Here is a 71763-nt window from a genome sequence, read left to right as displayed (position 1 = left end):
TTTGTGGCAGTTGAGGCTTCCCAGGGCAGAAAGTAACATGCCAATTGCTTCTATCAAGGAGAGAAAATAATGGTAACCACACTGGCAGATTCATCAAGGGACAGAACTAAAATTACTCTTTTCTGGCTCAACTAAATAAAAATTATGACAGTTCAAAAGAATGCTAAAAGTTTTCTGGAAGTGGCTAATCACACCATTCAATGTAGTTAGTGGAAACATTTGCTTTTTTCTTTATTTCAAATATTTTGCCTTAAAAAAAACAATTTGAGTTTTATTTTCTTCTCTTTTTCAACAGAAACATGCAAAATATGAAGAAAGGAAAGGAAAAAAAAGTAAGTCGTTCCAGAGCTAAGAAAGCCTGTTTTTTCTGTAAAATTGCGCTGATTTTTATCTCAATTAAGACAAAGCTGCTGTTCAGGCACTGCCCATCTGTCGGAGAGACCCGCAGGGAACAGCTGCTGGAGGTGGCCTGGCAGAGGGACAGGCTGCGGCAAGGTTTCCTTCCCGCGGCATCTAACACAGCCCGAACACCAACTCAAAGCTTTCCGTGGCTTTCAGTCCTCCGCACGCTCAGAGACTAAAAAGGCAGAAAAGATGAAGGAAAAGAAAGAAAATTGGAGCAGGAGAAAAAGACTCTGTTCCAAACTGAATAGCCTGAAACATTTTACATTAACCCACATTTTGAAAATTAAGATTTCATCTGTCAAACTCAGTCACGTATCCTCCTATGCCACCAGTACCCACTGTGGGTGAAGAGGAGGCCAGCTTGCTCCCTGCCTGCCCAGGGATCGCAGGGACCAGCCAGAGGATGCTCTGTCCGATCCCAGCACAGAGCAGGGTGGGAAGTGCACAGTTCCTCCGCCCGACCCTGAGTATCTCTCTAGGAAGGGAGGTCCCCCTGCACCGAGCCTGAGGCGAGGGGTCTGGGGCTGCAGAAACCTCTGTCTGTCCATCTAGCTCAAAAAAATAAATGTCCAAATAATCGCCTTGCTTTAAGGGCTTAAAAGGGCTCTGAGGGATCAAACAGCTGGACTTAAAAGCCAAAACTGGTTCTGTGGACCAGTGCCCATCACAAATGCTGTTGTCCAGAGCCAGGTCACAGACATAATTAGCTTCAAGTGCCATGGTAGCCACTAAAAAGCTGATACGGAAAAAGAGCCTTGCTGGAAGTTTTAAAAGGAGTGATGCATTTTAAACATTTTTGAGGGCAGGTTCAGCCTGCAGGACTCAAGTGGCTCTGCACCTACAGAAAGCTCTCCAATTATTAGACTCTCACCTAACCAGGTAACACAGCCTAATGCATTAAGCTGACTCAGCAGTGAAGCGAACACGGAAGCCCCGTGTGTCTCTGCCCACCCAGGGTGGTGTCTGATCCCCCACAGCAGCTTGCCAAACCAGGACGGGCTGGGAGGCTGTTTGAAAAGCCCCAGCCCTGACTAACCCTCTGCAGAGGGAAGCATCTGGCCTCACTGGCGTTTCCTATGAAATAGGATGCACACAAACTTTGTATCGTCTTTGTCTGCCCTGAAACAGGGGATTTCCTCACCCACATGGATGTCTGTTTTTTTGGACAACGCTGAGCTCCTGGCCTCAGTGAAGGCACACAGTAAACAGAGCTAACACACACCTCCTCCCACTCCTCTTATATTAATTAGCCTCTGTTTTCACTGCATTTCCCCTGTTCTTGGGTTAGGAGGAAGAGTAAAGGACACCAAGCTGACCTTGGGCACCACCGCACAGGATCTCTGTTCTCCCCGCCTATTTTGCTCAGCTCCTTTGCAAAGCACTGTCGTGGTTTAACCCCCGCCGGCAGCTAAGCACCACAGAGCCGCTGGCTCGCTCCCCCCATGGTGGGATGGGGGAGAGAATCGGAAGGGTAAATGTGAGAAAACTCATGGGTTCAGGCAAAGGCAGTTTAGTAGGTAAAGCAAAGGCCATGCACACAAGCAAAGCAAAACAAGGAATTCATTCACTACTTCCCATGGGCAGGCAGGTGTTCAGCCATCTCCAGGAAAGCAGGGCTCCATCACGCGTAACGGTTACTTGGGAAGACAAACGCCATCACTCTGAATGTCCCCCCCTTCCTTCTTCTTCCCCCAGCTTTATATGCCAAGCATGATGTCATATGGTATGGAATATCCCTTTGGTCAGATGGGATCAGCTGTCCCGGCTGTGTCCCCTCCCAACTTCTTGTGCACCCCCAGCCTACTCACTGGTGGGGTGGGGTGAGAAGCAGAAAAGGCCTTGACTCTGTGTAAGCACTGCTCAGCAGTAACTAAAACATCCCTGCTTTATCAACACTGTTTCCAGCACAAATACAAAACACAGCCCCATACTAGCTACTAGGAAGAAAATTAACTCCATCCCAGACAAAACCAGCACAACCAGACAGCTCCAGCCTCCATTCACATAAACCCTCCTGTGGTGTCGGCCACAGGGGCTTCTCCCATCCTATTTCTGTTGTCCTTTTTGGTAACAGGGGCCTGAATCCATCCCAGCTGACTCCAGGCACCTACCTGGGGTGCCTGCATCAAGACCCTGACCCTGACTAGATGGGCAGCCTCATGCTTGTACTCTCACCCTGCAGAGACAGCCCATGCACGGGCTCATCCTGCACCTCCGACTCTGGTGCATGAGCGAGCCCATCCCTGAGCCCCCATGGCATGCAGCACAGCACCGCTGCTGAGCCCTCCTCCCCCTGCACCCATCCAGGGCAGCTGTGAGGAGGTGGCAGGCTCAGGTCAAGGCAGCAGCAGCAAGACGGGGTCCCCATATGGGACAGAGCACTTGTGCTGTTGCTGCCAGGTGGTTTAAGGAGCTGCCTCCCATGGCCTCTCCAAAGCCATTTTGTCCTACCTGCTATTTACTGCTGCTCAGCAGAGTCTCGCCAGGACACAGCTGGGGCTGAGGTTCACATCAAACAGGCAAGGCTGCCATGCACACGCAGACAGCTACAGTGCTAAGGCTTAAAGCCAGACTCCAAGGAAAGGTGGCAACAGGCAAGGGACAAAGGAGAAAATCAAGCTGCCTTTTTAAATGTGATTTCAGCAATTCAAAGGAGTCATTTTAGTCAATCCACTGGTTAATGCGTTAGTGGCACCAGCACGAGGTCAAATCACAAATGGGCAAGAGCATTTCTCCAATGCAATCATTTATTTCTCCATTTCCAGTCCTCCATTTCAACTTGAAGAGCAGCACTAGAAAGGAGAGAGAAATTAGCTTTCCATCTTGATCAGAGAAAAAGACTTGTAAGAAACCACAGATGCCAAGCTTACCTCCGCCCCATCCTTGTCTCACTTCATACCAGCCCAGTTCCCTAGTCTGCTACAGCTGCCAGTTCTTTAGTGGAGAGAAGTATTTGTAGTAGGCATTGCTGAATGTTACAGAAACACTGAAGAGCAACTGGAGATCAATTAAGCAGCCTTATCCCTAAGCAGCAACACATTGAAATGCAGGAAAGGCGAGCAATAACCAGCAATGGGTCAATGCAATGCACCAGCTTCATTAAAATTGATCTACCTGTAAAAATAAACCCTGCTGAAGTACAGGTAGGGTTTCATCTTGTTTGCATGTGATTTTCAGCATCAGCTGGTGGTATCGAGATGACTAGATGACGAAGGCAACAGAAAAACATGATATTAATAATGTAAACTCCTCGGTTCCAGGTACTAAAATACATCAAAGTCTTCATACTTTCAGAGTTCAGGAGAATTCAAAGTAAGCTTTTTGGCTCATGTCCCTTCCTTCCTCCCTTTCAGAAGACAGGAGCCAGCAAGTGAAGCAGTACTCTGTGATCAGTCCCTCTGGTCCTCTGACCATGCTGCCCTCGAGGGGTCATCCTTCACTTCAAAACCGTCTTTAGCCATCTCTCTCCCTTCCGACATAATTTAGTTTATTAAAAGACATAGCAGAGGGAGACTGAAATGGCTGTAAGACTGCAAGAAAGCATGGAGGAGCCCAGGTATCATTCTTAGCTTTGACAGGTCTGTGGGGACAGCTCTAGGTGGGACTCTGAAGTAGACAAAGCAGCAGATGGTGATGGCAGCACATGAGAGACTTCCCCTCATGACTGCCCTCTCTACATTTGGAGGAGGCATTTAGTGAGCATCCATCCCAGCCATCCTGGATGTTATTTCTACATGTCCTCCCAGCTGTTTCCATCAAAGCTGAAGGTTGAACACCCCTCAAGTATTTTGTATATTTTGCTGAGACTGGGGCAGCTGCTTTCAAAAGCAAACAGGACTGAAACTGTATCCTTTGTCAAAACCATCTCACTGGTGCTGTTACAGCCATCCTAATTTACTGATCTTCACTCCACTAGAGGTACGCTAAGAAGGGTTGGGACCAGAAATAGGACTGTGTCTGTAATGAGGTGAGACAACACTCTACAGCTGAGGTTTTTTTGACCCTGGGGGGGAGTTTCAGTCCAGGACAGAATTTCACAGATTTACTTTCCCACACAACCTTTTCCAGTTTTCAAGAGAAACAGTTCTCTTTCACACTGCCCTTTATTATAATTTTTTGGTGAGATGAAACTGAGCAAACCTGAATGATTGGGACATATGACATGACAAGAAAATAAAGACCATTTCAGGTGAGCATTTTTCATTTATACTGCTCTATCTTACTACACTAAGATTGTTGACCTTATTAAGAATGTCAGTTTAACAGCCCACTTCAGAAAGATCTACATATGCACCTGGGTGTTAAACTGAGGCTTAAAAGACGTATTAAATCAAATAAAGATTGACAGCTTCCCGTTTCTATCCTACCAGTCAAGCACTGCTTACTTCAGCATCTACATGAAATATCAAAGACTGACAAGGGTGTATCTCATGGCCTTTCTATCTCTCCAAAGCACACCTGTCTTTACATAGATACCTTTGTTGCAAGGCCTTCTTTTTATTCTTTTCTTATACAGCATCTAGCACAATGATGCTCTAGCTTACGACAGAGCTCCAAGGCACTGCCACAAACAAAAAACCACACAGTAATAGCCATACAAATGGTCTTTAACACATATCAGGATTTTAGTAACATCCATTAGTTGATTCTTAGAAATCTTGGAATTTCTTTCCAGTCTAACGACTGTGGCAATATGACTTGTGCATCGGTTACTGCAAGCCAGAAGAAAACCTGGGCTTGAACTCAGTCCTTCCTACTTGACAGAGGTTACAACACTCAAATCAGACCCTCCACTTGGCCTAGGAATCAAGGTTGAAAGAGGAGCCAGGACCTGAGAGGCAGAAGCTCTGAACTATGTACCTATCAAGGACAATCTGGATTTACTTTCCATAGCATGCCCAGTCACAACCCACTTAGAGGGTGTACATGTAGGATCCCCCCAGAAATCCCTTCCCACCATGCCACCTGGTCTGCAACTCCATGGAAGTGAAATGAGCCTAAAGGCACTCCACTCTTCCACCTCTGTGCACCCCTGGTGAACCAGGGGCAATGGCTTGGGGCAGGCTTTACAAAGACAGACATGCATTTTACTGCATCAGTAGTCAAAAGATTGCCTAAACATCAGCTCAAAGCTTCCTACTTAACCTAGCCACGTCCTGTGGGTAGGGACCACCACCATTTCTGGTTCACCCTCTCAACATCTTAAGCAGCAGAAATTAACTCGGGGCAACAAAAGGCTTGCCTTGTTTGAGGTTGTCTTCCTGGATCTCTCATGACTAATGATTTAGTTAACTGATTACAGGAGGAAAGAAGATATTCGTTGCAGCTTATTCTATTAGTGGCTGAATCAGTCACTGAAAAGGTCCTCAAAAAATCGTCTAAGTGATCCCACCAAGACAGAGAAACAAAGGATCCTAGCCTGTCCCTGGCACATGTTCATGTAGCTTGTTCTTGAAAACACTGGTGATGACTGTTTATAACCTTCCCAAGTGATCTATCAGTGCTTTCCTCCCTTTCTAATTAAAATGCTTTTCCTTCACCCACTGTAAAAGATACCACCACCCAAGTTGAGATGCTCACAGACAACACCTGAAGCAGCTGCTAAGGGAAGCCATAGTTTCACCATGACCTGGTGACTGCTGGCTTCAGTAATACTATCTTGCCCTCATTCACTCCAGAAATTTTCTGAATGCCTTGTGTTCCTCTATATTACCTTCTTATCCATGAATAAACACAGCAGGCTTATCTCTGCTGCTCTGTGTTTGCTATAATAACTAGCATGAAGCCTGTATTTATTATCCAAATCCTGTTTTTAAATCTCACTCCTAGATAAAGCAGTAATGACATGGCTGCTCCTCTCAGATAACCCCACAGCTCTTCTTCCTTTCAGAAGGAAAAAAAACTACTTCCACCATGCCCCCACAGACCTGCTGCCATTCTACCATCTAACATAGTTGCCAGAAACATCCTGGCTTGTCCTGAGTTTCCATCCTTCTTGGGAAATCAACTCAAAGATAGCAGCAACTTTCCAAAGCAGATGCACATAGGGCATGTCTATTTCAAAGGGTGGAAAAGACTGCAGTTCATCCCCCAAAAATGGCAAAGCAGCATCTCGATTCTCACCAAGAGAGACACTCAAAAGTCACAGAAAGTCTCACAGTAGGTATGTGAGGGTCTCATTTAAGAGAAGGGCTCAGGTTTGCATATGATCTGAATGTCTTAAGTAGAATAAAGCGTCTGGTAATCACAGCAGAATAAGCTCAAGACTTTCCTTTGCTGGGAAACTACTTGGCTTGGGGAGTGGTGGTCTCACAGCAATGCTCCTGTGCTTCCTTCCAAACTCCAGAAGAGGAGCAGTGCTGTCTATAAACAAAAGAGATCTTTTGCTCGAGGAAAGACATAGGGAAGTTGGTGAGGTGAGGAAGGAAAGCTTGCAAAGTGAAAAATACGTAAAAAGGGAGAGAAGCAGAGAGGTTTTCAACAGGCAGAACCTCAACTGGCTTTTAAAGCAATTCACAATTGTCCTCTCCTGGCTCTAATGGCCCTGGCCGCAGACATTACCATTCCCAGCTGCTCACCAGATTACTTCCTGAGCAAGCAGAGCAGTCCAGAAGACAGTCGAAATCTGCTGCAGACAACAGCCACCTGGTTATGTCAGATCAGGGGACCTGGCCAACCTCAGCAGCAACACACAGCCACTGGAGCAGCAGAGTGTCCCCAGCACTCATCCACCCACAGCCATGGACTGCTGCAGCAGCAGTGCCAGTGGGTGTAAACCTCAAAGGGAGCTGGGACATCGGTCCAGTCCACCGTCATGGCTGGCCCAAGGAGAGCATCCCACCAGGTCCTCAGCACCACGCTCAGCCTCTCAGTCCGACCACAGCCTCCTCTGGTGAACATCACACTCCACTCAACCCCTTCCCTTACCCTCTCTGAAGATGACCGCTCCTTCCAATCCACTGGCATAAGAGTTCACGTAATCAGTCCCTAAACCTGGTTTAGTCCAGTGATCTGGATTAGCTCTAAAAAACAAAGTCTTCTGGCTTGGTTTGGGGTTGTTTTTTTTTTTACCCTAACCCAGTTCATTTTGACCACCCAAAGCTGCTAGACAATCATACATGGAATGAGATGGGCAGGTCAGCAGGTCTGGGAAGCTGGGAACTTCTGGGATGAGACCAGGGATGCAAAAGGAGTCCAATGACAGCTGGAAGCACATCAGCCCCCCCACCCCCCACCAAGGCCCAGGGCCACAGGGGTCTCAGATGCAACACACCAAAACAGTTGCGTTGGAAGCTGTTAATTAAACAGTTTATTTCAGCTTTCATTGATTTACGCTAAAACAGATTTAATACCAGACTGGATTAAAGCAGTGGAATTGCACTTTGCAAGAGCTGTGCCATCCATGGTGCTGTGTTTAATTACAAGCAACACCAAAGAAGCTTTTTTCCCCTATCAGTTTTCTCATTAGTGCTACTTAGGGTAAGAATATTTAATGAAAAACAACTGCATTATGAGAAAGAGCATTTGTGGGGATTTTCAGACCAAATACTTGGTCTGGAGTACTGTGTCCAGTTCTGGACTCCCCGATTCAAGAAGGACAGGGAACTGCTGGAGGGGGTACAGCAAAGGGCTACAAAGATGATGAGGGGACTGGAACATCTTTCTTATGAGGAAAGGCTGAGGGACTTGGGTCTTTTTTAGTCTGGAGAAGAGAAGACTGAGGGGGGATCTTATTAATGCTTCTAAATCCTTAAGGAGTGGGTGCCAGGAGGATGGGGCCAGTCTTTTGTCAGTGGTGCCCAGCGACAGAACGAGAGGTAACGGCCACAAACTTGGTCATAGGAAGTTCCATCTAAACATGAGGAGGAACTTCTTTACTTTGAGGGTGGCAGAGCCCTGGAACAGGCTGCCCAGAGAGGTTGTGGAGTCTCCTTCTCTGGAGATATTCAAAACTCACCTGGATGCATTCCTGTGCAGTCTGCTGTAGGTGAACCTGCTCTGGTGGGGGGGGTTGGACTAGATGATCTCCAGAGGTCCCTTCCAACCCCTATCATTCTATGTCTGTGTCTACTTGGATGCTTCTAGAAGCCTAGCTTAATACTTATTGAGTAAATTGGGCAGCGTGACCTAGAGACTGCAAAGAAATTACATCGCCTGCTGTGGGCTCCTGGACAGCAGCTCCATGTGTTAAAATTAGAATAGCTGGAATCTTCATTTTTAAATATGCCAGATTATAATCTTTTAAGTAAATGCTCAGATGTTTCAACCTAGTTTGTACTATAATAGGAAAACCTAACAATTTTTGTGCAGGTGATTCTGACAGAACCTGGCATGTGCTGAATTTTCCAGATAAGGTATTATGTTGAATAAGTGACGAAAACAATTTTTAAGAAGTCAAACCTTGGGGTCTGCAAGTTGAGAACGTTAACAAAATCAGGTCATGCTCTCCATGGACAGAAACTCGCAGTCTGCATTCTCATACTAGCCACTATACATTTTGTGCCAAGAACACAACAGGCACTGTCTGAGACAACAAAAAGACAATCTCTCCCCTAAGGAAACCTAAAACCCAATAGATGACGTATTCTGGAGGCCTTTTAGGTGTTCAGCTTTGTGCATTAGTAGAGTCACTAGAGTTCACAAGAAATAAACTGAAGTATTTGAAAGGGAGAGGGAAGCTTTGATCTCTTGGATAATTTTGCATCAGCCCAGATTAAACCTGCTCTTCACACCAGGAGTTGTTGTACAGCAAATCGCTGCAGGCTGTGGAGGTGTCCAGCTTCTGCTCCAAGCTCCCGTGATCCTGCAGGAGAGCTACCAGTTGCCTTCACCAGAGTGTGCCCATGGACGTTATGCATCATATCTAATGCATAACATTCTTTATATTTTAACTGAGAACTAGTTGTTCTTTAGAATGATCTAGAAACCACGTACAAAGGACAAAACAGCTGCAGAATTTAGATAATGTCATTTAGTTTCACCATTACTTTCATCGCTATTGAAGCCAGCCAGACTTTTTCACGAAGGACATAAAATCCTGGAGTTCATTTAATCAGCTAACATTCCCTTACACGTGAGCCTCTCTCTCATGCTGCAGAGTCATTTGCAAAGGGCATCACTTTATAGCACGTGCTTTCATATCTGTGTGACAGTCCATGGACAGTTACACAAGACAATGCTGGGACAATTTATAGGTCTAATCCTACCAGATGACTGATTGTTGTGTTGTAAGCAAAATTCAGTCAGGAGAGCTTGCAAGATCAGCCTCTGTGCTTGTTAGCATCCAGCACAGGACAGCTGTGTTTCGGCTACCTATTGACCAAGCAATCGAAAAACAATTGCTGCATCCATCCAGGGAAACATCCAAAGAGCTGTACAGTTCAGGAATGGCGGAGGTTTCCAAATAAAATCAGCCTGAAGGGGCTCGATCCACAAAATGATTATGAGGTTCCAAGCTTGCCAACAAAACTTCAGCATTACCCTTATAAGAAATCTTTCATACATGACATTTTGCTTGCCTGCCTCTAACAATAAACAACCACCAATTTTTGCAGCTTTCACAGCTGTAGACTCTACAGATCAGGATTTGGCTTTATGATTGTGTCTAAGAGCTCCTGATACAAACCATCTACACCAAAACGTCCAGGGGATGCCTCAGAAGTATCCCACAGAAGTCACCAAAAAACTCATGGATTTATGCATATCTCTGGTCCTCTGCTCCACAAACCATCAGCTCTTTCTCCAAAAGTTCCTCGCTTTAAAAGGGAGGGATCTAACAATCGAAGGCTATTCCAGAAGGGGATTTATTAGAGGCGTCTAAAAGAGGTGGGTGAACCTGAAGGTGCATCCCTCGTTTTATTTCCTCACTGTCTGCAGCAAGTGTTTAAACTAAATCTGATTTTTAGACTGATTGGAGTTGGGTAATTTCCTTCCAAACAACTAGGACCTGTCACAACTCCAAAATGACTTAACATCATAAGCCCCAGGAGAGTCCCAGGATAGACCTCAACACTAGAGTGTTCCCCTCTGTCAGTGAAACAGCAGAGTCCAGGACAAGACTTTTAAATTTTTCCCCTCTGAGCTCCAACATGCAGTTCCCTGGTTGGGAGCAATCCTGGGAGCACTGACCTGCCATGTCCAGGCCTAATCCGGGTGGGATTATTCAGCACAGATGTTTAATATATACAGTCCTTACTTACACAACCTCCTCTTGCATGGAGGCTTTTATCAAAGTCCCTGAGATCTGACATAGCTCAGATGCCAAATACACAAGTTTACTGTAAAATTTGGTGCTTCACTGCTGGAGAACATCAAAACATAAATAATTTTTGAAATGGTCCCAAACTAGTTTGTGACTATTGTGAAGGGACTGATGAGTTACAGGGAGAGGAACAAAAAGTACAAGGCAGAAAACTGAAGCATGGTAGCTAGAAACTTCCTGGAGTCTTCTCCGGGCCCAGGTTTTGCTGCTCCCAAGCCCTTGATTTCTCTGCATGCAGGAGCCAGCAAATTAAGACTTAAGCCATTATAAAAATTTGCATCACATCAGAAGCATTTGGTACTCTGAGGATGGTTTATTCAGCACGGTCTGACAGCCAGCACTAAATGATGGCAGAGATTTCCAGTGGGACCAGAATCTGGACACAGCATAAGATACAGAGGCACCACCAAGAAGACAGCCTCGACATCAGCTGCTTTGGAGTCCTGCATTTTAGCCAGCAAATGGAAAGTTTCTTGCACTTGCAAGAGATAATCAGAACATGAGAAGTAATCAGACTAAACAGGCACTCTACAACCACCGCAACTAATGCATTATAACTGCACTTTGGACTGATGCCACATGGCTACTTTCCTGAGAAAATGAAAGGATTTACATGTTTATGGAGTCTTGCAACTTCCTCATAGTTAAGCAATTGTCACTTTTTTCATCTTCTGCAAGGGGGAACTGAGGAAGGATTCCCAGTCGCAGAGGGGCTGAGCAAGCAGTGACACATACACAAGTCCCAACTCCACGCCCACAAGAGAAAGTTTATCCTCCCCTGGGCTTCTGACTTGCCTAACAAAACCAGATAAATATCAGCTGCTCACAACTGTCTACAGATAATGGAGTTACTCACTGACTAAACTGCTCTGCAAACAATATTCAAGCACTTCTTTCTCCCCATCTGCTTCACTGTTTTATTCGATGTGATGCACAGGTGAGGTTGCTTCCTCAATTTTTTTTTGTTCATTTCCTTCTTATAATTAACCATATCAGCTTTTTCCAGCAGCATGAGAAAGACCTCATTCCCCATTGAAACTGAGAGTAAATTCACCACCAACAACAACAACAAATAAATCACCATATCCTGCTAGAATTACACCATCTCTAGAGAAATGATGTGGATAAAACATCTTTCTCTGATACCCTCTGTTACAGCTTAACTTTTTGGGAGGGGAGGGGTCAAAGATACAAGATGAAAATATACAGTATCTTTTTCACCTTCCATCCATCAAAAAAAAAAAAAAATGAAAAGAAGGAATACAATCAGCAAACAAAGCACTTCTCTGTGAGTCAATAGCTGGTAAACCAATCTGCAAGGAGTCCCTGACCTCAACTGAACGACCTCTGAAGTGACGCATGATCCCAAGATCTGCCATTTGACCAGCTGCGCAGTCGAGAGCGCACCCACCCCCAAAACCAGCAACCACAACCAGAATTGGATTTGAACTCAGAGGCAACGAACTAGACTGTATTGATCTTCTCATCTGGAATTCAATGACTCAGTGGGGAGCCCAGAAACCTGAAATTATGGGCTGACTATAAAATCCTCCTCTCCTGTTATTTCCAGGCAGCGTCCCTTACAAAAAGCCAACCTACTACTTTTAAATCTGGTGTCTGGCTCTGCAGCTTTCTTTAGAAAGCTTCACATGAATGATTAACTGGTAAATATATAATTAAATTTGAATCATTACTGGTCCAATTATTGAAGTAACCTGAGTCTGTTAGAATTTTATTATTTTACTCATATTCATTAACGGTATCTAAATGTCGAGCAAAAAGCATCTTCGTGTGTATGTTCATCTTACTGTCCAAATTTATTCACTGAGCAAAGGTCAGGAATTTGCTGAATTACAGATGCAACTGTTTAGAGCAACTTAGTACAACTTAGTGAAAGCTGCACTCAATTTGTTCAGCCCAGCATCCTGGAAGTTCCCACGGAAAAATATTGTGCCAGATGTATTAAGTGCAAATTGCATTATAAATTCATTTATAATTAAAACTGCCATTTCTGTGCCTCCTGCCAGACCCCACATTCTGCTGAACAGACACATCACTCTAACCCTTGCTATTTCCGTATGTTTTAATCTTCATAACAGTTAAGTCTCTCCACACCGCTGGGAAATGCATGTGCTCGAGAAACTGAGGCAGGAGTTAAGCAGCGTTTCCACAACCCTGAAGTGATCGGAGCGGGAGCATGGGAGCTGCCACCTCTCCATCCAGCGTGTCTCTCCCCCTCCCCAAGGCTGTCCTAAGCACACCGGCTTCAAAGGCAAACACAGGGTGTCTCTGCAGGCTGGACTGTTGCTCAGAAGACTTTGCCTGTCTCACTCCAGTCGTGGTATAGGAGACACCAGGAATTTGGTCCCCTCTGCTAAATGACTAGAGACACTGAAGAAGGAGCCACCAAGGACACCCAGCTCCTAGCACTGCTCAGTGCTTCATATGCTTCTGCTGATGATGGGCATGGTGTTGTGTGGTGTGGGTGGTTTTTTGTGTGGTGGTTTTTGTGTGTGGTGGTTTTTGTGTGTGGGTGTTTGGGGTTTTTTTGTGGTTTTTTGTGGGTTGTTTTCTTTTTTTTTCTAATGGTTGGACTTGATGATCTTGCAGGTCTTTTCCAACCTTAGTGATTCTGTGATTCTTCTGTAAGAGACATCCATACCTGCCTTAGTGCCCTCCCTGGGACAAGGAGGCCCCATTCAACATGGTTTCATCTCTAAAAACACCCCAGCAGCTTGTCTGCCACCCCCTCACCTTGCCGGCAGTGGTACGGCAGCCCCCGGCAAGCCCGCACAGGGTAGACACCGGCGTATGGGCTGTGCAGCCCACTAGTCCGGAACTTTCTCTGCCCCCACATCTTTATGTAGCAAACAGCTCATTATGGGCTGCGGTAGCCCAAATCACTGCATCAGCACAGGTACTCAGGTAAATCATTTGAAAAAAGCTAAAAAGCATCTGCCAAGGGAGAAAAGCAGAAAAGTATGGCATGTGCTATAAACTGCTGCATCACTGTGAAGACACCTCCGAGTTCAGCTGTGTAGCGAAACAGGTATTTATCACCAGAGAAATTTAAGCACAGACCCAGGAGACCACAGAGCCAATGCTTCTCCCTCTGGCCTGGTACACAGCCCAAGGTTGATGTGTCTATATTGAGCATCCCTTAAGTACTTATCTTCCCCACCAGAGCAGTATGTATGGCACATGCCCCACAAAACAGCGCTGGTCCCAGTATCACTACATCACAGTAACACCTTGCCTGGGATCCTGCCAGGCCAGGACACAGGTATAAGCTTTCCTTGTCAATTTTCAGATTAAAGCAAGGTTATGATACCCTTGGTTAAAAGGGCAATAGAAGTGCAAGTTAATTACCCAGTATTATAACGCAGCTATTCTGAGAGGCTGCAGAAGGAAATTGGCACTGTTCTGATGGAATATTCCACGTGGTTAACAGCAATTTCATGCAGCCTCAGAGAAGACAGACAGTTATCTAGATCTGTTGAAAGGTAAGAGTGACACACAAAGTGTTATTCTTTCCTTACATAAAGTATAACCATATATTTTCAGGCTATATAGCTTATATTTTTAGATGAGAAGAAAGCAAAGCAAGAAAAAAACTAAAGTCAAGCTGAAAACAAATTGGATGCAATTCAAAAGGACAGTGGAGAAATATAGGATGAGAAGGAGATGGTAAAACAACAAGTTAATAGAAAAGGATCAGGGCATCACCACGAATCACAAGTCAGCAGTGCCCCGCAAGCATTGTGTGCATCCATGCCATGCAGAATGAACAAATATCCTACAACACCTGGGAGGGCTGGAGGTTAAGTACCACCCAGGAATCAACAGCTCTAAGATCTCATCAGGAAAACCAAGTGCAGCCTTGGGCATGTGTTTCAGATGTGTACCAACTGAAGAGACACCCCAGGAGACCAACAGGCATGATTAGTGACCATGAAAATATGGCCTTAGAGGAAAGGTTGCATTAACTAGTGGTTAGGCCGGTAAGGGGGGAGAAGGCTGAGGAGAAACTTGACAATTCTTTTTAAAGATGTAAAAAGTAGCCACCAAGCAGAAAGGACTAGTCGTCCTCTCTGGCAGCAAAACCAAAAGGTTTAGACCAAGAAGAGACATAAGGTAGAGAAGAGGAAGGACTTTTTAACAGTAAGGATAGTGAAGATCCGGAGCAGGTTGCCTGGGGGTAAGGTATAAAGTCTTTGTTTGGTGAATGTAAGTAAAGATAAGGTAATTCAGGCAAAGTCCACCTTGTCTTGGGACAAGGGATGGCCTCTGACTTCTGTAGGTCCCTTTGGAGGCCTGGCCTCTATGGCTGCACCCAGATATGGAATAGGGCCCTGGTCCCCAGGCCTGGAGGAAAACAAACCCGTGCCTGCTTTGAATCACCCTCTCCATTAGGATATCCAAAGACTGAGTAGCTCTCATCATGTTCTGAAACGTACTCAGGACCACAAGAGGATGGGCTTTGCCCTGCTGACCAGGACTGTAAGAGGCAGACACTTGGGAAGGACATCCAAGGGATGTGGAAGAGATGCTCCTTTTGCCTGTTTGGCTACAGCTTGGTAAGGAGAGCCACTGGCCGGTTTCTCAACACCAGCAGTGACTAAACAAACCTGACCTCGCCAGGACACTCATTTATTCATTGGGAAGAAATTAAACCACCTGAAAAAGGAGCTCAGCTTGGCTAAGTGCCATCATGGCAGCACATGAAGCTCTGAGCTGCAGAGGTCCCAGAGGGTGTGCACGGGAGGCCCCAGCTACTTGTGCTGTGCTTGAGCCACAAACCCTTTTACCTCCTTGGACCCAAAAAAAAAAAATCTCAAATGTCTAACAGCTCCTGTCAATATTAATTCTCTCCTAAGTAGCTTGCTATTGAAAACAAGATAACTAAAGCAACACTCATTAATTAGTGAAGGAGACGGAAAAATACAACCAGAGCTTGCAAAACAGTCACTATTATTTTACTTGAAATACCTACCCTGGGCCTAAACCAAAAATGCCTAACCTCTGCCCGTAAAATTTGTAAACACTCTTCTGCATATGCTATCTACACAACAATTTCTTTTCTGCTGAGGAGAGTTGCACCAAAGCAGAAAATACACTTCCAAAATTTTCCAGGACAGATATATCCAGAAAGACATTTTATAACTGGTAGTATGAAACCCAAGGCTACACCAAAGCAAATGATACAGCTGCAATGTCTCCGAAGAGACCAAGAACCAGAAAGCCCACCAGTTTCTTCAGCACTCTACTGTAGCGGTAGCTTATGCCTGGACTTCAATTCAAAATTATGGTTTAGCACAGAGAAAATATGCTTTCCTGGGCTTTTTCTTTACAATCATTCATTCGACATCGCCTTGCCAGTAATGAAAATTGGTCGCATGCTTAGCCTCTTTCCTTAATGAGTCTAGCTCCAAGAAGGAAAGCGGGAGGTAGATGTGGAGGATTACAACCCGGCGACTGTGAAACCCTGGGAGCACATCTGTCTGTACAACGTTCTGCCGCAGCAGTGAAAGACCCAATAATGCTTGTCATTTTTTAATTAGGAAATTATGTGTGATTTACAAGCCTTAGCTCAATGTGGTATTTGAACAGCCAGGAGAGACATTTCAGAATGGCATTAGAGTAACTTTTTCTTCCCCTGCCCCTCCAAGTCATTCAAGCAAGTCGTTCAGACAAAGAGCAAAAGTCACAGAATCATTAAGGTTGGAAAAGACCTAGAAGATCATCAAGTCCAACCATCAACCAACACCACCATGCCCACTAAACCATGTCCCGAAGTACCACATCTACATGTTTTTTGAATACCTCCAGTGATGGTGGCTCCACCACCTCCCTGGGCAGCCAATGCTTCACCACTCTTTCAGTAAAGAAATTTTTCCTAATATCTAGCCTGAACCTCCCCTGGTGCAACTTGAGGCCATTTCCTCTTGTCCTGTCACTAGTCGCTTGGGAGAAGAAACCAACACCCACCTCTCTGCAACCCCCTTTCAGGATTTCGCTCCATCCACCACGACGCTCTGGGCTCGGCCATCCAGCCAGTTTTTCACCCAGCGAAGAGTGCACCTGTCTAAGCCATGAGCTGCCAGTTTCTCCAGGAGAATACTGTGGGAGACAGTGTCAAAGGCTGTACTAAAGTCCAGGTAGACAACACCCACAGCCTTCCCCTCACCCACTAGGCGGGTCACCTGGTCATAGAGGAGATCAGGTTGGTCAAGCAGGACCTGCCCTTCATGAACCCGTGCTGGCTGGGCCTCATCCCATGGTTATCCCGCACGTGCCATGTGAGCACCCTCAAGATGAACCCCTCCATAATCTTCCTTGGCACCGAGGTCAGGCTGACAGGCCTGTAGGTTCCCCGCATCCTCCTTGCAGCCCTTCTTGGAAATGGGTGTCACGTTGGCAAGCCTCCGGTCATCCGGGACCTCCCCTGTTAACCAGGACTGTTGATAAATGATGGAGAGCAGCTTGGCAAGCTCCTCCGCCAGCTCCCTCAGCACCCTTGGGTGGATCCCATCAGGCCCCATAGACTTGTGGGTGTCCAGGTGGCATAGCAGGTGGTTAACTGCTTCCTCCTGGATCATGGGGAATTTATTTTGCTCTCCATTCCTGTCTTCCAGCTCAGGGGACTGAATACCCTGAGGATACCTGGTGTGGCTGTTAAAGACTGAGGCAAAGAAGGCATTAAGTACCTCAGCCTTTCCCTCATCCTTGGTGACAGTGTTTCCGCCTGCATCCAGTAAAGGATGGAGATTCTCCTTGGCTCTCTTTTTGTTGTTAATGCATTTGTAAAAACATTTTTTGTTATCCTTTACGACCGTGGCCAGATTGAGCTCTAGGTGGGCTTTTGCCTTTCTAATCCCCTCTCTGCATGACCTAATGAGATCCTTGTATTCTTCTTCAGTTGCCTGCCCCTTCTTCCGAAGGTGATAAACTCTCCTTTTTTTCCTGAGTCCCAGCAAAGGTTCCCCGTTCAGCCAGGCCGGTCGTCTTCCCCGCCAGCTCTTCTTACAGCACATGAGGACTGCCTGCTCCTGCGCCTTTAAGATTTCCTTCTTGAAGAAGGCCCAGCCTTCTTGGACCCCTTTGCCCTTCAGGACCATCTTCCAAGGGACCCTCTCCACCAGTGTCCTGACCAGGCTGAAGTCTGCCCTCCAGAAGTCCATCGTAGTGGTATTGCTGACCCCCCTCCTTACTTGGACAAGAATTGAGAATTCTATCATTTCACGATCACTAAACCCAAGGCGGCCTCCGACCTTCACTTCTCCCACCAGACCCTCTCTGTTTGTAAACAGCAGGTCAAGCAGGGCACCTCCCCTGGTAGGATCCCTTACCAGCTGTGTCAGGAAGTTATCTGGGTTAGAATTAATTAATTCTAGCCAAAGGAAGGCCTTTGGCTGGGTTTTCATCCAAACTAGTGGAGTCATGTATGCATTCTTTTCATTCTCTTTTCATCTTCTTTTCCCTCTATTTAATAAAGATATTGTTTTTTCCCAGCAGCCAGCAGTGACAACTGTGAGTGTACCTGTCTGAATTCTAGCATACATAATCAGGAACTGAGTTTCTCTTGAAAGAAAAGGAAGTTCACAAAGCCTGGAAGAGGAGGATTATACACCGTCCAGTCATGTCAGAAACCTTGTCTGCATGAAGGGCTGTGGCTGGCATGGAGCCAGTATCCCCCATCAGCAGCATGATCCTGCAGCCTGTTCCTCAGCCACAGCCACCACTCACTGCTGGTCAGAGCCAGCTCCCACATGTGAGGTCCCAGAGTGATGGGGAGGTGAAGATGGCACCAATGTACAGTGTATGAGCGAAAAACCTCCCAGAGAAATGGTGTGGAAGGCGCTCACTCTCATCACGCAAAGCTTGATGGGTTGAAGAGGAGGAAGCTTTGCTCCTATCTCCTGCTGCTGCAGAAACCACAGCACTTCAGCTACACAGCTTACAGGCAAATATCCAACCACCTGGTATGTCCCCTGACCAGAGCTGCAACAAGGAGAGGCACCTGGTCTCTCCAGATCTGGTAAGACTTTTAAATTAAGTCATCATCAACCATGGAAAGGCCAGGAAGAAGGTCGTGGCATCTTTAGAAACTCACTCTCCAGATACCAAACCAGGCTACAGGGATCACAGCCCCATGGGGCACACATCCCAGTAGCAGCTCAGAGGACTGTGCAGGGCACACTCAGCACTGGTGGTGGGTACTTTGAAAGCAGCCTAGAGCGTGCAAAACTAAAGCTATGAAATGATAACTGCCTGTTTGGGGTGTAGCTGTGGCCTGCCACTTCATATAGAGCTGTACTACAAAAGTAAATCACACACACACAGACAAGTCCTAAGCATAATGCAGACTCTCCAGAAGAAACATCTGCTCACTGGTACACACGGGCACAACCGTTTTATGGAAGATGGCAAAAAAGAGTAATAGAAGCCACCAAGACAAAAGGTGGAAACTTCGCTACTGAGAACAGCACAGTCAAAAACAAGAGGACTGAAAGATTAATGCTACCCTTGCCTGCTGGGAGGAATACAGGAGGAGAAAGGCTGGCATACGGTGTTTCAGACTCAGAGGCATGAGTCAAAGCATGACTTTAGATGGATAGTGGAGACATTTCTCCATCAGCAAAGTCCTAAGTGGATACAGCCAAGCTAGGAATCAAAAGAGCCATTCTAGCTGCACCACACCATTACACATAAAAACTCACATGTCTGAACAGGCTACCAAGAGCTTGGCCACCAGTATCAGCTGGAAGGCAATAATTTCCTCCGGCACACCACCTCCATGTGAAGAGGTGAGTATAAACCCAAGAGCGATGTACGGACACGAACCATGCTACTGTGATCCTTGATCAAGTGCAACCTGAGGAACCCCCTGGATCACCCCAAAGTCTTGATTAATTTAACAAACCCTGGAGCAAGGCACAGGGAAGTCAGCGTCCGAAGGGAAAATGCCCAACAGTCTACCTACTGGAATGAAAAGCAATCATTAAGAGGTAGCTGCTAAAATTGAAATTGCATTGCTAGAAACCATACTTCAATATAATCAACATATTTATATACTTAAACAAAAAACATTTCTTACTGTTAAGGCTTTATCAGACCACTCACACTTGAAATAACTGCTAAACTTTACACATTCAAAAACAGATTTTTTTTTTCTTTTCTATCTACATCTTTCCAATCTACATCTTTCCATAATGATCAAAATATTAAGGTTTCCCTACCTTGGGATTTGACCTTATCTTGATGAAGATGACTTGGATAATCTGAATTAAATTACCCCTGCAACACAATTCAAAAATACTGCCTGTGGACTGCAAGCACTTAAATATCATTAAATGACAATATAGCATTAAATTATGCCATCCTTGGAACCTGCAGCTCTCCCAGGTTCAGATGCAGAATCCAAGTCCATGTAATTTAAATCTTGCCTCTCCTTAAACTGAATAAAAAATGACCTGTGTTTGTTTATATTCTGCGTATTTCAGTCACTGTAGCTCTCTTCCATGCGAGTCTCAAAGGCAAACTCAGTAAAATATAGAGGAAGATAATGAGATATTTGTCTTCCAGGCTGACTTGCCTTTCACCTCTTTTAATTCATTTCACTGTTAATCTCATTACTAAAGCACTCCAGAACAACTCAGTATTTTTAATAATTCTTCAGTTTTGTTTGGTTTTATCCATTACTCCACCTAATTCCAGGTGCTTCTGTACATTCCAATAATCACAACAGAATTGGCATGGTCCTATAATGAATTCAGCTTTTGTTTTCCTTCCCACTGTGGTTTCAGATGGGCTTTGCAAGGGGGTCACCTGCTGGGGTGAGGAGGAGGCAGGACAAGCAGCAAGACTCAGCTATGAGAGAGCTGGGAAGAGCTGCTGTAATGTAAAATATGTGGTATATCCTACCTGAGCATGGTTTTCCAAAGATAACACCACTAATGGTATAATGAAGCACTGACTGAATGCACATGGAAGGCTCTAAATAAGACAGGCACTGGGCAAGAGGATGCATACCTTAAATATTTCCACCTTTCCCAGCCAGAGGTGAGGGAAGAAGAGTCTCTTATGCAGCAGTAGCTGGAAGCTTTATCAGGAACACAAGAGAGTCTGGTCCAATTCCTTCACCTGCCCAGGGACTTGAGCTGGCATCTGAATTTGGTTGCTTAAATGAACCCCAGGGTCCAGGGTCCCTCAGGGCTGGGCTCACTCAGTCACTTCCCTGCTCCGGTCACCCATGTCCCAGGTGGGAATGGGTGACCCCCACCAGGCTCTTAACAGCTCACCAGGAGCAGCTGGCTTCCCTCACCCTAAAAAACTTCTGCTTCCAGGTAGCCAAGCCACAGAATACACATCACATGCCTTAGAAAGCCAAAGAACAGGGATGAGAGGGGGCACCAGCTCCTGAAGGCCACAGCACTCAGTTGCTGGAAGTAGCTGAGCAAAGCCAGGCTGCCTTTGAGGGGTTCGGCAGAAGCCCATACTCTCCCCACACACTCAATCACTCACAAGCTGCAAGCCAGCCACCCTCACACTAAAGCATGGATGCACATTCAGAGGCTCTTCCCTGGCCCTGCAAACATCCAGGTATTGAACCTAAGAAGGACCAAGATGACAGGCAGAGGACAAAATTCCTAGGAAGCACATCACCTGCACCCCTTGATGAAAGCTGGCAGGGAGAGCAAGAGGGGAAACACCTCATGTGGGGACCAGCAGAGCCAGGTACCAGCTGCTCACTGCTGTTGCAGCCAGCCCTGCAAGCCCAGAGGAAATCTGGCTGGTAGGAAGGATGGATACCCCTGGGATTTTAGGCTCAGGCTGAGGGCCAGCTGCAGCAGGGGTTAGCCTCTGGCTGCTTTGAAGCAGACGGATAGAACATGGGTGATGGGGAGTCATTTCTAGCCCCTTTTGCTGATTGCAAACAGCTTTTTCAGGAGGCTGAACTAAGCAGGAGGGGTTTTCCCCTATACCAGGGCACTCTGTTGTTGTCAAGCAGCTATAGCAGAGCACAGCCAGGCCAGCTTGGTCCTTCAATCTACGAGGGAAGCATGTTAATTTTGCAAGACAGAGAAGATGTGCTTGATTGGTTTTCTAACTCCCACCCTAGGGCAGGCTGTGTATCACCATTCTGTTTCATCACAGATCTAATCATCTGCTTCATCTCTTCACCCTGCAAAAAGTTGTTGTAAGGAACAGCCTGGTAATAAATTTGCTGCATCTTACATGTTAGACCCTCAACATTGTCGGCAAATTGCTGCTCCCTCCACACATCAGGTTGCCCAGAACAATGTTTCCCAAACAGCCCAGGCTCCTCTTGCAACACTCCTTGGAAGATGCTGTCCCACAGCCCCAAGCAAGCCTGGGCATCTCTGCAAACACAGAGCTTGCTAACGAATGGTCCCCAGTTGTCTCAGCTCTAACTCTGGAGTGAGGTGCAGCAGAAAGCTGCAGAAGCCCAGTTTTGGAAGAGGGTGCATCTCCAAGCAGCAGATGGGATCAAAGGGGCAGTCTTTGTCCTCATCACTGGTCCTATCAGCGGAATGAAAAAAAAAATATCACAAGTTTCAGAGTTTCTTTCTCCAAAGAACTGTCAAATACGTTAGCAGCCAAGGAACAGAGGGAATTCTCCATTTGAGGTCTTGTCATAGAAGTGAGTGAAGAATAAAAAGCCAGCAAAAGCAGAGAATGATAGACAGCACAACATTGTTAGTGCAGGAAGGCACAGAAAACACATTTTCCTGTAAGCAGCAGGCCACTGTTAGACTGCAGGAATGTTTACATGAAGGTTCTGTTCAGAGTCTTCACATAAGGGTTAATAACAATAAAAAAATACATAAATGTTTACATACGTTAGTAAATATATAAGCTAACATGTAAATACATTGTTTATGTCCATCCATAATATTTACTACATTCATCTGATTTTATTACATGCTCCTTACATCCATGACATGCTTATGAAGATCCATTCAACAAGTTAATCTTTGATACAGATTAAGCGTGACCTAAATTTTGGTCTGCCCCTCTCATATGCTCTTGCAGGAGAAAGTTTTTGTTCAGAAACCTATAGTTCCTATAGGTGGTCTCTGTGCCCAAAGGGGCTGCTGCACAGCTCAGGTACCAGCCTGCACAAATGCAGACACAGCTTGAGGATCCTCTCCATGCAAGCTCAGGACTGCCTGCACCCACCTGGGCAGAGATGCTCCAACACCCCTTTCTTCTCCTCTTTCAGCCAAATTTTGCAAATGCAAGCATCAAATGGAAAAAATCAACGTGAACACCACACTACTTTGCACTCTTCATTTCAGCTGCCTTGACACCATGTCAAGCGGAACATCAGGGCAAGGTGGAAGGGAGCAAGCGCAGGGGAGAGACAAGAAAACAGGTCACGCAAAGGGGAAAAACACAAAACAAAAAGCATAACAGATAAGATCAGCAGCAAAAGAGGCAAATTCAGGAGACAGGCACTCATGAACTTGACAGGTGAAACGATGTGAGGAGCCCATATACAACTATGGGTTTCAGCAGATACTATGACGCTCTCGTTCCTATCCAAATGGCTGTCACATGAATGCCTTCTCTGTGCCTCTCTATCTATCTTTGCTGAAACCAGGCTGTGGCAGCTCCTAGCCCAGGACAGCAGGCAGCCTTTCAAAACCCAATGATAGCCTGCAAGTCTGTGGAGAGCAGCTCCAAGAGATTGGCAGGGCTGCATTTGGCTGCAGGGTCTTGCATCGTTCCTGCCTGCCTCTCACAGTCCAGAGTGTTAGCGTAAGCCACCCTCCTTGGGTTCACCACTCTTTAGCAATCACATAGCCCCAGGGATTAAGCAGCAAACAGAGTGCCTGCTCAGCAAAGGTCTGGAAAAGTTTGCATGAGGCACAAAAGAGGGAACCGGAGGAGGACAGGCTGGACCCCAGTGTGATGCAAAGGACCAGCAGCCTGGCAGCACTGAGAATCCCATTTACAAAGCCCACAAAATTCAGATGCATCAGGGAGACGATGTGATTCCAACTTTACAGAGCTGGAATTTATCTGACTCAATGTAAATGCCAAAACAGGAGTCAATGACCAAGATTGCCTGTGCCATCCACGGAAAGAAATAAACAGTTGTCAGGCACCTTCCATCCCTCTGGAAGCTGCTGTCTGACGCTGGTCAGATGAGTTGCCCCTTCCCTTTCATCAACTCTAATGGCAGCCTGGGGTTACCAGCCCAGATGCAAGTTTCTCTGCCATAGGCATGGAAACTGAGATGAAACTAATCCCAGGACAACTCACATGTGGCACTTGCTTGTCATGCTGCTACATGCCTGCTCCATGCCAGCAGCTCTTTGCCAAGATGAATAAATATCCCTTCGACAGTCTGATATTTAAAAATACGCACCTTCTGTACCTTGTCAATGAAGACTGAGATCAGTGGCTTTATGTGATAATCAACAACTGTTTGGGGAAATTATTCATTAAGTTTTAAGGACAACATTATTTGTCATATACATATACTTGTCCTAATTAAGATCAACACCCAGGAAATGTGGCTGCCTTGTAGGAAATTATTCTTCTTGCAGACAGTACAGGAAACCTCTTGAAAACCAAAGAATTAGCAACAAGTGCCTGATTCTGAGAAAAGCTCTAGAAGATACTGGGGGCCTGAGGGGGTTTCTTATGGGCTTCCAAGAACGAACAACAATCCACCCTTTCAGGAATCTGTACCCAAAGGATCGTGCAGAGAGGCTGTGCCCACACTGAAACCCCAGCTACAGACACATACCATCATGCTCCAGCACTGACCTGCTGCTTCCACACCTCAAGTCCTAGTCCAAGGCATCAGCACCACAAGCAGAGCTAACAACAAAACCAAGCGTTAGCAACCTTCAGCTCTGTGGAGGGAGCCACAGCCCTGTAATGCAAGACGAGGCTAATAATATCTTTCGGACACATGGGTCTGGGTAACACAAATGACATGATGGTGATTCAGTTTAATTATAAACTTCCTGTTAGAAATACCAAGGTTCCTCTGATGGCACTGGCAATTGTTCTTCTGACTCATCCAGCTGCTGCCGTAACTAGGCAAAACAAAACCTTCTTTGATTCTTAAGGTATACATAATTAAAGAAACCATTATTTTGAAAGAGTACCTGGCATTTCATAGTTACTGAAACACCATCAAAATAAATAGCAACATGCAGAGAGAAATACGGCATTCTGCTTAGGGACGGTGGTTTTTATTACAATCTCCACTCCCTGAAAGACAGCAATAAAATATCCATCCATCATGTGGAAGAGGTAGATTAACTCCCCACCCATACATGCTTCCAGCAAGGTTATTCTACATGGCCAGATGGATCATCGCTAGCCAAGTGTGAATCAGAAGTCCATACCCTCCAGGCCACTCTTACAGGGTCAGTAGTTCAGAAAGTTTTGCTCATTTGATAAGTAAGCTCAAATTTTCCTGCAAGTTAGTACTATCTTAAAGCATAGATCTAGAGGCACAGACCTCAGAAACAAAGGAGCTCCCAGAGCCACTGCTAAGGTTGTAAAACATCCCACAAACCATACTATTTACCGTCTTGCACAGTGAATCCCATGTCCCAGATCACTGCTGTCCCTCTTCCCCCAGCTATCCGGGAAGAGCCTCCTGCAGACAGCAGGGATGATCTCCAGCCCCACACAGGTGACCTGCATGTGCAGAGCAGCCCATGTCACATGCCTGGCCAGGTGGGACACGCATCTGACGATGGCGCAACTCTACACGATTTCAACCCAGTACGTGGGACCAGCTGCTGGTGCACACTCCTGCATCTCCAAAACCTGCATCCCGCGCCATCCAGGCAGATGCCCTCGAGCCTTAATTGTCTGAAGTTGACTCACCACTCACTTGGCTCCTGGCTCTGAGGAAATGAAGTTTGCACCCCCAGTAGAAAAATTTAAGGGCACTACACCCCTTTCCAGCTCAAAGCCTGACTCTTCCCCATGAGAACAGAGCCCTTGTCCCCAGGTCCAGGGGGGAAAAGTTATTCATGGTAAACGGATGGACAGGAGGACAGATCGGCCCATGCCAGCCCACAGCAAAACAATGCTGAGCCTCTCCTCTGCCTCAGCAGAGCCTCCAGCACAAAGCAAGAAGCAGCCTCCTTACCACAAGGCTCTGAGGGCTCCAAAAGCAAAAAAGGCTTTTTTTTTTTTTTTTTAAAGTAATGTTTTTGACTCACCTCTCGGGAGGTCTCGAACAGGATTTGCGAAGCCTCAGGACCAAGTGGGCTCCCGCAGAACACAACAGAGCATCACCCCGAGCTTCTGGGAAACATTAGGGCAGCAGTTAGCTAATTAGAGTAGGGTTTGTTAGAGCCTCACAGCCTGCTCTCACCCTCGTTACAGACAGTACCAAGTTGTGCCATTCACTTCAGCAAGGGCAGGATCAAGTTATTTGTGGTTCACAGTAGCCCACGTGTTCCTCTTGATGAGTCTCTTGTCTCTCTTTGGCACAAACAACTTGAAAAGCCCGTGAACCTAGTTCCTGAGTCCTACACAGAGGTGAGACATCCTTTCCAATCGCCCTTCAGTGAACTCTAAGATGAAGCATGGGGCATAATAGTACTCTTGCTAGTATGACTTCAAGGTCTATTTTTTTCCATCACTGTCTCCTATTTTATTTAAGAACTTGATTTTGGGAGGCACAAAAGGCCTGATTTGCAAAGATGCTGTGATTGAATTGGGGAGGAGGAAACACAGATGTACAGCTCTTCTGAAAATCACATCTCACACTGTGAAATCAAAGACCAAAAAATTACCAGTGAGAGCTCTATTTTTAGCTATACTGTGTCATAATATTCACCAGTCCCAAGCAAACTTTCCAGCAAATATTTAGAATGAGACTCACAACCCCATGCTTTGTCAACAAAGCACAGCAATTACCTAGGGCAGCTGTAGGCATAGCACCTGCAGCACTGCAAAGCTGCATTGCTTCAGCCTGTTACCATGGCACTTCCATTTAGATTTTGCCTGTTTGCATGTGTAGAATGCAAGATAAACCTTTTATGTTTTCAATATGTGATAAGGAGGGCACAACTGACCCCAGATAAAATGTTTTAAAGGGCTCACCTAAGCCAGGGGAAACACTTTCTGAGTTTTCACAGACAGGTGTTTGTGGCAGCTCTGAACCACGCTTGCTGGCCGCTGGAGAGCTTTTCCTGGATGGTTGTAGGTACAAGCCACATTCAGAGGCAGACCCTGCTGTGCCCAGGTGTGGTGGGGCTGCAGGGAAGAGCTGAGGTTGGGCACCACACTGCAGCCAGCCCCATCCCCTGCTAGCAGCCACATCTCTGGCATCACCCTGTGCCAGAACCTGTATGAACACAGGTTTGGACCTCAAAGCCACAGGGGTAACCACACTGCAGGGAACCCCCTGCAGTTGTTCAGAAGATATGACATCTCAGTTTATAGCACAGGCTATTTTAAACAAACTACCAGCACAGCAATACATGCTTTTCTCAGCAAGTCAAATGCACCCTTCAGGTGAAGCCACTGGAAATGAGAATTGCCTTTGTGCTGGTTTTGGCTGGGGTAGAGGTAATTTTCTTCATAGTAGCTAGTATGGGACTATGTTTTGGATTTGTGCTGAAAACAGTATTGATACACAGGGATGTTTTGGTTACTGCTGAGCAGTGCTTACACAGAGTCAAGACCTTTTCTGCTTCTCACACCACCCCACCAGTGAGTAGGCTGGGGGTGCACAAGAAGTTGGGAGGGGACACAGCTGGGAGAGCTGACCCCAGCTGACCAAAGGGATATTCCATACCATACAATGTCATGCTCAGCATATAAAGCTGGGGGAAGAAGGAAGGGGGGGACGTTCGGAGTGATGGCGTTTGTCTTCCCAAGTAACCGTTACGCGTGATGGAGCCCTGCTTTCCTGGAGATGGCTGCCTGCCGATGGGAAGTAGTGAACAAATTCCTTGTTTTGCTTTGCTTGCGTGCATGGCCTTTGCTTTACCTACTAAACTGTCTTTATCTCAACCCACGAGTTTTCTCACTTTTATCTTTCCGATTCTCTCCCCCATCCCACCATGGGGGGAGCGAGCCAGCGGCTCTGTGGTGCTTAGCTGCCAGCTGGCATTAAACCACGACAGCCTTCCACCTGGGTTAAATATCACCTAGTGCTTTGTTCAGCAGCAGAGGCAGGGCATGCACCAACGTTCAGACCTACTAAACCCACCTTGTCCTCCATTCACTGCATGATTGCACCTGATATAAATTATTCCTGGACTGACGCTACCCTGAGCTAAGAACCAACCCAAGTTAGAGGATTCGCAGAAGAAAACAAAGAGCCCCTCTCTGCTCTCTTCTCACCACACCCTCCCGTCCACCTCATTAAATCCACCTTTCTGCTTGGATTGTTTTTATCTGCTGAAGGCTGGAAGGAGAGACATGACCCTGACTCCCGAGGGAAGAAGTCAAGCTTAACAAACATTAAGATCTCTCCCTGCTGAGGGCACTTGTGGTTGCATCCTGAGAAGTCCTTCTCTACAGGAGCTATACTGCTTGTTTGCTACAGCCCCAGCATCCCAAAAAAGAGCTCAGCACAGTCCAGAAAGGGCATCCAGAGTGGTGGGTGCAAGAAAGCACTAGCAGAGTTCTGGCATTCACTAAAACGTATGGCACATCTACTAGAAAACCATTCCCATCCTCAGCTGTCATGTTGCACGATAAATTAAGCACATATGATGCACTTTCATGCAGCCCTGTGCCTGTGAGGTTACAAGAGAAGCACCTATGCTGCAGAACAGGCAGCTCCCCCGAAAAACCCGGCAGCCCATACCACATGGAAGGAGAAAGTCTGGTATGAAATCTTGTGCAGAGCAGGATTTGCACATGTAAACTCTTGCCCTGCACTCAGTAAGCAAACGAATACAGACCATATCTATATTCACACAGGGAGGGAAAGCCCCAGGAGCCCAGCTTTCCCCTCAGATGCGACAGTCACCTGGCACTTCATAGACAGCCGGTGCTTGGCACTGCCACCTGAACTGCTGGAGCAACTGCTGCTTTCTTTACCAAGGAGCCCCCCTGGTGACAGCCAGATGTAGTGCTTGCAATAGGTAACATGCGATCCAGCACAAATGCTTCCAAAATAAGCTTTTAGATTAAGTGCTGTGGCACGGGCGTAACTCAAAGAGAAATAACATTTGAGCTAGCAGAGAAACGGTATGCGTACAGGCAAGAAGAGGGGACTGCAGGTCTTGGGAGCACCCATCTCCCCGGGGATCTCCTCCAGAACCAGATGTGCCACCCCAAGGGGCAGGACAGCACCCTGTCAACCAGTCCCTGCCTGCTCACCTCAACATGACCACCAGTCGCATGATGATCGTTTTTGGAAAGTCCATTTCTAAATGGATCCTTCAGCAAAATTCCTTCACCATGGTGAACAACTTTCCCTAAGCTGCACAAAATTCACTCTCCCCTGGGGAGGCTGAAGAACTACGCTTGCGTATATAGACATATTTAAATGTGTCTCAATCTGGTTTTGCGTGTGTTATTTGGGGATATAAGTGGTGAAATTGCATCTGCTTCTCTAATATCTACATGGCAATATTTAACATTATTTGAAACATTTTTGCTTTAATTAATTTAAATGCAACCCAGACACGCTGCTGTTTCTATATAATCCGAGGGATTTAGTAGTGGGAAATGCAATATCACAGCTAAATAATGGAAAGGTGGCAAGATTAAAAACCTACCATAAAGTTAGCCTACTTAGCATAGTAAATAGCTTTTCAGTTTGACAAGGAATAACCATTTTATGGAAATGTGTATTAAAAATAATCCTGTTAGGTTGCCCCATGTTTGCCAGTCTTAGATCACACATGGCAATAAACCCAGATCGGAGTAACTTTTCCAGTCTGTGTATCTGTACATATTTACAGTATTATCAAGAGCAACTGTAATAGCTATAGCAATAGAATGAGATACAATTTTCAGAAGCAGTAATTTAAACATCAAAGTTATTGCTAAGCCTGCAATAAACCTACAGTGTGTTCTGCTTAAAGTTATTACAGAATCCAATATAGAATTAATATTTCTATTCCTTTTAGGAGTGAATTACATTTTAGTCCTCCTTATAGCTGAGATTGCATTTAAGTGGCATTACAGAAGTTTACAGCCAGAACAGACACTGAACGCTTGGCCCAGCTAACATTTCTCTATTGTAAAATGCTCATTTTTAATACACTCCCTGTCTCGAAACCCTGGCTTCTCACATTAATCTAATGATTGCTCACTGCTCCACAGCTTCCCTGCCAAGTCACTGCTGTCTGCTGAATGTTAACTTCTAAAGCAGAGAAACATAGGGGTTTTGGTTTTTCTTTTGGAGGGGTCATCTTAACATCACCCTCAAATAAATTCAAAGAGAGAAGTCATTCAATTAAATACCAAGGAGGGACAGAGGTGTATGGCAATCCATCTGTCAGCATATTCTCTGCTACTTACCGAACTGAGATTAAACTAAAGCAGGTGGCAACTCGAGACTGCTATTTATTTGTGTCCTGAATCGGGAAACACATTTCAATATCTCCCAGAGCAGAGATCCAGGGCTGGGAGGATGGAGATCCATTCTGAAGCTCTAACACAAACACACTTACTGAAAGCTCCTGTATCACGTAAAACCAAATTCATTACATAAAAGAGCGCAAAGGAGGTGATAAAGTCACCACAAGAAACACTGCTGAAGCCAAATACTTCATCTTGATTTTGAATCACATCAGGATTTTGCCAGTTGAGTACTTCAGAGATAAATTCTGGCAAAATACTTAATTTAATGAGGCAGCATCTTCTGAAGGGACGCAGGAAAGCTTTGGCCAACACTGGTCACAAGGCAGACTCGCTGCAGTCCCTGGCAGTAGAGCAGCACACAAGGCTGCAGAGGGATGCTAGACAACACAGGCAAAGCATGGCTTGGTGTTTGCTGTTGCCTGACCCAGATCTGCATGAGCTTGCAACTGCCTCTGTGCTGGATCATTGGGGTAACATCTTGGAGAGCATCTAAGAGCTGGGTTCTGACAGCTGACTAGAAGGACAAGCATAGTAGGCAGCTCCCAACCTAGGAGAAGGACAGGAAAAATGCCCGGCAATGTGGTTAAAGGTGTCAGAGAAGGCGAGCAAAACATGAAAGAAAACACTGTCTAAGTCATCAAAGATGGAGATGAGCATCAAGCGAAACTTTGAAATGAATGGAAGAGAGTTACTCCACTGTCCTCCCCTGGTGCTCTAGCCCAAGCAGCACCTTTGGAGCCACGGATCTGGAGGTACAGTTTCTCCAGGAACATACCCAGGACATACTTACACTGCAAGAGCTGATTTGCCTAAATATTAGTCCATCTGCTAAAAATGTAGGCAAGCACCTTCCTCTGGGGCCAAACACCTCAGTCTTTAAATGACTGATTTAGCAGACTGGCTTAGTTGCCCCATGGTTCATTTGGGTGCCATGAACTGTCTTGGTTACCTGACAATCCATTTGCTAGATCCCCATTAAAATGAGAATCTAGCAAAAAATAAACTCTACCACACTGCTAGGCCTGATCCAAGGGAGAAAAAAGACTGCCCAAGCTATCCTGGATTATATCAACAGAACTTCACAATATGGGAGTAGCAGCACCCCCTAACCCCAAAGAGAACAGAAACACACAGCTCCACTTTCTTGGAAGCTCAGCACTCCCAAGATTTGGACACCTAAGAACTGCAGACTCCCCCCTACTTTAAGCTAAGTCCTACAAAACTTGGAAAATACAGATTGCTTACCAGTAACTGGTAACAGAAACTGGCCTGGGATGCTTTTTTCCCCCCAGTCTGCATCTCAGAAGCACCTGTGTATATCCAACACCAGAGTCTTCACCCTTAGGCTGAAAGAAAAACCTCAACACAAAAATGTTCAGCATCAGGCAAATGCTCCCACATGTTATATGGCTTAAGCATCTCCTAGTAATTCACTGTAATCTTCATCTGATGAAGAAAGCAACATTGCTTGTGGCACAAACTACACACTGTATTATAACTAGGGAAAAAGCAGAAGAGGGATTTGGTTATTGGAAAGAATGGCAAAGCTGTTCCACTAAGGTATTTTTCTCTATATATTTGAAGTTTAAAAAAAATTACTAACAGCAGAGGGAAGAAAAGATATTAATTTTAAATTCCTTCACCCCGATGCATCTCAGAATTTGCACTTGCAGAAAGAAGATAAGCATCCAGAGCAAGGAGTGCTTTAACACAACCCATTCTTCTGGAGCATGAAGCACTCACCTTCAAACTCTTTTCTCCAGCAGACTCAAAAGCACAATGTGGCATGGGAGAAACCTAAAGTCAGGAGCCAAAGCCACAGCTCTGGTGGCCCAGTCAATGCCCTGGGATTTGCTGTTCGCTTGGCCTTACCTCTGGATCATGATGGCAGAGATTTCTCAGCTGATACCCAGCAGAGCACCAGTAACACCCAGATGTAGGAATGAAAACTGATATTCCTTCTTCATCCCACTCAGTGTCCCACAGCCATTCCAAAGAGCAGATGCCCAAACAGCACCATTTTTGTGCTGATCAATGATGTTGGTAAGATCTCATCATTGAAGTCCACAATACACTCTAAAGGGATAGAGTTTTCCCCCCATTTCTCCACAGGCTCAGGAAGTAGCAATATTATCATTACTTCAAAGATCAATTGGGCATCACTTTAAAAGTAAAGCTACTATCTGACACATAGACTTGTTTTTCCTGTTACCTTAATTTTTCAGCCATTCTTCGTGTAAAGACTGTTTTACCACAGAAACCTAACAAATGCCTGTGCTGTGCAGATCATAGTATTTCAGTAACGCTCCCAAGGGATGATTCCTAACAAAAAACTAGCTGTCGGTCAGCAAAGACAATAAGAGACTTAGCTTTCCATAATTCAAATCCTTCCTTAATGAAAGCATTTACTTCTCATAATTCATTATGCACAAAAAGAGAGGCCAAAGCACCAAGAGGTAATCAACAGTTTAAAATGAGCCACAGCCGACTGAAAAGTCAGCTCTGAATGAGCGCAGTTCCATTCATTTACCTCTTTCTGCCAGGCAAGGTTTCTGATTGACTGGTGCGGAGGAAGCAGTTGCCCTTCAGGGATCACACCAGACTGTTAATGTATCTTCAGATTTGCAGGCTGGCTGTGCCCTGCTGCAGGCATGAGCAGCTGCAACTGTTCTCTGACCTCTTCTGGGCACAAATTGCTGTAATCACTCCAGGAAATTTGAGAAATCTGGGGATTTTCTTTTTGTCATTACACTCTAACATTGCAGTTGCTTCCTGAGGACAAGGCTGACATTAGGTTGCTGCTCTTACTCCTCCACATCGCCTAAGGCTTTCAACATTGACACATTTTCACTTCAGGTTACATGTCAAATGAAAGAGTTATGGAAGCTTTCTTACCTGAACCCATGCAACTTTTTTTATAACAAATTATAATAGAAAATAAATATAACAAGAGTAACTGTGCTTGAGGTTACTGTTCTTCCATTTTATCTGCTGCTATTAAAAGCCATTAATTTTAACAGCAATAAAAACCATGAGGATAGCTAGGGATCAGTTTTGCATAAATTAACAGCAGACATCAGAGTATTGCACCACCAAATACAGCCAGTTTTACTTATCCCTCAATACTTTCTCCTCTGCTAGCCTAATCTCTTCATTTGTGGCAATTACTGTGCCAGAACCCCTACTAGACAGCTGTTCCGATTCATACATGCACCTCAAATACTGTGTTCAATTGTGGGCCCCTCACTCCAAGAAGGACATTGAGGTGCTGGAGTGTGTCCAGAGAAGGGCAACGAAGCTGGTGAGGGGTCTGGAGCACAAGTCTGATGAGGAGTGGCTGAGGGAACTGGGGTTGTTCAGTCTGGAGAAGAGGAGGCTGAGGGGAGACCTTATCGCTCTCTACAACTACCTGAAAGGAGGTTGCAGAGAGGTGGGTGTTGGTCTCTTCTCCCAAGTGACTAGTGATAGGACAAGAGGAAATGGCCTCAAGTTGCACCAGGGGAGGTTCAGGCTGGATATTAGGAAAAACTTCTTTACTGAGAGAGTGGTGAGACACTGGAACAGGCTGCCCAGGGAGATGGTGGAGTCACCATCGCTGGAGGTGTTCAAAAATGTGTAGATGTGGCACTTCAGGACATGGTTTAGTGGGCATGGTGGTATTGGGTTGATGGTTGGACTTAATGTCCTTATAGGTCTTTTCCAGCCATAATGATTCTGTGGAAAAAAATCAGCACTTTCATCACTTTGCTTCAAATCTCCCATGGTTCTTCCAACTCCATTCCAAAACATATTCCAAAGGGTCAGTTGGTCAGTTAAATTTTTACTGAAACTTATTTTTCAGAGTATTTGTTTATTTTTTGGAAAGAAATAAAAGATTGTTACTTCCTCTTAAGAGGATCCAGTGTCAAAACAACTGGCATCTCAGTCAAATTGGAAAGTAATGTTTTCAGTAAACTAGTATTTTATCAAGACTTGGACATGATCTATGCAAACTAAGCAACAGCAAGACATTTAAATCTAAGAACTGAGAATTAAAATAGGTGGGACCAGATGCATAGCTTTTCTCCAGACTATACATTAAAAACTGATTTGCATTATAGCAAGTACATAAACCAAAACTAGGTAGGCATTTAGACATCAGTGGCACCAGGATAAGATTAATACCAGCCACAGCAAGTCTTATTCTCTTGTTGAATCACTTCTAATTCCTACCTAATCTATCTCTAATGCATCCATGTCTACAGTATCTATTACCCTGTAAGACAAAGCTTGGCTAAAAGGGACATTCTTCCTACCTGCCACTACAAATGATTACTTGGCCATCACACATCCATTCCAAGCAGTCCTTCTATAGTATGTTGAAAATACAGTTCCAGTTCATATCTCCCAGAATTAAGGATAACAGATTAATCATTTCCATGTATTGATCCTTGGCACATACTAAGAATCAAGTAGGAAGAGATAGCTATAACATAGCTAGACCCTACTCACAGATTAGGGAAGTCTTACCCTTTTTCTACATTACTAAAGTACATGAACTAACAGATTTAAATGTAAATTGAATGCTGCTAAATCATACTTTGGTCCCAACTGAACTCAGTACATTATTACTGTCTCATTTATGCTCTAAACAACATAACCCTACATCTTGAGTTCTGATGCTTTATATCACTTAGCAGTCAAAGCTTTGATCAAATTAAGAGAAACCAAGAAAAAGCACAAAGCCCAATTTGCTGAGAACAAAATGCTGTTATTTAGCCAGAAACCTGTCTAACATTAAAAACAAGCATTGTCAGTGCTTCAAAACGATGCATCTGGCTGTCCAACTTAACATGTCCCTATTCCAGTTTCTAATATATTCTCAGACCACTGCAATCACTGACCTGTTACCAACACCAGTGCTGCAGGGGCATTAGAGCCATCTGTTAACAGCCTTGTATCTTCCACTTTGAATTCCAGACTTTGGGGCTTGGGTTTAATTTTTGTTTTTTTCTCCCTAGGATAGCCTTGGAAACATGCACATACTGCTAGCATCAGACCCAGGGGAAGAACAGACACACTATCATCTTCTGTGCAATCAAGAGCAAAGGAGCAAAGACCAGCAAGTCAGTTAATTTTATACCAAGGCAGCATCTCTCAAAGTACCACCATATATATTATACTTCAAAAGTGGAAGCACTTTAGCAGAAAGAAGCCAACTCCAGCATTCTTTCCTTTCAAGGAAATGCTTTAAGTTCTGTAAAGTTTATTTTCCGTATCAACTACACTTAAGGAAAGGCAGGCTTGCAGGACAGTCCTTGTTAGTTAGGTGTTAGATTAGATCATGGAATAAACTCTTTGGACATGAAGGCAGTAGCTAAATTCAGTCTATCGCACTGTTATTTAATCTCACTGCAGATCATTTGCAGGAACTCTAATCTGAGACCATAGGGAACCCCTTCACAGACCACATGCTCTTACCAAAGTTATATTAAGCATACTCATTCCTGTGGCTCCATGTATAGCATGGCATAACAATGTTGTAGCACATACTTTGTTTTCACTACTGTTATGTATTAAAAGTAAAACCACTGTGTGATGCAGAAGCTAAGAATACTGCTCCAGCCTGAATTAGCTGAATTTACCCTGAAATATCACCCTTTTAGTGCAGTCGATCTGGAAGTCAGAGCTAAGCATAACAATTTCACTTGACATCTACCAACCACAGGACTAAGCAGCTGTTTCCTGCAGAACATGCATTTCCTCAGAAAGTCCGTAATTCAGAAGGAAATTAACACATAGCTTTGCCCATTGGAGCACTGAAGCCAGTACAACACTGAATCCAAGCAGCTCTTTATTACTATTATATGAAATACTGCTCCCAGATATTAAAGAAAATGCAATTAAGTCCAGAAGCCAGCTGCATGTTATTTTTCAGTACCCAGAATATCCAACTTACCAAGTTCTTCACCTTCCATACAAAGTTTCTTCCTGTTCTTCGACAGATTTCAAAATCAATATAGTCTGATTCACAGCACCATTTTTAAGTTACATACCCAGAAGGAAGCACAAGTCATGAAAGGTTAGATTGCAGAAGTCTAAGATTTAGACTTGCATTTTACCATTGTCGAGTATTACAAGACAGTTCTTTATTTTAAACATTAAAGTGCCAGGTTTATGTACAAACTATTAAAACAATAGTAAAAAAGGTAAACTTAAAACCTGCTAAGAAAGCAGTGAGGTCATGTAGTTGCCTCCAGAGTTTTCTGCAGAGTATCCAGCAAATTTAAGACTAGAATTTCTCAACTGCTCCTTTGTTTATAGGGAGAACAGCAGAAGCTAGTGGTCACTGCCCATAACCTCCCATCTTGCAGAAGGAAGGTGCCCATATCTTTCACAAAATGGAGTAGCATATGTTGTGAGAGATACATCTAAACATGCTATGAATTAACACCATTGGCAAAGTCTAATAAAAAGGGATTTTACTGCTGGAGGTATACTAGCCTCCTGAAAAGTACCAATATCACCACACTTTTCAAGAGTGGGATTTTAGTACAGGAATCAAGTCACACTGTGACTCAATATACTTAATGTTTCCCTGTAAACAGGGGAGCATACACACTAACTCATATGGTCTCAGTTAATTTAAAATTCCGCATCCAGGGTGAAAGAGTTGTCTGTGGGCTTTGACATGACTCCCATCCTCTGATATTCACCTACTCGCTTCTCAAAGAAATTGGTCTTGCCTTCCAGAGAGATGTTTTCCATGAAGTCAAAAGGATTCTCCGCTTTGTATATCTGAAAGGAAAAGGCAATTCTATAGTCACTACAGGTGCTCATTCTTGAATACATGAGCACATGAGAAATCAGCCAGAAGGAGTCTAATGACAACATCAGCGGGCTTATATCATGAACAAAAATCTCTGCCCCAAGCCTTCTCTATTGTATTTGTTCCTGTCTTTTAGCTGCAGTAGACAGAAGCACAGCAACTCTTACATAGCTGTTTTTCCATAGCATCCTTTTGCTTTTCCTTCTGCAGGTCTCCGAACAGGATCTAGCAGGACTGCTGAATAGTTTTACATGTTATACCAATAATCACAGAATCCCTACGGTTGGAAAAGATCTGCAAGATCATCAAGTCCAACCATCAACCCAACACCACCATGCCCACTAAACCATGTCCCACAATGCCATGTCCACACATTCCTTGAACACCTCCAGTGATGGTGACTCCACCACCTCCCTGGGCAGCCTGTTCCAATGCTTCACCACTCTCTCAGGAAAGAAATTTTTCTTAATATCCAGCCTAAACCTCCCCTGGTGCAACTTGAGGCCATTTCCTCTTGTCCTGTCGCTAGTCACTTGGGAGAAGAGACCAGCACCCACCTCTCTGCAACCCCCTTTCAGGTAGGTGTAGAGAGTGATGAGGTCTCCCCTCAGCCTCCTCTTCTCCAGGCTAAATAACTCCAATGCTGCAGTCATTTTAGGATATGGGTTTCTGGAGGAAATTAAACTTAGTATTATCTTTTCCCCATGTAAGGTTCAGTGTATTATAGAATCATAGAATCATAGAATAGTTTGGGTTGGAAGGAACCTTTAAAGGTCATCTAGTCCAACCCCCAAATTAGAGCCTTACCTTGTTAAATCCCAGTTCCAACATAAGCCGGTCTGCTACAAACTCTATGTACTGTTTCATTAAAGTGCAGTTCATGCCAATCAGCTTTACAGGCAGTGCCTCCGTCAAGAATTCCTGCAGATAACAGAAGCACTTTATGTACAGAAACTGGTATTCACTCTGTATCGTCTAGGTTAATTTTATACCCAACAGCTCCCCAGCTTTCTGCTTAATTGCTATCCAGTTCCTAAACAAGGAGCAGACAATTACCTGTTCGATGAGAACAGCATTCATGATGATTTCCTTTACTCTCTCCTCTGATGGTTTGTGTATCAAGTGCTTGAACATGAGGCAGGCAAAATCACAGTGCAAGCCCTGGAAAGAAGTTTCAGAAAATTATTTCAGGAACGCTGATTTAAAAGAGCCACTCAAATCAGTAGCACAGAATAAACAGCCCAATATCTAGGCACCATCTTTGCACTTGCCACGTTGTTTAGTGTTATCTACAGACAACTTTCTGCCTAACAAGAAAGAGGCATAAGCGAGTTCAGCCAGTACCAGCTGCACTTGCTCCAAATGGCATGGTATACTGAGTGCAAGAGTTGGTAAAAACACTTAAACTACTTTAGAGGAAGTAAAATGCTAAGTCCATTCATTCTCTGCTGCAAGATCCAGGATGACACATGTTTACACACTTTAGTGAGCTTTATAGACTGCCTGTTTCTAAACATACTCCTGTTTTAAAATACAGGCTCCAACTGAATATCATTACTTTGAGCTACTGTGGCACATTACCATCTTAACTGCTAGAATTTGATTCATACCTCATCTCTACTGATGAGTTCATTAGAAAAAGTGAGTCCAGGCATTAATCCTCTTTTCTTCAGCCAAAAAATTGATGCAAAAGAGCCTGAAAAGAAGATCCCTTCCACTGCTGCAAAAGCTACTACGCGTTCTCCTGTTAAGACAAGATTGATAGTGATATCACACAGAAAACTTAACAGGGCTAATACTCAGAAGTTGCAAACAAACCAGTGAACTGCATCCTCCCAGGAGAATGAAGAAGTTTCTGTTCAAGTGTGCTATAGCCCGTCCTTAAAAACTATTACAGTAAAGGCTTCTGGTCATTAAACAAAACTTTTAAACACGAGAGGAAGTAAAAACTAATTAGAGTAGCTACTAAGTAGCTGAAGCCAAGGCTCTTTCCCCCCAGGTTAACCATCAATACCATCCTTTTTCAAAGATTGCACAGTGCAAAAGAGCATTCATTTCAGCAGCTGATTTAAGTCAGTGTCTGCTCATCTTTGATTAAGTAAGGAACTTTGGCCATGAAGAATGCTTTAATACTAGTGAAATAATGATCTGTACCATTCATCCCATCTTTGAAGCAAGACATCAAGAATCAGTAGGGCAGAGGAGCTACAGCCTCCAACTGTACATGTCTGCTGGAGATAAGATGGCCAGTACAGTTCTGGACATGACAGCAATTTACAATTTGATCATACAGCCACACATATGAAGATTGCCACATGAGCTACCATTATTCAAAATGCCAGCAATTTGACAAAGATTCATGGCAGTAGCTCATTTGCAAGGTGAAAATTATTTTCTTCATCTCCAGAATTATACCAGTATCTTATACCAGAGAGCATGTACTTTCCCTGTCACAACAGTAAGCCCTGTGAACTGTGAAGTCTGGAGAAATGGTACTTCCTCCATCTTTTTTGGGGAAGGAATTTCACTTTACTTTCAATAGATATACTCACCATAAGTTGCTTTCTTGTCCCCAATCCAACGCATGGCCCAGTCAGCCTTCTTTTTAACACATGGTAATGTTTCAATAGCATTAAAAAGAAACTCCCTGATAAGGATAAAACTCATTAGGATCAGACACAACTAGTACAATAAGCATTCACTGACATAGATTGTCTTGTTCACTTACAAGTGCTCTGCACCTTCACCCTGATAATTACATCTCCTTCCTCATCTTATTTTGCACCAATCTACCTCTATTTGTACCCATCAACTACCTTTTCATCACCTACCTATCACATCAACACCAGGACACATAATTCCCATGATGATATCAAGGGGAGTACTGTTTCATCAAGTGTTGAGCAAGGCTTTCGAAACTACAGATGAACCAGCCTCCACTTTCCAGTGGCAAGGCACCAGAGCTCTCACGTAAGCAGTTCTTCCTCAAACATTTACTGGAATTAAGCATCTCTGAGTAGAAATGACATGGTCAGCTTTCTACAAAGTAGCAGCAGTTACATGTATCTAGACTGCAAATAGCATTGCAATACCACATGACATTTTGCTCAACAGGGTGTCAGTCTGCCAAGAAAACACCAGAATAACTCAGTCCGGACTGCTCAATGCCCTGAGTGTAGTTTTAAGATACCATTTTTGAATTGATTCATCTTGTTATGAACATTTTACACTTTGGTTTATTTTTACTCAAAACCAGAAGCCACTTTTCAGCAAATACAACACGCTCCCCCCAAAGCAAAATAGTCAAGGGAGTAAGGGCGGCACATGCTATGTAAAAGTGCTAGCTGTTAACTAAAGGCACTGGATTTTAGAGATGACATTTTAATAAAGTGATATCATTTCTCAGAGAAGCTTTTCTACATAGCTTTCTACTAGGTATAGGGGTCCACCATATAAGCACTTACTGTAATTTAATATACTCCCCTTTTACATAGTTTCATTCCTTTATTTCAGTATTAAGTCGTTTCAGTTTCACTCTTCATTTAAGTGAGTTCTTGCTCATACACTTCAGAGGAGAAAGATATTCTGAAGTAAAGCTACTCTTAAGCAGTGTTATTTTACATAAACTTAGTTTAAATCCTAAAATTAAAGTCAGAGTAACTGATATGCATCACTTAAATCTCAACACTTGGAATATTTTTGAACCTTTCATCATCAAGCAATACAAACCTCTCTTTAGAATCTTTAATGTAGGTGTCAATAAGAAGACTGTACATTTCTGAATGTATATTTTCCATGGCAATCTGGAAGCCATAGAAACAACGAGCTTCTGTGATTTGTACTTCTTGACTGAACCGCTCCACCTAGAGGAAATAAATCAGCATTTGCAAAAGCATTTATAACTAAGTTGCAGGTTAGAGGCATTGATGCTGTCTACAACAGCCCTTGCTCAGCCCACAGAATCCTCTTCAGATTAATTCCAGACTTGTGGATTATTAACAGCAAGAGCTGTAACCCCTCACAGCTCCAAGTCGTGAGTTATTCTTTGGCCCCGCAAGAAATGGGAAAACTTCTCAGTTTTACTTATCCCCCGTTAGGGAGAAGAGCACTGAGAGGGTAGAAGCAGAACAAGGGCTCTGACGCAGCCAAGTGTTACTGTAATGCAACGCCCAGTGCCCCGTGGGGGAGTGGGCAAACTTGTGAATTACAAAAGCAACCCCAATTTGCTCATTAGCATAAGACAGCATTACATGTTGTAACGCTGTAATAAATGACCTAGCAAACAAGCCAGATTAGCCAGCAAGCATGTTAAACGTGTAGTTATCTGGTTATCTTCACAAAGTGATGTTTCTGCCAGGACTGTTTCTACACACTTACCAAGTTTTCGTTGACAATGCCATCGCTGGCAGCAAAGAAGGCGAGGACATGAGAAATGAAGTACTTCTCCTCAGGCTTCAGGGACTCCCAGTGCCGGATGTCTTTGGAAAGGTCCACCTAAATAAAACGTTGCCAGAAGCAGCGATGAAACAATTGCAAAGAGACGGGGGCTGCCGGCACGAGGCCCCTACCAGAGGGCCCGAGGGCAGCCGGCAGGGAGGGCCGCGCCCGGGCGGGCGCCGCCGGGGGAGCCGAGGCCCGCCCGCCCCCTCACCTCCTCCGCCGTCCAGAAGGAGGCCTCGGCCTTCTTGTACATCTGCCAGATGTCGTGGTACTGGATGGGGAAGATGACGAAGCGGCGGGGGTTGTCCCGCAGCAGCGGCTCCTCCTCCTCCTCGCCCCGCGGTACCTGCAGCGGCGGAGAGCGGCTCGGGCTCGGCTCGCCTCAGCGGCGGGGGCGGCCGAGGCGACGCCGGGCTTTGGCGGGAAACCGAGGGACGGCAGCCGGCCGGGGGGGAAGGGAAGGGAAGGCAGACTCCCGTGAGGGAGAGGGGCGCGGGGGCAGCGCCCGGCAGGGACGAGCGGGCACGGGCGGCCCCCGCGCTCACCGCGGGGGGAGAAGGGAGAGACCACCCGCGGGGGAGAGGACAGCGGAGCGGGGGTCACAGGAGCCGCCGGGGAAAGGGAGAGGGGAGAAGGGCGGGCGCGGTGCCCGGGTGTTCCGCACTCACCGGCTTCCCGTCGCCCTCCTGGAAGATCTTGCGGGCCGCCTTGCTGGCCAGGACGCGGGCACTGCTGAGCACGGGGGGCTGCGGAGAGAGAAGGGCTGGGTGAGAGCGCTGCGGCGCTGCCGGGCAGGGAGCCGGAGGGAGGGCGGGCGCTCACCGTGTTCTCCTTGTCACTCAGCGCCAGGTTCTTCATGGGCGACAGGCTCTTCATAGGAGACAGGCGGGGCTGGTCGTGGCGGGCGGCGAGCGGGGCGCGGGCGGACAGCATGGCAGCAAGATGAGCAGCACTGAGCGGCAGGAGCGCGAAACCCCCGCGCCGCCCCTTTATATCCCCTTCGAACTTGGCGCCAGAACGCCCAGCTGACCACTCACAGCCCGCGCCGTGCCCGCCGCCGCCCGCCCCCGCGCTTCCATTGGCTGGCGCGCCGGCCGGGGCCCCGCCTCCCATTGTGGCGGCGGCGGGAGGGAAAGACCTGCCCTTTGCTTTGGCGCCGGCGGAGCGGGGGAAAAGGCGGGAGAGCGCGGAGGCCCCGCCCCGCCCGGAGGCCCCGCCCCCGGCGGCCGCCGCGTACGGCGGGCTGGCGGGGAGTTCGGTGCGGGGCAGAGCGGTGCTGCGCAGCCCGGCAGCGGGGAAGGGTACGGGGAAAAACACAAACGCAGCCTTGATCGCCTGCAGCATGCGCGGTTTCTTGTGAAGAGAGGATCAGCTGCGGGTCCCACGTATTAAACGTGTTTTTAAAAGGTCCTACATACTACACCCGTGTTTAAGAGATTCGGGATGCAATAGGAAAGTAGAAAACTTGTTTCCAGATACGGGAATGGCCACAATCTGGGTTTAAGGTAGAGATCTGGAAATGCCATGTTGCCCCCATCGCTGTCTTGCTCTCCCTCTCTCTTTTCTGGTCCCTCCTATCTACTGATTCATTTTCGCTTTCAACAATGATTCCTGCATTTGGAGAGAGATTTCACTTTCTTGCCTTTGGAGACAGAAATTGACTTCCTGGAGAAACAGACTCTGTGTGCCACCTGGTTCCGCATGTTTTAAATAAACAGCACAAGAAAGGGAGAACACAGGTATGAAGAAGAAGAGGTAGATGTTCATCTTCTTTAAAAAGTGAGTATTTATTTCATATTAATTAAATTCCCTTTATTTGAACAACATTATTTCCTTCATCCAGCTCCACAAAAGATCTGCTGCTGTCAACCAAAATGTTTTTGCTGGAGCAATTTTAATGAAACCAGGAGCTTAATGAGACTTGGAGGCTATTCTGCCATGCGGGATGCACAGCATCCTTGAATGACACTAAGTGGTCACTGTCATCTGAGCACGTGCTCCCGGGAACCAGGATGGTAAGTTACACGGCCCAGTACTGCACTGCGCTTGGCTGGAAGAGAAGCAGGAGGGCAGCAGGAGACTGACCCCTCAGGGGAATCAATACTGTCCTTTCGACTGTACAATGATACTATGTTAAATTTACTTCTGTAGTGAGTGGATTTAGAAGAAAAACAAGAGTACTCCCCCCTGGCATCACCTCTGACACTGTAAATTCAAGTTGATTATTCATTTCAGCAGGCCAGTGTCAAGGTCAGAAATTTGGGTCTGAGCTCTCCTCACCAGGCACACACCAGAAGTGGCCAGCAGAGAGATTAGGCTTGTGGTATTTATTCGTCCTATTTAGGACATCAGACCGATGCAGGCACTGACCCAGGACATGTTCTGTGGGACCTTCTGCGCTAAGTATACATCCCAATATAAAAATCTAAATATATATCTCCATCCCAGGAGAGCGAGCACTGCAAAACCCTATCCTAGTAGGCAGCCTGGAGAGGCATGGACATGCTCCTGCTCTGTCCCAGGAAAGGGGGTCCCAGGGGCAGGAGTGCTAGGCAGCTCCCAAAAGGCTTGCCACTGCCCACGTAGTGCCCTACTATCTCCTGCCACCTCTACAGCTGCTGGGGGGTTGGCAGAGAGCTACAGCAGCACCCTCCCCACCCCAGCCAAACTCATTTACCCTCCCACCCTAATAAAGGACTCCAAAGCCACCAGCCCACAAACCCTGGGCTGCCGCCAAGGGCCATCATGAGGCAACAGCCATGCTATCACTGCAGCTCAGCCACTCTTCTCGGAAACCCATGGCAGGGGATCAAAGCCCTGCCCTGGGGAAGATGGCTCTGCAGGGAGAGAAAACATCAGGGAGAGCACAGAGAGGGCCTGTGAGGAAGCACATTGCACCTCCGTGCTGCTGTAGCTGCAGCAAAATGGTATTTGGGAATGACTGTCCACATTGAATTTTCCTATTACAGCAGTTTAACCCAATTACATTTGTTCCTCAAGGCACATCCCCAAGGTTTACATGCTGTGCACAGTATGTAGCCATGTACCTACTAGTGGGGTCACGGAGGAAAGCAAGCATGACGAGCCCTCTCCCCTTCACATACATCCTTCTCCATGACGCAACTGCGTTTTGGGACCAGCATTTTCAAGCCAGCTCCTTTGCCAGAGCTGGGTTCAAGGCAGCAGGCTGCTGCCCTGCTTTGAGGTACCAGCACTCAGCATCGTGCCGGGGGATGTCAGCTGGCTCATGCCCTCTCTTTGGGTGTGTGAAAGGATGCTCTGCTCTTCTGACTTCTGGCCTGGAATGGGGTACTGTGTGTTTTAAAAAAAAAACACCCCAGAACTTGAATTAGTTTCACGCCTTCTTTGTTTAGAGGAATTTAGACGCTTAGAAAGGTGGAAGTAAAAGCAGCCCGGGGCGGCTGGGTGAGGTGGGTGTGGGGTGTTGTGTAACCATGCTGTTCGCACAGGTCCCCCTCCAGACTGCCCACCCGGGGGTCCCAGCCAGAGGAGTCACCCCAGCACCCACCTCCACCCAGGCCCTGGCTGCAGGTAGAGCTCAGCAACAGCCTCTGCCCCAGCCACTGCTGTTGTGGTATCCTCAGTGCCAGCAAGGCAAAGCCCCTTCCCACCAGGCACAGCTTATGGCACCCAGACCTCATGTCCCCATCACACGTCTGCTTCATCACGATGGGTACTGCCTTGGCTCCCAGCTGACCTACCTGGTGGCACTGGGTAATGTTCAGGGCAGGGTCTTCCTTGCTGAGAGGATTGGTTTTCATAGAATCATAAAATGATTTGGGTTGGAAATGACCAACCTTGACCAACCTGATCTCCTTCTATGACCAGGTGACCCACCTAGCAGATGAGGGAAAGGCTGTCCATGTTATCTACTTGGACTTTAGTAAAGCCTTCAACACTGTCTCCCACAGCATTCTCCTGGAGAAGCTGGCGACTCGTGGCTCAGACAGGTGCACTCTTCGCTGGGTAAAAAACTGGCTGGACGGCCGAGCCCAGAGAGTTGTGGTGAATGGAGTGAAATCCAGTTGGCGGCCGGTCACAAGCGGAGTCCCCCAGGGCTCAGTTTTGGGGCCGGACTTGTTTGATATATTTCTCGATGGTTTGGATGAGGAGATTGAGTGCTCCCTCAGCAAGTTTGCAGATGACACCAAGTTGGGAGGGAGTGTTGATCTGCTGGAGAGTAGGAAGGCTCTGCAGAGGGATCTGGACAGGCTGGATCGATGGGCCGAGGCCAATGGTATGAGGTTCAACAAGGCCACGTGCCGGGTCCTGTTCTTGGGTCACAACAACCCCAGGCAACGCTACAGGCTTGGGGACGAGTGGCTGGAAAGCTGCCCTGCAGAAAAGGACCTGGGGGTATTAATATGAGCCAGCAGTGTGCCCAGGTGGCCAAGAAAGCCAACGGCATCCTGGCCTGTATCAGAAATAGTGTGGCCAGCAGGAGCAGGGAGGTGATTGTGCCCCTGTACTTGGCGCTGGTGAAGCCGCACCTCAAATACTGTGTTCAGTTTTGGGCCCCTCACTACAAGAAAGACATTGAGTTGCAGCTGCTCCTCATCAGACTTGTGTTCCAGACCCTCCACCAGCTTCGTTGCCCTTCTCTGGACACGCTCCAGCACCTCAATGTCCTTCCCCAAGGAGGAGGGCTGATGTATAGGGGCATCAGCCCTCTGATCATCTTCGTGGCCCTCCTCTAGACTCGCTCCAACAGGTCCATGTCCTTCTTATGTTGGGGGCCCCAGAACTGGACACAGTACTCCAGGTGGGGGTCTCACGAGAGCGGAGTAGAGGGGGAGAATCACCTCCCCTGACCTTTTGGTCACGCTTCTTTTGGTGCAGCCCAGGATACAGTTGGCTTTCTGGGCTCGAAGTGCACACTGCCGGCTCATGTTGAGCTTCTCATCAACCAACACCCCCAAGTCCTTTTCCTCAGGGCTGCTCTCAATCCATTCTCTGCCAGGCCTGTATTTGTGCTTGTCTTTTCTTCCATTTTAATGCAGATTACCTATAGATAGACAGGGACTCCTGATTGCTGACCACCTCCCACCACTGCAGTAACTGGTCTAACTGATGAAAATTGTTGAGGAAAACTCCATGGGAGACATGGGCTGACTCATCACTAGCTGAGGACACAGTGTTTGCTGATGATCTTCCCCTGATTTGAGGAAGGTGATCTATTTGCATGGCCTCATCCAGCCACATTCATCCATGCCAAATCCTGAAATCCTCACCCATTGCTCAGTCTGGAAGGGTTGATATTTGTATAGACCATCATGCTGAAGGGTTCCTGCTTAGGCCTGTGAATCCCAAAGCCTGAGTTCCACATGCAGCAAAAAGAAATCTAAATACTCTAAATATAATCCGAGACAGGGTAGGTGAGCAGGAGGAGGCCATCAGCCAAGACTGCCAAGATGACAAGCGGTGGCCTCAATGGCCACCACTTTCTCCAACAGGTTTGGAGGTAGCCCTCAGCATTTCCTCGCACGTTCACCCAGCTGTGCTGAGGAGAAGGATGCTCCACATCTCCCCAGAAGCGATCCAAGCCATAAGGAATTAGACCAAAACTTCAACAGTTTGAACAAAAAATTTGTCCAAATAGCTTGCCTCCCTGTTTAGAGGTGGTTGCCCTCCACTCGCTGCAGGGTTTATAACTCAAGGGAGGACTCTGCAAAAACTGAGCTGCAGGGCTCTGCCTGTTGAGCCAAGGCACTTTAACAGACTGTTTCACTGAGAAATCTAGAGCAGAACAAAACAAGTCTTTATTAGCTTGATTCTAGCTGGATATCACATTTGCTGATGCAGCTCATTAATTTGTGGGTCTGAGAGCACCATCATTAGCCACCTGCTTACCTGATGACCAGCCTCTCTGGAGGTAATGAGCGGCTGTTGAAAAGCAAAGCCCTCACATGCTTAGCATTCTCTCTGTCTTTAATTTTTTAAAACCATGTTTCTCACCTATTTAAGGCCCTTATCCACCTTTTACAACTCTCAGGACGAAGTCTGCAGGTAATATATGACCACATATGGGATTATAATGGTGTAACTGGACGTGTTGTTTCTTTGCTGTTCGTGAAACTGGGCACAGTGCTGCAGACTCCCTCCCACAAGTGCCAGGTAGAGGAACCAGTGTTAAAAGACTTTCAAGAGCTGGAAAAATGAAGCTTTCCAATCAGTTGTGCTTGCTGGTCATTGCCGGTCAGTAATACGCAAGAGCACTGCCGATTTTGGTGCCTTCCTCAGGATCTATGAGCACATTGTGGAGCTGGAGTAGCGAGACCAGGCACTGCATTCATACGTGTGCTCAAGAAGGTTGTCACTCTTCCTTTCTGCTAGCGCTACCTTCTTGTTTCCTGCAGCAGAAGGCGGCAATGGCACCAGCAGAAGACTTTTGGCCCGCTGTTGACTTGCCTCAAGCAGGTTTTGGTCTCAGCTCCTGTGCTCTGATCGTGGAGACTGTGGCTGATCTCTTGCCACACATGAAAAATTACAAGTCATTCCTGCTCTAGCAGCCTGTCAGTCACCATGGAGGAATAATGAACTTTCCTCAGGGTTACATTCCTCAGCACTTACTCATCCGAAACTGCTTATGCAAGGAAGGCAGCCCCAGGTCCCTCATTTCTGGGCAGGCTTATGTTGTTTATGTCGAGCAGGGCTCTTGCACAGCAGCGTTTCTGATGCATCTCACTCCACTCATACCAAGCAGTCTGAGCTACCCTTTCCCTCTTGCTCCAGAAAACAAGCTTGCCATCTTAGCAAAGCAGCCAGGAGCGCCCCTGTACTTCTGAACGGTTTCAAAGAAAACCAACCTCAAACCATGAAAGTCAGTAACTGAGGAGACAAAGGCAGGATTGCAAATCATTTTTCTTAACCAGGTCAGTGGCAGGCAGCTTGGTTATCACCCAAACCTTACTCATCTACAGGGAAGTCCTGCATCCTAGGTACCCCCATCCCTGCTCTATCTGCTCCCAATGACCTTTTCTTCCCCAGCAGAGGTTTTCTTCCCTGGAAGATGCAGATTATCTTCAACAAAGTGGACACTTCCTACCACCAGACTTTCTGGTGTATGCTGGCATCCCTACACCAAGAAATCACCTAGTCAAGATTGGCGCGAAAGGACCGAGAAAGGATCCCGCCTCTTTGTCTTGTTCTTGTACAACATTTTGGGCCTGTTCTGCTCCAGATGCCCATGACATCTGCACTCTTCCAGTGGGGCAGAGAAAACAGGGAAACTTAGCATTGCGTATTTTTCTGGTGGCATCTGCCAGACACTTCCCTGCAGAGCATGAGAAAGTTCAGTATTTGTCAGGGTTCAATTGCAATTATGCCAAAAAAGGGATCGGGAAAAGCCGGCTCCTTCCATGTTGTGTCCTGTTGCTCTGCCAGGGCAAATTTCATTGTGGGGTCTGGCAGTGACCCCATGGTGATAGGACAAGGTGCAAGGGACTCTACCTGGTCAGTCCCTGTGCACAAACAGGCAGCAGTAGGAAAGATCCTGAATACATTCAAGTAAGGGAAAGATGAGATAGGCATACACCTACGTATGAAGGCAGTAATTGACCCTAGGAATTGTAACTGGGGAAAAAAAGAGGTAAAATGGAAATTAGAAAGATGGAGGCAAGTGCCCGCAGTACTCAGGGGACCATGAAAACACAGAAAAGTGGGTTTATATTGCACTTGCATTCAAAGGGATAACCGCAGATGGATAAATTGATGCAGGGCTCATATTAAATGAAATAGAGGCCTGTATGGGGATATGGGAGATAAAAAAAGATTGGCATCCGTTATCCTTTTGGCAGTACAGTCACGCTGATTAGACAAAATCCCTTGCTTTATAAGAGCGCATTTGATTTACTGCTTTGTGACATTGAGAGGATTAAAACTGGTTAACTGATAGACTTTAGAAAGTCATTGTAGGGGCATATCACTACCAGCTCAGTGTCCTGAGATTGTCTGCAAAGTTTTCACACGGTAGATGTGGTGGGTGGTGAATATGAGTTTAAAAGCGACCTGTCTCCCTCTGTCCTTGGTGTTAATGAGCCTAAATGCAAGATCATGCACTAGGGAAGAAAACTGAAGATTACACTTACGAAATGCTGGACTGCCCCTGAGGGGAGGGCTTCCTGCGTGATGATATGTAGCAGCTCCATCAGCATCCTCCCAGGCTAACCCATGGTCAGGGGGCAAACCAGGTCCTCTGCTCCATAGGTGGAGGCATCGCAGCTGGAGGCATCACTGCTTCCCTCCTGCAACTTGTGGGAGAGCATCCATGGGGCAGCCCCAGCAGGGCTTAGTTCAAGATTCAGCCACCCAAAGGCAGGTGTCTACCCGTGGGTGGGTGTGGAATAATTGCTGGAGGTAACTTAGAAATTAAATTTATATTAAAGGTGCAGCACTGAAGAAATCTACAGGGTGGAGTGTGGCGAATATGCAAGGAATCCATCCCACAGAAGTTCCCTAGGCAACCTTAGATGTTGGCAACACCAGGGGAGCTTGGTGTGCTGACTCTAAGAGAAAGAGGGTGGAGCGGAGTGAAGACACCGCAGCCAGGCTCTGTGATAAGACAGGAACTGGAAGGTACTATGGAACTGACAAGCTGCATATTTACTACCCTGAGCTGCATATTCACCATCCTGAGCCAACAGTCTGACATTTTTTGACAAAATACTATCTTTTGGGTGAATTTGGCTCATTGTAATCTCATTATAATACCAAAAAACACACCTCCATCCCAAAGCTACCCACCTCCAAGGTGCAACCACCCCTCACTGAGCTTGTGCTCTGTATTTCTCTTAGTCTATACCTTTAAAAGCAGAACGAGATACTTTTACACCAATTACAATAGAGGAATGTATGACTAGAGTCACTTAAGCTCCACCTGTAAGGACAAATAATATAAAAATGGCTTAAGAGAGGAAGGATGCCAGGGAATATACCATCGCAGACCACCCCTGACAGCTGGGATCAGTCGACAGGCTGAGCCTCTCTTCCCCCCACACGGACGCCTTTGGGTAAGATTCGAACACTTGGTTATACCGAGTGCTTCCCCGGGAAACTTAGAAATCTCTATAGAGTTGCTTTATAGCTTAACACGTTTGTAGCCAGGCTATATTACTCATATTCTTGGTATTTGCACATGCTTTGCAAGCAGTAATTTTATCACCGGCAATCCAAAAGAACTTGTGTATCTGTTGCTTCAATAAACTGCACTATTCACTAATCTAGCCGTGAGAGTTCTCATTGAACGCCACCAAAGCCCTTAAGTGTGGCCCTGCTAGTTCATGGAATGTGACTAGACTGAAAGTGTGTGGTGTTACGAGTGCATCCGTAATCGTGAGAGTTCAATACATTGAACGCGACCGGACTTGTAACAGAGAATTGGGCATCAGTCCGAATCTAAGCCTAGCTGCCCTCAGCCCCTCTGATATCTGAGGACAAGCTGGAACACAAGGGCGTTTAGTTTCTGCCAAATTGCCTTGCCCTTTAACGCAACAGGTGGGGTCTGTAAGCACTGAGGGTACCCAGACGTCCTAAAGCATCCTGCCTGCCCTCGCTGATCCCTAAAGGTCTTTCACACCTCCTGTGTCACCCCTGCCAGCCACGCATCTCAGCCCCCCTGGAGCCTCTCAAACGGCACCAATGTCCACATTTAGGCGACTGAGTCAAGCCATCTGGTACGAGAGAGACAGACTCGCATCTGGATATCTAAACGCATGTCACTGTCTCAAACCGAACCCACTCACTGTGCCCAGTCCCAGCAGCAAAGGGTTGAAAGGGTGTTGACATGGTGGGAGCAGTTCAGAAGACAGCCCCAGGGCAGACCGGAGGCTTAAAAGCCTGCCCTGGAGCAAGGCGCTGGAGAAGGTTGTCCTATTCAATGCTACCGAGAGAAAGCTGAGGAGCAACTAGGTAACCACTCTGACCAACTGCTGCTGTAATCAACCGATGGGGAAAAAAAAAGGCATAAGATCTTACAGCTTTCAACAGTAACCAGAACATGGGTTTCAGAAAGGAAATATTTCTCATCAGTGGTAATTACGCAGTGAACCAGCTTTCCTGGGGACACGGTAGATTCCTCAATTCCCAGACATGATTTCAAGACTTCAAGTGACAGTTTTATTCAGTCACATTATGATTTGCTCAGCAGTTACTGGCAAGTTTCGCTGGGGGTAAAAGGATTAGGATAGACTATTTTATTAGTCCTTTTGTCTGGCATCCATCAAGGTGCTCTTTCATTGCACAGCAAGCTCAAGGACACGCCAGGAGCTTAGTTCCCCCCAGCTGTGCGTGTTGGCACACCCAGCTGAAGAAAGGGGGGAAAAAAGTCTTCAAGATAAAGTTTTAACAATGAAAATGTCAATAAATCAATCACTGACATTTTGTTTCAGCAAAACAAGTTGGTCTCATGTAACTTCAGCAGAAAAAAATATAGAACAGGAGACAACTCTTAGCCAATGGAGACCCACTGTACCTGCTCCACCACATATTGCCACATCTTCCATTTGGGGGTTCAGTGACCTCTAGAATTTTCAGTGAAGCTGAGACACAAATAATTCCTTTAAAGGATACAGCATTTCCTATACTCCCTTCCTTCTAAAACCCTTAAACAGATTCAATCTCTCCTCCTTTCCCACACCAGTCCTTGGGGAAGAAGAGGGATTATTTTGTTTTGTTAACAGATAGGTTTCTGGAGTTGAATTACTACTGGTGTTTCCTTCCTAGCAGGAGTTGGGAGAGCTTCCACTATGTAAGCATCCCTGATCAATCACAGATGGATACAGCAAGGCATTATATGACCATTCTTTGCCTACACTGCATTACAGAATTGCATCTCCTCTACAGTTTTCTACAATGGTTGCCATCCCTGTGGCTGTCCCCATCACTTCTCTATTTTTTTTTGGTATTTTTCAGTGTTAGTTTTAAGTTCCCATCTACTCCCTTTTCTCCAGTGCTGCCACATGAATTCCTCATGACAAGGCAATTTGCACTCTCTTTCCCCTGGGATCCTGCCCCCTCCTGATCTTGGCCCTGGGGATCACGTCTGAGCTGGTCCCACTGAGCACCGGGCTCCCGCAGCCAATTCCAGCCTCATTTTCCCCAAGTTGCCCCAAATCTGGAGCTCAGCATCTCAACTCCCACCCCGTCACAGATCCCAGCTCAAAAGCAGCTTTGAAAAGCAGCACGTAACCCATGCGTGATGCCATCCCTTCCCTGGCAATAGTCCTGACATCCCAGGTACACATCCCTTATCATAAGACCTGATGTCTCCAGCTCCATGCAGTGAGGACACAGGTACATGACAGCCTGGGCTTGAAGCGGTTTCCTAAGGTCACGGTCAAAAAAAGGGATGAGACTGTTCCACAACTACTGTGCATGAACACATGCGTGCACACACGCAGACAGCTCCAGTGAAGACTTACACAGCCTACAGCAGGGTTTTGTAAGGCCTGTGTCCAGTTACGTAGCACAGAGAGGAAGGAAAAGCAAATAATTAAAAATCCTTCATCCCCTAGAGAAAAAAAAAAAAAAAAGCATTTTGCCCAGGATTGTAAAAGCTCCTCTCCTTCTCTCCTCTGGTGTCCTTGAAATTCATGCGCCTTGGTGCCTTTTTTTAGAAATAATGTTAAAATGGCTCAGGCTCCTGCCAGCAGCTGCCCTGGCCCTGAGCAGAACGCATTCCCCCCATCTAGTGCTGGCAGTCAACAAAACACTTTGCAAAGGAGATACCAGAGATGGAGATAAGCACTGGGTTAAATTCACACACACCTACACCCAGGTTTCCATTCTCCGTATCAGCTTCTCCCCTTTCCTCAGCTGGTGAGCCAAAAGGGGTGCAAGCTGCAGCCTTGCTAGCTGAGTTGAGTTGACTTCAGCCATACCAGCTGCAAACAGGCACTACACGGCGGCTCCGGTTGCAGCCCTTCCCTCCCCTCTGGAACATCAGAATATTAACATTTATTAAAATACGGCGTTTTGGAGTTTCTCAGCTGGTTCCTTCACAGGTAACGTCATTTGCAGCTACTGGGAGAGAAGGAAATATTTCAGATCACAGTAAGACACAAAACGGAAGCCTCTGCTGCCAGCTCTGTCTTTTCCACCTGCTGCAAGACCAGCCTGTCTCCTGGGTCTTCACAGAGGACCGCTGCTAGGGTTTTGCCCTTCTGACTATGTTTTGAGTCCTTTCCTGCAGTCCTAACCCTTATTTTCCTCAACCAAATCATGGCCTGCAATGCCACAGAGGGATGCTTGCCAGGGCACCTAGGAGTGCATCTGCCAGCAGGTTCTGGGAGACTCTACAGGACAAGGTGACATGTGAGAGCACAGCTGGGGATCAGTAACTTCATTCCCAAGCAATTCCCTGTTATCACACTTCTTGCTATGTGGGAGATAATAAGATGGTGAAGGAAAGCAAGAAACTGGTAATACAGCTAAAATATCCCGGGAGCCAGAACTCAGCCAGTTCCTTGTGGGGTTGAACCACCAGGGAGAAGGGTCCTCCATCAGCAAGGCCAGAGCAAGTGTGGGGATGCACACCCTTCACAGCTCCTGGAGGTCGCACACAGGGCTTCCGACTGCTGAGGGTGAGGGTCCCTCCATCCCACCCCTGTCCTGGGCCTGCTGTGATGCCGATCTCAGCACAAGCACTCGCCACCCACCCTGAGTCTGGTTATATCTTGTGTATTCAAAGCCATTCGCTTGGCACATGTGGAGAACAAGGCATTCGTTGTGCCCTGTGTGCCCCATCACACTGCTTCTACAAAACACCTCTCAATACCCTATAAATAATCTATAGCAATAACCCCAAAGCCCAGAGAAAGGTGTGCCACGGGAAGAAAGCAGAAGGAATTAAGGCTGTCACCAGCTTCCCAGGTCCCTGCCATCACAAGGAATTAACCACCAAAAAAATGCATATTCACACAGGCATTTAAATGCCAAGAGTTATGGTCCTCTGCAGATGAGAGCAAAGAGCGGGCCCTTGTTGTCTCCCACAGTACTGCTAGTGATTAGGGAAAATATACATTAACTTCTGGCTGAGCATTTCCTGCTCCCACCACTGCCGGGAGGAAAACGTGCCTTTTCCTAATGTGCTCATGCTTCTTTCATATGGAAGCACTAATAAAAACACAATGTCAATCCAGTGTGTCCTTTCCTGCAATGCTGGAGGGGAATCAGCTTTTCTTGTCCAACTATTTGGCAACCCGGACATCTGTGCTCTGCTCCTGGAAGCAGAGCTTGGGGTTGTGCCGGTGGCAGCAGCTCTCTGACGATATACATCTGCACTGCAGCACGCACGCGTGGGCTTTGGGAGGTGGCTCACGTCAGCTGGCAGGAGTCTGCTGCCGAGTCTCTTCTCAGCCTCTATTTGTCAATTGGCTCAACATTAAAAAAGACATCTTCAATTTGCATCACCCAAAAATGCATCAAGCCAGCATCTTCTCCAGCATGTTACCTCCAGGGGAAGTCAGGGATTGTGAGGAACATAGTCCGTAACTTTCGCAGAGCCCACAACTGCTTCATTTTTCAAGTCAGTCCAACTGACTGCAGCCACAAATCATGCAAAGTTTTGTTAAATTGGGAAGAAAGCTGTATTGAGCCTGCCTGGCAAGCACAGGAGGAGCAACCACAGCTCAGGAGCTTATTACCTCTCTCAGTGGCGCTAAGCTGGTCCTGCTCCCATTTACTGCAGAGAGAGGTGAATGGCTATCATTTGCTCTGGTGAGGCAGAACAGAAATATAGCAAACCCAGACATATTTAGCAGCTGGGCATTTATACAAGTACCTGACGATGTAAAGAGTAACCACCGTCCTGCTGTCACACCAAAAAAAGCATTTGGCTGCCTGCCTTGACCATGGTCCAGGCCTCAAGGAGCACAGTGCAGCCATTGACACCTCCCTCCACCGGCTCTTACTCAGCCTCCGGAGTCAGCCGGGGCTTTTGATCCTAATCTCATGGGGTGAGCCCAGATTTCAGCCGGCGGCTTGCAGTCCCGCTGCAAGCTACAACTTGGCGAGTCGAGGTGAGAGCTGGAAACAAAGCATCACTAACTTCCAGAGGCGATGAGGTGAATGTGGTCATCTCTAGAAAATGCTGCAAAGCGTTTTCAGGGCTCTTTGAAAAGCCTCCCACAATAGCAGAACCTCAAACCAAGGAGGGAAAAAAAAACCCTTGGTACAGCACAGCATCCAAGGGCAGAACAGCAAAGAAACCTCCCCCATCAGGTACTTCTGAGATGGTTTTTACTCTCTGTCCCCTTCTCCCTCTGTGAAGTAGCAGGAGTGCCATAAACCCACTAAGGACTTAGCTACCACCATCGCTGCTACGTGGGGGTGTTATATCCAGCCCAGCGGGAGTCTAGAGAGCCAACATCTCCTAGCAGGTATCTCGGTCCCTTATTCGTCATTAGACCTCCTGCAGGCTCATCTATGTGCTTGCAGAGACGTGAGGGACATCGCACCTCTGCAAAAGCCAGGCAGCACGGGTGCAAGTGGTCAGCCGAACACTGGCCTCCCTCCTCCAGTTTCATGGGGATGGTTTTATTTGAACAGGGACCTCAGGACTCAGCTAGAGCCTGCTCGCAACCCCTGGAAAGCCTTTCACAGCTGTCGTGAGATGTGGGTACATCACCCCCCTGGCTATTAATTAATTACTCTAAGCCAGATAAATTTAGGGTAGGGGCTAAAACCAGCCCTGGCTGTTGCTGCTGAGGCAGGAGGAGTCACGTCCACGCTGAGAGCAGGTGGCAGGCTGCAAACCTCTGAGCTGCTTCTGAAGTCTCAGGCAATGCATGACCCATGAGCAGGGGATTTTTTACCCAGCGCAGAAGCAGTGTCCAGCCCCTCAGGGGCTCTGGCACAGCCCTCCAGTTGACAGGGCTGGCGAGGGACCTTGCAAGCTGAAAGCCTGATCCTCTGTCTCCTACCACTTCCCAGGCTGCAGCCACAGCATACTCGAGGGGTTACAAGAAGCACAAGGAGGGACAGCCTTCAAAACTGGGTGGCCACAGCCAAACCACCCAACAAAGGCAGTCAGCAGTGGTGCTAACTCCCAGGGGACCAGGACCTGGCAGAGAGGGCAGAGTCATGCAGAAGAAGGTGCTGCTGAGCTGGGCATCCCTCTCCATCCCTTCTCTTGAGCTCCTGGGTCTGATCCGGGCTCTGTGTCAGGGACAGTGCTGGGCAACAGCCGCCCTGGGTACCATCGGTGACACGTCCTGGTGGTAAATACAGAGTTTCCCAGACATGCACCACTGTTACAGTCAGGTCTTCACCCTCCCTCAGTGCCTGACATTGGCTGAAGCAGTAGCCAATTTCCACGTACATCTGTGTTTCAAACTGTGTAGTGTCAGAGATTAAAGCACTGATGTTCGCTGTTTGAGAGGTGCTCATTAAAATCACCATATACTGAGGTGACAGGAAACAGAGACTTCTTTCACCAAACTGGAAAAACGTTTCCCTGTTCTGTGTTATCTCCTTTTCACAGGCTTCCAGCGGTGACGTTTTATGAGCATATTTTTAGATAGCTTCTTCTCGCTGTTTGCTCAAGCCAGTTCAATCTGCTATAACATTGTACAACTGGTTATGGTTGATTTACATTTAGCGTTGTGAAAAAAAAAAGGACTCCTGAGAGTTTGGGTTTAGAGGCAGAAAAACCATGGTGAAGTCGGGGTTTTTTTGTTGGTTTTTTTTGAACCTAAAGCCAAATTAGCCTTTAGGCAGTGAGCTAGGAAAAACAAGTTTCTAATCCAGAAAAGCTAACTGGTCTCTATTAAGCATTAAATGGCTGTGTTTTATTCACCAGGGGGAGGGCGGAGGGTCTTCCACTCACAATCATTTCAAGATGATTATTATTGTACTTAAAATGCTTTCAACAGTCTGCTTTTGAGTCTAATCCGTGTTAAACAAAAGCTGGGGGCAAGCTTTGTCTGGTGAGCTAACAGAAGCCTTGTTTCAAACTTAAATAACCTCTTTATGGGAAATTCTTCTGGAACTAGTGTAAAAACAAACCTTAAAAAAAAAAAAAAAAACAAGAAAGAGAAGAAGAAATCATATCCTCCTTCTTCCCAAAGCAGACCTCTGCTGCTACGGTTACCCTCTGTAATCCCCCTTAACTCAGAGCATGTGCAAATCCCAAGCCTACATGCATTTATTAGCAGACTCAGGTCTGTAATGGTTAAAAGGCTCATTTATGATAAGATGAAAATCAAGTACATTGAGACTCCAGGAGAGCAACGTCTTTGTTACAGATGCCTGTACCCAATATTCAAAACTAACAGGAATAAACCATCATACAACTGGTTTAAAAGACCAGCCTTTTCCTTTTGTTTTCCCATTTTTTAAATAAAGCTAGATGAAAAGCAATAGAAATCTTCAGTAAGATGCCTGTTGATACCAGCTTGTGTTTGTAGCACAATGTAAGTTCCTATGACATTGTTTCAGTATGATTAAAGGTGTTTAAAATCAAGCCTATGAAATAGCCATGTCTGAAATTCATATAGAAATCTGAATACTAGAAAAAAGCTAAGGAAAGCAATGTAGTTAAGTAACAAATCAAAGCACTGAGAAGTTCTCATGTCTCTCCAGATGATATAAATTTATTTCTTCTTTATAAAAAGTTAATGAATCCAACTTTAAAAAGGGCTTTGTTCCCCTGATGTCTTAAAATGACAGTTTAAGGATACACCACTAACAGCAGCACACTCTAAAAGTCATTGCATCATTTTTATAGCTAATAGAATCAAGATAACTTCAGTACAATATTAAAGCAGTCAATGTTAATGGGTTACAGGATTCGTAAGCAATCCTGCTGCAGAGGCATCCAAAGCACTGCAGGAATGCGGTGGTATTCCCCGGCACGGAGCTGTGGTCTCTGTCTAGGACTTCTCCATCTCAGGAGGTGGTAGATCGTTCAGATTATGGACTCATTTGGTTTGCTCTTTCAATGGAGAGCTAGAAAGACTGCAAAAAGCAGGCAGAGACAGTGGCTGAGGCTGTAAGTGTATCTCTTAGGCCAAGCGTCCAGCTGCTGTGCTGGGACAGGGCACGCCATGCCAGTCACACCACAGAGTAACCCGGGGATGAGAAAGTCACTCTCAGATGGGTGGAGGAGGCATCACCACTCGGACACGTAGGGATGGACACAGGCGCACAGCAGAGCCCGGTGCTGTACTTTCTGCCTTTCTGCCTGTACTTTGGGCAGCGTGGCCTGGCATGTGTGCGTCCTCCAGGCACCAACATCAGGGTGCGGGCTTTTCTCAGATCACTGCACGACCAAGAGCTGCATGGCTCAAACCACATCAGTGGGCACAGAAGGACCCACTCTGCCGGGTGCTGTACACAGAGCACATACCTGAAAGAAAGACAAATTCGGTCACAGAGCAGGTCAACGGCAGAATGAAGACTAAAACCCAGTCTTCTCACCCCAAGGCCAGAGACTCACCACCAGTGGTTTTCCCTGCATGTTTTCCATAGACACCAAGAGTCTTCTTACTATTTCTATAGGTCTGCAAAAGTCAACTGTACCTACTGCCACACTAGACTGAGGCTCATACCTCTAAGATAAAGATCCTTTGGGGACCCCTCATATCAAAAGGGAGCATGAAGATCTGCTGCATTCAACCAAACAGCTTCTGAAAGGCTGCCAACGCTTTTGCCAGTGCTGTGGACTGACTCAGCACGGCATTAGACTGCTGTATGGGAAATGTGCTGCCGTCAGCACGAAGTGAGTCCATGCACAAAATTTTATAGCACACAATTTCTTATTTCCATCCTTATTACACCGAGGTGTCAAATGAGATCCTGAAGATGAAAGAGCAACAGTTAGCATGCTAATAGCTGTACTCATTTTCAGCCCCGCACCCTGCTCCACAGCATACAAACTGCTCAGACTTGGAAAAAATTGCAGTCTGCCTCGGCGTTAGCACTTTGCAATTAAATCCTCACCTTTCCGTCTCTTGCTCGGAGCACTGTGGTGCTAGAAATAGTTCAGCCCTGCCCTGGCTGCACACTTTTCTCATATTTTTATTCTTCCAGCAGACTGAGACCACTTGGTTTGTGAGGGCCAGTGGTTAATAAATCCTTGCCTTGCTCTATGGGAAGCCAGACCTTGATAGCGCAAAACCCACGTTGGCACTGCTCTGTTATACACAGGCTTTGAAATCTTTGCAGTTACATTCATTAACCATGTGCATTTAGAGGATACACAATGACTCTGCCTGTAAATACACCTAAGTGAGAGATCCTGCAGAAACGCCATGGACATTCACTGACAACCACTGATCTAGAGCTCCGTAAAGCAAGAACTTCCTATCTTAGTCATTACGTTGTACAGCACATTGCCAGCTAAGGAAAGTGTAGGCAGCCTCTTCTACGGCCTTTGTAACTGTGGTTTTAAAGGAAAAATACACAAAACTTTTAATTAAATAAGTCTATGCTTACTTCAAAACCAAAACCTACCCACATTATCAGGAGATGTAGCATTAAGTTCTTCTGGGCATGTGGGAAGCATTTATACCAGCTAATGAACCATCTCTGTGCTCTCAGTTTTGCCCTTTGCAGAGTGGAGGTAACCACATCCACCCCAACAGGGGCAGGGAAGCTTAATTAACTGATGGTTACACAACGCCTTCACAGGGAAACCACGTGTTTACAGTTTCATTTTGTAATAATTAGTGTCACATACTACAGCAATGTCTCCAGGACTTTAATACCCAACCTGTGTAAGGGGCATTTCACAAAGCTCAGCAAAAAAATCTGTGTTATTAAGCAACCTATTATTCCCACGTAAGTATGCTCTGCTCTTACAGATGCCCTGACATGTCTCAGAAGAAGCAGGTAGTAGGCAAAATTTTGAGTTGCTCATGACTCAGTGACATTAAATCAACTTGCTTTAACTGTCTCTGATGCAGTGAGTGCTATTTACCCCACTGTAAAAAAAAAAAAGAAAAAATATGTTCTACCTGGTTCAGATGGCTATCTGAAGACAGGAGTGGAGGAAAAGACAAATGATTTGGTCTCTTCTGGGCTAAAACCAATACATTTTTCAGGACTGGTCAACAGAGACGTCCAAAGCCGGGCTGTTCATGGTGAGACCTGAGTTATAACCAATTCTCTTTCATTGCAATACTTCACTGACCCCAGGTCTAGGTATTGTTCTCTCTTGGGGTCAAGGCAACTGATCAAAAGAGCAGACGTGACAACGAGCTTCCATATGGTCTGCTAATGAAGATCTGTAAAGGCCTTCAGCAGATAAATCTTTTGATATCTCCTGGCCAAAACCATGCTTCCTTTTGATAGCTGTCAGATGCCATTGAGTACGAATCCCTAGAAATACCTGAGGCACGTGACCTCCTTCTTCTGTGAACCTCTCTCCCCGTGTTTTGGAAACACAGACTTGACTGCAAGCACTACTGAAGTGTTGTTGAAAACTGATCCAATCATTTCATACCATCCTGGAGCTGGCTAAACAGGGACAAGAGCCCTAGAGGAAGAAAAGGAAGGATTTTTGCAGAGATGATGTCCAGGTGGTATTGTACACAGATTTTTAAAATCAAGGGCATAGAGAGTCATTCAAGGTCATGCCTGGCATCATGGTAATAAACAGTTCAGGCCTATAGAGAAGCAGAGTAACAGTAGAAGAAAATCACATGTGAGATTAAAGGTAATGAGTACATAATGTGACAGACCCCATAGTTTTGTTTGAAATTACTTTCCTGTGCAGAGCATGTTTGCTCCCTGGGCTCTGCCGCCATATGGTACCTGCATCTCCCTGATTCTGCTGCTCAGGTTTTCAATCTTCAGCCACACATAGGTGACAAATCCACTAAGACTTTCATTTACGTACATCCATATCTACGTCCAGCCTTCCATCGGCTCCAGAGAAGACTCAGAGAGTCCATCTGTGCTGGTAAATAAAGCTAGATGGGGCTTGTCCATGACCAGAGGCCGCCTGACAACAGCCTGGCCACCTCTCTACAGCTTCAGTCTCTTCACGCTAGTCTCCAGGCTGAGTGGTGTGGGTGTAAAGCTGACCTTCCCAACGCTGGTGGAGGCCAAGGGAAGGACGGAGCTGCAAGGAGTGTGGGTACGGGTCTGGCCTGAGGTGAGCACTGGCAAGGTGCAGATGGGAGGAGGAAGGGTGAGCTGAATGGGGGAATTCAGAGGAAACAGTTCACAGATTTTTCCCAAGTCCCAAGACCCATCCCACAGCACACAAATGCCTCCACAGCTCAACACCAGGGATGCAAGTTTTGCCTGGACTCACCAGGCGCTGGTGGCAGGGGCAGAAGGGGACGACGTTCAGGCTCACCCCCTGCGCTGAGACAGACACAGGCTCCCACGAAGCAGTGGGACTGTGGCAGAGTGACTTGAAAGACCCCTTCCCCAAAGCCCCCTGGACCCCTTGGCTGGGCTGATGGACCTGCATGGGGCTGGTCCAGGCCATGGGTGGGCACTCCAGGGGCCAGGGATGCACAGTAGTTGCAGCCTCCTCCTCCTCGCAGCGAGATCTTTGCCGCCAAGACCTGGCAGGTTTGTGTCCTACAGCGGATACAACACCCTGTCAAACCCGGTACAGGGTCACAGGAAAATTTGGGTGGGAAGGGCCTCACGGTGGTTACCTGCTCCAGGCCCACAGGTACCACCATGCAGGAAATCAGGCTTTGGGGCTCTCCTCCTATTGCCTCTCACTCCCACTCCAGCCATTTATTTGCCACCCCAACTTACTTGCCCAGTCTTAGATGCAGCTCAGACATCCCAGCGAGCAGCCGGGGAGTGGGATCCTGTGCTCCTCAGGTACACGTTGTCCCAGCCAGCTTTGGGGCAGGGGGTCACAACCTGCCCCTCGCCGTTCTTCAGCAGCACTGCTAGGTCATGGCTTCAGCATGTCCATGAACATGTCACACGGACATTTTGAGAGAACTAGTAACTGGTGGTGCAACGAGTATTGGGAATAATCCTGAGCAAAGAACCTGAGGGTTTCATTACCCGACTTGTGGGAAAGGTAAAACGGCAAACATTATCATTTAGTCCAGATGTTTCCACAGGTCAGAAGCTGGGCCGTGTGCTGTTTTTCCCCCCTGTGCAGTGAGGCTGCATGCACATTAACAAAAATACACCATCCCCCCCAAGGTGGAATTTGATTGCCCAAACATAGACTGGTGTCAGTGTTCTACTCAGTCAACAGCATCCATGACTCTTCTTAGAGGAGCTCAGCAATGGGACAAGAGGCAACAACCACACACTGGAACAAGGGAAATGAGTTTTTACCATGAAGGTGGCCAAGCACAGGAGCAAGCTTCCCAGAGAGGATGTGGAGCCTCCATCTTTGGAGATGCTCAAAACTGGACAAGACCCCGAGCAGCCTGATCTAGCTGGCCCTGCATTGAGCCAAGGGTTGGACTAGAGACCCTTCCAGGTGGGACATCTCTGGGGCATCTAAAATGGCTCTGTGTTCCCATGTGGAGATTCAGTTGAACCATAGTTTGCTGGAGCCTCTGCTCCTCTGTGAGCTGGAAAAGATAATCTTCCTCTCCAGCAGTACCCATTTGCCCATTTCTGATCCCAGTCAAGTACTCCGTGTTTCCAGATTTGCCTCTCAGAGAAGATGCAGTCACTGAGTTTACAAGAGCCAAAGTCTTGGATCTGTGACCCATACTTTTGGGGAGATCAGGGGAGCAATCCTAGCTCTCCTCCTTCCCTTTTGTAACTTCCCAGCAGCACAGAGCTGAAGGCAACACCAATCCCTGTGCTCCCAACCCTCAGGCCTGCCTTCTGGAATAGCACAGCTTGACATCGTTAACTACACGCTGAAAGGTATATTGTACGTTAGCTACATGCTGTACAGCTCGGCTTGACTTTTTTGTAAAGGAAATGGTTTTAAAAACTTCCCTGCCATTAGTCTCTTCAAGTGTGAAATACCAAAAATTGTAGGAGTTCTTTCAAGTAGAAGAATGCAAAAGCTTCCCCTCGAGGTAAGAGCACATGGTTTTGCACTTTAAAGCCAGGGTAGATGAAAGGAAGGTCTCTTCACAGCTGTTACTGCCAGCACAAGCAATCCGATCCTGTTCAAACCGCCCTTTTCAGATAAAGCCCTGGGAAGTCCGGCCCTGCCTCTCTCTCCAGCCACCGGCTCCATGGTCTCCCCTCCGCCACCTCCTCCACCCCACCCAGGAGCTGGATATGCTCTATCATGGTCCAGTTTCAGAGATACTTGTTACAAACCTGCCTCATCTCTGGGGCTCTTTAGGAGACACGGGTTTGCTAGCACCAGGATAGGTCATGCATACCATGAAGGGACCAGGCAGGATCCCGTTACAGCCACTCAGCAAGTTTTTTCATGACCTGAGCCATAAAACCTGGCATTACCCAAGTGCGTGCTTTTAACCCAGCTCATCTGTGAGACACAGGTTTGGCTCAAGCCTGAAGTGGGCTAAGGGCACAGAGGGACAGTTAGCACAGCCCTGCTGCCACGGGATAACCTTGTCATCTCCCGTAACTCAGACGTGTGCCTGAATACCAGGTCAGGTTTATTGCTTGCTGGTAAGACATTAACCTCAGGTATTTTTTCCCCCTCTGTGCAAGTTAAACCAGTTTGATTGCATCTATATTTGGTGGTCTCTCTCTATCAGACTTCCCTGCACAAACAAGGCTTGACCCTGGCTCCGTAGAGCTGAATAGCAGAATATTTATCTAATAACAGGAGTCCCAGTTGGGTGGTGATAAAGGGCGCAGGGCTGGAGGCCTAACAGTGTCTCAGTCGCAGTAGTTTATGTTTGCCCTTGATCCCCCATCACCTCATTTGCAGGGTTCCAGGCTATCAGGCTGGAACAGAAAGCAGAGATGGGGGGGTAAGAGGAGAACGTGCCTGGTCAGAGGCATTTGGATAGCTCAGCTTGGTGAAGGGGACCGACAGCAATCTCTAACGCGATGTTGCCTTTTGCTCTCTGGACAAACATCACAATCATCTGTGCTCCTGCAGCCTGGTGCCTTCTCCCAGGCTGGGACAGGACAAAAGCCACTGGGGAATCAGATGCTGCCCAGGCAGCAAAGAGGCTTCTGCCGTCAGAAGCCAGGTCTGGTGTCACCTGCCTGCTCACCTACACCCTGCCTGGTGTCACCCCAGGCTTGTGCAAGTCTGCTGAGGTCCAAGCACAGCAACCCTACAGCAGATTTGACCCTGCTGAAATCTGGGACGTAGAGCCTTGCTTAGCTGAAATTCGGTAGCCTGCCAGACGCTGGGCATGTTAGGTTTCCTGAGGTCAGCCAGTCTTCATAGACTTCAACCTTGTCCACACTGAGGATGAGAAACAATCTCACAAAACTGGAACAAGAACAAAGTTTCTGCTGGGAAGGGGAGGTTCATCTCTTGCTGATTAGCTTCATACACCCACAAGATCTCTGCAGAGCTCTTCTGCTTCCCTGCACCCTTGTGTTTACCCAACAGAGTTAGAAGCAGCCACCTCTAAGGCCATCCACAAAGTCCTACCACTGGTATCAGGACAAAGAGCAGAGAAGGACACGGCCACAGCAGGAAGCCCAGCAGGGCTCTGCAGAAGGGCAGCCCAGCTGGGATGGGGCAGGGGCGCGAGGTCCATGGGGCACCCCTGGTTTGGAAAGACAGCAGGGTCGGGAGTCACAGGGGGAAAGGCCAGGGGAAGCCAGGCTTGAAACGAGAAAGCTGGGCCAAACTCAAAGGAGCCGAGTGGGGCCGGGCTGGGGGGGCATTTGTGCTACCGATGAGGCGTGAACACCACACAGACAGCTTGAATCATTTCCCCCACCTTGGTAACTACGTCCACTCACTGACTGGAAGTTATAGTCTGAGTTGCAAGTCACTGCTGGGAATGCAGCACTAACTGGTGGACACCAACTCGTCTGCATGGTGCAGTGCCTCGCCTGTAGGATGCCCAAGAGCATCCCTCTCCCCACCACAGGTGACAGTGGGATTTTGGCCTTTTTCCTCACCTGGCTGTAGTTTGAGCCTCACACAGAGACTCGACAGAAAGGGTTTGTCTTGTCAGCACATAAAGTGCTTGTATGGGACATACCGTCATACTCCAGCTGTGTCACAGCTGCCTCTCCGGCGCACAGAGATGCTCGGGCAGGAGCCGGCTGCAGCTGCTGCTGGCGGAAACACTCCCACGGCATGAGCCCTCTGTGCTCCCAAAGGAAAGACCGCGGAAAGACAACATGGTGAAACACACGAAACGTAACTCTTCTCTGGGCTGGGTCTTTTTTCTCGTGTTTTTGAACAAAGCAGAGCCCTTCCCCTTAAAACGTGGGAAGCAGGGAGGAAAAAAGTGTTTACTGACAACGCTTAGGGTGCAGTAAAATCCAAGATGTGTTGAAAGGACACTCCTAAAAAAGATGCTTTTATATTTAAACGTCTGCTCTCAGCATTTTTTTTGCAAATTAGCTGAGCTAAACTCCAGCCCTGGGCCAAAGCCCAGCTCCGCTAATTACATAGGGGCAACCTCCATGCCTCTAGCTGTGGTTTCCCCGCTGCGTCCTGGCCCCATTCTGCTGTAGGACAGCTCTTCAACAAAGGAACCGGTCTCCCCCGCTGGGAAGCACTCACCTTTCCAGCTCATCTCAGCCAGTGAAAGGGATGCTCAGCACGGGGCACCAGCTTGAGCAGCAACTGTGATGGAGCAGGTTTAGGAACATTAACTCCTAACCACCACCTTCCACCTCAACCTCATGGACCTTTCCTCTCTGTGTCTCACTGGACTCTCTTTTGCAGTTATTTTTCTCCAGACAGCTTGTGACAGCAAAGCCAATTCCCTCCTCCCGCTCCCCCTTTGTGTCCCCAAGCAGACAACGCTGGCTTTGCTCTCTGTTCGCAAGTCCAACTTTTTCCATGTGTTGTATTTCACAGGACATCAGGTCAGGATGTGGCTCAGACTCACAGGACATGAGGTCTCTGCATCAAAGCAAAGGCCTGAAGAACTGTCAAAATTAGAAATAAATTTTGCAGGAGGTTTTGTGTCAGAACTGTAGAAAATCCCAAGTGAAGATGATATCTGGGAAAAGGTTTGGAAAGCCAGGTGATAGAGGCTGGCTCCGCTTTGAGGAATGTACACATTGCCTTTGCTACACACAAGTTAATGCTAGAAAGGCAGATTAATAAATAAACCTGTTTGTTGAAGGGTAACACCAGTCCAGCAGTTTGCAGTGGGAAAGATGAAGGTTTTCCCACTTGCTCCATGGAGACCAAATCTTATTATTTTCTTCTTAAAGCGTGGCAAAAGCTGCCTAAGCTAGTTTGAAATCTAAACAAACTTCTAATGGACTTTCACTGGGCTGCTTCTAACAAATCCACAGTAAGAATCTGTACTAAGATCTCCATGCTTGCTCCAAACTTGCTAGTGTGGTGCAAGGCAGGAGTGTCCAGGTCCTGGCAGCAGTGGGACAGCCTCCATGTCGTGGTGGGGGACAGCCAGCAAGACGCAGCATCTCTCCATGCCACATCCCAGGGAAGCGGGTACCCTGCGGGAGGACCTTGGGATGCCTGGACAGCACAGGAGAAACCACCCTTTTAGTCAGTGAGCAAGAAGGAGACATTCATTCTGACATGATATGTTTTAACTTTGAATTTTAATCCTTTTTGTGGTTAATATAAATGACCACAAAAAACTCTGTAGTTTTCCAGAGCTCTTATGCCAAGGGACTGTATCTATCTCTACTGAAGACTTGCTGAGAATACAGCAAGCATTAGGAAAGAAGAAAAAACCTAAACTCATGTGTTTATATTTATATTTACAAGATCAGCTCTTTCAATGAACTAACTGCAAATAGCCTAGAAAATTTCTGGTGGGAACAAAAACCTGAAAAAAGAGAGCTCCCCAGGTTCTGTTTTGGTTATTATATCGGAGGGAGCCTGTTATTTTACCCAGCAAGGAAACTCCTCGTATGTTTGCTCTCTGGTACTTCCATAATAACTACTGCTAGTGCCGCAGCTGCCCATCATGCCTCACCGGGGTGAAGGGCAATGCAGCCCAGCCACAACACTCCCTCCCAAATGCTGGTTCTGGGACCCTCTTGGGGTGTTGCTCCTTCCAGGGGAACCTGCCTATGGGGCAGAGGGTGTGTTGGTATCTGTCTTCCATCCTCCCCATCCCCTCCTCACACCAACACTGCTGAGTGCGAGGGATGGGCTGTGCTGGTCCTTGCACCGGCTAAAGCCGTGAAGATCTGTCCTGTGGCCAGAGGGTTGCTTCAGGGGTTGGAGCCAGAGAGCAAAGACCTGAGGAAGCAAAAAGCTCAGGCTCTGGATCCCAGGGGAACAACAAGCCCTTGGCTTCAATAGAGAGAAAGCCTGGGACTATGGGCTTTCATTTTGAGGTTGAGATAAGGTGTGGAATAAGGTCTGTGAGACCATCCCACGGCGACCAGGGGCTGGGGACAAGGGAGGGAACAAGCAACTTGGCTGGAGCTGGCTGCAATTTTTCATGTGCCCTGTCCCTTTATAGATGAAAGACTGTCAGGAGAGAGAAGAGTGACAGCTAACAGTCCTACCTGTAGTCTGGGGGTGGAATGAGACATGAGATGAAGCAGAGGCGGTCTGGTTTATTCTCATACTCAGGGGAATGAGCAATCTGAAAATAAGATCTGAAAGTCACATTTTGTCCAGGCAATCTCATGTCTCGACTCCACTTTGGCCATTGGGCTTGGAAGTCCAGTCAAATAATGCAGCAGGACAAATCAGTGCTAGTGGGTTCAATGGATAACAGCAATCTTAAAACAGTCCTGTGTTCTTCAAAGGTATAAGAAATAAACGTGATGGGTTGGGCAAGATTTGGGTGTTAATATGCCTAAGTATAGATATGTGTGTATGCATGCATATATATATATATCTTTCTCCATAATTAATATTTTTATTAAAAGAAATGATTGCCAGGTTTGAAGAGTGCTGTCTGACACAGGTAGGCAACCTTTCACATACAGCATACGTCCTTTTCTTTCCCAGATCAGAGGCTGGGGGTGCCAGCACAGCAGGAGTCAGAAGAGGCCACCTACCATGCAACCACAGCATCATCCTCCAGAAGAGCTCCTGGGCTTCCACAGGACTTGGGAGAAGCCGGGAGCCGGCACCATTGGCTCTCCCAACACTACGCTTTGGATGCGAAGGCTCCTGGCTCCTTGCCAGCCTGGCTGTGTGCCATCCAAAATTGATCCACATGCCATACTTGGCACTTGCACTACACACTTCCAACCCTTGCTCTTGAAGATCAGCCAAGCTATTATCCACTGGCCCTGCTGGGAAATGGTGTTAAAAACCGCCGGTTCATCGTAAAGAGGAATTTGACAGCCAATTTTCATTGAGTTTCCGGAGAAGTGATGTGCTTATCAGGCCTTTAGCTTTTGGAAAACCTTCTCTTTAATTCTCAGCAATCCTAAAGTCTTTGCAGCAGGGAAATATCACTGAACAGCCTCAGAGTCTTTCAGTGTCACTGCTCAACCACAGCAGCATTTGAGGTCACCACTGCTCAAACACTTCCCTGGCTCCAGCAGTGAGCTGCTTCAAAACACAAGGCGTTTGGCTCGTTTTGACAGCTGGTTTATGGAGCCGGCGTCACTTCCAAGTGAATCTGAAGGACTGCCCTGGAATGAACTGTTTCCATGGGGGCAGTCAGGAAACTTTCCAGGAGGCTCCAGTCCTTCAGAGACAGCCTGCAGGGATGGAGGAGAAAGAGGAATTTGCTCACTTCTTGATGGGAATGCTCTTGCCCCTGATGCCTGCAGAGCCTTTCCCCTTGGGGAGGGATGTACCCACACATGGTGAACCTCAACCCGCAGCCCCTCAGGGACCCAAGCACCACTCAACGCTGGGGAGAGCTCAAAAACGCCACCTCTCGCAGACCGAGAAAACAGGTCAGGAAAAGACAGCAGAGCCCCATGTCCCAGTGAGCCCCAAGGAACGGCCCCACCGCAGCCCACGATACCTCTGCTCCTGCCCAGCCCAAAGCCCCATCTGCCTCCTCTGCTTTCAGAGATGCTTAAATCTTATCCAAAAAGCAATACGACTCCAGGAATGTTCTTTCCTGGGATGAAACGACATAGGTTGGGTTAATTCAAGGAAGCAGCTTGAGTTAAAGTTTGGGACTGAACTCCCTTGGTGTAATAAGCAGGGCCAAGGTCAAAAGTCCTCTCCTGTCCCTCCCCTCTTATCCAGCTGGAACAGCCCATTGCACTGATGCGTGTGAGATGTGCCAGTGCCTGGAGCCATACAGTGCACAGAGAGAGACAGGGCTGCCTTTAACTGCTCCGTAAATATGACCGCGTGGCCACTGAGGGTGCCTTGGTCTACCCGTCAAGAGGAAGGTCTTCATAAAGCATGTTCTGCCAGGTCAGAGCAGAATGATGGCAGTTCCTTGCCTTGCATCCTTCAGCCATTTCATATGTTGCACATTTTGTTTGCGACTATTCAATACCATGTTCATCTCTCTCGTCTCCTCCTCAACAACCAGGCCCCATCACTTCTCCTTTCTCCAAGACCTGCCTCAGATCCAAAGCATCTTCTTTGTCACCTCCCCTTCCCCAGAGCCAGGCTCTGCGTGTGACACTGCACCCCCAGACTCCCAGCTGAACTCCTCTTCCCACAGAACATCCTTCTGGCAATGATCTGACCGCTCATTGCCTTCCCTCCTCTAGCCCCTCCGCTACAAACTCTTGGGCTTTAGCGTGGTGGCTTAGGAAGAACCAGCAGAATGAATGACTGCTAGATACAGTCATTGCAATCGGCGATGAGGAGCAGCCAGGAGTCACATCTCTGCCCCTCCTGCTTTTATCAGCCTCTGGTTTGGAAGGAGGGGAGCTGCAGCCCTACAGGAGCTGCTCTCCCTCCCACTCACCCGCGTGCTGCAGGTAGGTGCTGGAAACCAAGCAGCTGCTTTACCCCCCTGCTCTCCTCCCCAGGGGCAATGACAGCCTTGCCTTTAACAGGTACATTTTAATTTGAGCAATACCTCCCAGAGTGCCCAACAATTGCGCAAATATTTTATTGTCGGAAGCAAAGAAGCAGTTGGAGATGCTTAGGGGATCCGCTCCACAGGTTCGGCAGGCTGCCGGGAAGCAGAGAGTGACTCTGGCTGTGGGGACAGGCTGCGGAGGTGCCCAGCTGTCCCCTCCTTTGCACAGGGGCTGCCCCGAAACTCCACTCCTTTCACTGGTTAGTCCAAGGGCAGAAAGTTTCCCCCACCCAGAAACACCGCCAGAACCGCCACTCAGTGCCCAAAACCTGCCCCAAATGACAGCCCCTGGGCTGTTTTATTTTCCAAAGGTCTGCAAGACCCGCCTGAGTGAGGTGTGCTTGAATTTAGCCGAGGATTGCTGTTCCTGCTGCGTGGTCCCTGAAGATGACAATGTTCCCTCCCAGCTCCGGGAGATGTATGTAAGGAACGGGCGGCTCGGAAGGCCTGAGATAACGGGCTGGTTTGGAAGGGTTTGGAAGGATAAGCGGAGCGAGGCAGCCTGCCCGCGCTCTGGGCTTAAAAAGCCTGGTTAGAAACGTCCGTGCATCCCTCCCCTGCATCGCCGGTTCCTTCCCTTGGCCTTTGGGGCACTTCTGGGTGGGATTCTTCCCCCCCCCCCGAAGAAAGATTTTGGGAGACCCAAGCTCCGGGGAGCGGCCAAGAACCGCGCCCGCGTCCGCCCCGGCCGGGAGAAGCGGCGGGGCCCGGGAGCGCTTCCCGCCGCCCCCCCGCCGCCGACACGGCCCCTTGGCTCCGGGACCGGCGGCGGCGGCCATGGGCAGCGGGAGCAGCCGGCGGCGGGGCGCGGCGGCAGCGGCGGCGGGGGCGGCGGGGGGCGCCGCGGTGCCCGCGGGCAGAGCGGCGGCGGAGAACCGGGAGCTGCCGGAGACGGTGCTGGCCGAGTGCGAGGAGGCGGCGGCGCTGCCCGCCCCCGGCCGCCGAGCCCCGGCCGCCGGCGGCATCCCCCCGACCCGGGCCGCCGGGCGCTGCGGGGAGGCGGCGGCGGGAGGCGGCGGCGGGCCCCCGCCCGAGCAGGCGGTAAGTGCCCGCCCCGGTCCCGGCCCCGGCCCCGGCCGGGACCCCGCGACCGGGCGGACCCTCCCGGCGGCGCCCCCGGGACCCCCCCCCCTCCCCTGGGGGGTCCCCGCTGGACTGGGGAGCCCTGCCATAGCCGACGCCTACTGCTGCAGCCATGGCTTCCTCAAAACATAAATGGCATTAAGCTCTTTCTGTCTTTGCTGGCAAACCAGGCTCGATCGCATTTGCTGCTGCTGCTCTTCGCAATTTCTCTCTCTGCTGCA

At 47.2% G+C, this 71763-nt stretch overlaps 1 protein-coding gene across 5 annotated transcripts; it reads right to left on the bottom strand.

Moving 5' to 3' along the window:
• Nucleotides 1-36008: 36008 nt before the first annotated feature.
• Nucleotides 36009-42407, bottom strand: RRM2 (ribonucleotide reductase regulatory subunit M2). Of its 5 annotated transcripts, none has more exons than XM_059833042.1 (10): nt 42297-42407; nt 42143-42220; nt 41686-41820; nt 41412-41528; nt 40764-40897; nt 39587-39681; nt 38645-38778; nt 38091-38195; nt 37842-37955; nt 36009-37003 (listed from the first exon to the last, which is right to left on the bottom strand). In XM_059833042.1, the coding sequence occupies exons 1-10, from the start codon at nt 42405-42407 to the stop codon at nt 36851-36853; spliced, it is 1176 nt and encodes a 391-aa protein (XP_059689025.1). In that variant the 3' UTR covers nt 36009-36850. The 5 variants fall into 5 exon arrangements, with proteins under 5 accessions (XP_059689025.1, XP_059689047.1, XP_059689056.1 ...); XM_059833064.1 differs by having other exon boundaries at nt 41686-41802; nt 42119-42220; nt 42297-42380; XM_059833073.1 differs by having other exon boundaries at nt 42137-42220; nt 42297-42380.
• Between the last annotated feature and the right edge of the window lie 29356 nt (nt 42408-71763).

The sequence above is a fragment of the Gavia stellata genome, chromosome 2 (genome assembly GCF_030936135.1).
Source record: "Gavia stellata isolate bGavSte3 chromosome 2, bGavSte3.hap2, whole genome shotgun sequence".
NCBI classification, from domain to species: domain Eukaryota; kingdom Metazoa; phylum Chordata; class Aves; order Gaviiformes; family Gaviidae; genus Gavia; species Gavia stellata.
This window is presented reverse-complemented; position numbering and strand designations above follow the sequence as displayed.

Coding starts and splice junctions, on each gene's coding strand:
- RRM2 (XM_059833042.1), bottom strand. CDS start 42,407: ATGCTGTCCGCCCGCGCCCCGCTCGCCGCCCGCCACGACCAGCCCCGC. Junction 42,221..42,296: donor TGAGTGACAAGGAGAACACG/GTGAGCGCCCGC, acceptor CTCTCTCCGCAG/CCCCCCGTGCTCAGCAGTGC. Junction 39,682..40,763: donor ATTAAAGATTCTAAAGAGAG/GTTTGTATTGCT, acceptor TATCCTTATCAG/GGAGTTTCTTTTTAATGCTA.